The 72,089-nt window shown below is 38.5% G+C and overlaps 1 pseudogene; it reads right to left on the bottom strand.

The window, feature by feature from the left end:
• Positions 1-17,608: 17,608 nt before the first annotated feature.
• LOC102512801 lies at positions 17,609-57,272 on the bottom strand (annotated as a pseudogene).
• Between the last annotated feature and the right edge of the window lie 14,817 nt (positions 57,273-72,089).

Raw genomic sequence — 72,089 nt, 5'->3', positions numbered from 1 at the left:
CAGGATTGTTCATCCTGACAAGTAAAGAAGACACTGAGCGTCAAGCCTCCCTTCTCACATTTAGTGTGGTACCCATCACCTTAGCTCTTGCCATCTTTAGGAGGGCATCAAGAAGAGCCTTTCACTGAAAAAAAAAAAAACCAAAAACAAAACAAAAACAAAAAACTTCCTCCCACATCCCTAGTAAAATGCAGGTATCATTTCTTGAAATCTATTTCAAGATCTTTTAGGGCAGGAACCACATATCACACATACTCACAGCCAGTCCTTGTCTCAGCAAAGTATTTCACAACATGCTTTGGAAATCATGTTGGTTCGTTTTATTTGATTCGACCTTTTGCTCTGGAGCACCATGTACCTTTATGGGAGATGAAGAGATACTTCTACAAATAAAAGTAACTCCATCTTTTTCGACTTCAGACAATGTCTTCCAGACAAATATTTAATTTTATTTGGGTAACGTCTCAGTCAATTTAAAGTTCATGCATATTGAAGACTGTTTCTTTCCACCCCTGGAAAGAACGTCCTTTCCTGTCTTCTTCCTCAGAACGGTGTTGGGCACAAAGGGAAGTCAGTATTCCCTGGGTCTGGAGGCTCGCACCTACACACCTCTTCTTTCACTTCCTTGGTCTCAGTGAAGGATGGTTGGTCTTGCCTTGTCTCTGGGCTTCTGGCACTAGAGTTTAATGGTGAATGGCTATGTTGTTGGTTTCTTTTGGACATTGTCCCAACCCTTGTTGCTGAAGCACAGAGTCTCTGTCCCAGTCTCTATCCTGATCCTTGACGTGCTCCTGGACCCTGACTCTCCTAGACCTTCCCTGCCTCTCTCAAGGCTGTCACCTCTGCATCACTTTGGACCTCGCAGGTTCTACAAAGCTCACTTAGCTAAGCAACTGCCTCACTTGTTTATAAGTTTCACCTGCCATGTTGACCACAGCAGCTTGCCCAGGGCCTGCCTTCTCAAAGACGTTTGCTGTTTTCCCTAGGCGATGTCCACGGAAGGAGGACCCTGTCACTCAGGGTCTCAGATTTTCCCCAGATCTACTTGGATGTTTTCACATCCTTAACATCTGTTCTTCTTGCAGATGCTCATGACAGATCTCTTGTCTTCACTACTTTGTCTGGTTTTAGGGTCCTGAGGTCCCAAGCTGGTCTGCTGCCTTCTTCTCATCTTTCAGGATCTCTTATGTTTGTTTTTTATGTAATGTTCAGGGGTTTTAGTTGTACTTCATAGGAGGAATGGAGAAAAGTGTACCTGCTCCATCTTCCCAAAAAGAGAACTTTGATTTTTTTTTTAAAGAAAACATTGCAATTTGTAATCTCCCTGTGAATCCTCTCTGCTCCCATGTCCCTCTCTTTCTCTGGTTTTCAATTTTTATTTCTCTATGTATTTTTGCACTTGTAAATATACTATGGTGATTCTTGTCAGTTGATTTCTTCATTTGCTCAAAATTATTTTTGAAACCTCTCCATGCTAACACACGATGTCTAAACTTGTTCCGATCGGTGGCTACTCAGGGTCTTGGGTGACAGAAGAGGAAACTGTTCGATGCTGGGTTGACATATCCCTGTCAGCCAAGTGGGCTCTGTATGCATCATATTTTGTGGTCAGGTAATAGCTTGGACATTAATGAGCAGGAGGTGCTGTGAGAAGGAGGGGTTCTACCTGGCAGATCTGGGAGAGAGGGCGGGACACTCTCCCAGGGCTGCACTATCAGTCCGACAGCAGCAGCACTGCTGGGTTGAGGGGTGTGTGTGTGGTGGGGAGATCAGAACATCTTCCTGAGCTCATGAAGTCTAAGTGTGGACTGGAAGACCTGCAAATGTATGCTGAGGGTCAGAGGAAGACGTAGGATTTCCTCTCCAGGTGGTCTCATCAATTGACTACAGTAGGGAGGCGGAGCTCAGACCCCAGACCAAATCTCCCACGTTGCAAGGCTCCTTAATGAAACTATTGGCATGTGTTTCCTAAAGAGTGGTGAGGTAATATGAATTAAAAATATACTTTCCACGACCCAATGCCAATGAATGTGAGTGACCAGAGTCTCTTGATTTCTTTGATTTTTCTGAGCTTTTTCTTGGTTTCCTGGAGGCCAGTTCTGGACTGAACTGAAAGATGGTGAGATGCTCCTGGCCTTCTGGGAAAATCGGTGACATTTCAAGGCTGCTGGGGCCTGGCTTGTGCATATCTCAACTAATTAAAATCAAACAATCATTATAGGGCTTTGGTCTATAGAATTCAAATCAGCCTTGAAGCTAGTGAACCATTTAAAGAAAATTCTGTGTTGAAGCTCTCTTCACAGGGAGAGTTGTATTTTTTTTTTTTTTCCATCTGGGCTTGTTCCCAGACCTCTTTGGGACCTCAAGCATCATGGTTTTGTGTGAGAAACTCTTACCGGGGCTGGAGAAACAGCACAGTGAAGATCTTCTTATTATATTCTTACTTTCATTTTTCTACCCCTTTCTTATTTCCGTAATGGGATGGGTAGGGTTCCTCTACTGTTTTTCTTCTTCTCTTTTACATTTTCATTTTGCTAAGTTTACATTTATGTACCTTTGAGCAAAAGGATTATCTGAGCCACATGACTGAGCTAACATTACATTTAGACGTTATTAGGCTGCACTTTAATTTTATTCCATTTGTCCTCATTAAACAACTGTTTGTCCCCTCAGGCATTTTAGAGCTAACTTTCTGACTCGGTATTGGCTCCCAGGCTGTAAAAGTTAAAGCTGATTTGATTTTTTTTTTTTTTTTTTGGCCTAGGACTCTTTTAAAAACACACACAAAAAGTCAACTTGAGAAATTCCAAATGTTTTGTATGTATACCTCCTTTGGTAACCTGGTATTTGCTTCACACTCGAGGGAAGATATTCGTAAATAACAGTAGTCTTAGAGTGAATGGTCTTCTCTAACTGAGAGGGATATGTGTGCACCCCCACCTATGTGTTTGTGCACGTGTGTGTATATATAAATATATTTCCCTAAAGGGGATACGTGTGTATATACATATATATGTTTATGTATATACGGTGTGTATTCGTAGTGTGTGTACTCTGGCTAGGACTCCGTGAAGCCAGGGTGTCCCTGTGGTGTTCAAACTCCATCCTTAAACCCTCCCCTGACTGTCCCTCTCTCCTTTTCTTCTCCTTCCTGTTCCCCTTCACTGGGAGAGTTGGAAAGGACAGGAATAGGGAGGCAGAAGATGCAGAAGAACTAGAGAGGAGATGATGGGGCCGTTCTCATGAGACCACATTTCCCACCATGCTCCCCTCTCCACCCTGTTCTGGGTGGCAAAGAAGCCAATCCAGACACCCGGTTCCTGCCAGCTGGAAATTAATTGTTACAAACTCTGATTGTACAGGAGTCCTTCCATCTCTTTGGATTTCTTATGAAGCGATTTAATGACCTCTTTCAATTTAGGGATGGATTTGCTCTTTAAGATCCTTTTCTAGATTTAAATCTCTCACTTATTTTTTTTCTTTTTATCAACATCTTTGTACCTATACTTTGTAATTTTCTTCCTCTCCCAGTATTTTCTTTCTCTGAAACTATTGTGGAGATCATGATCAGGACCATACAAGTAGCTGAAAAAGGTTTTTTTTTTGATAAAAAAGGGAATATGTTTCCTTTATCTTGTCCAAGCTATTTAGAATTCTTAATTTGTTTTCTTTATTGGTGCCATTTTTATATCTTCCTTGGAATTATTAGTTTAGTATTTTTATTTATTTATATTATTTATTTATTTATTTATTTATTTATTTATTTATTTATTTTTATAAACCTAATTACCTCTCCCCTAAAACAAACAAAAAATCTTTCTTTATATATACGTAAATAATTTTAATTAGGATTTTTTCAGATATTTTCAGGTATTCCCTTACATATTCTTTTATTTATTATGTATTTTCTTATATTGTAAAACACACGAGAAGGGATATCTTCTGTTCACCTCTAAAGCTGTGTGCTATTAATTCATGATTTCCCGAATACTCAGAATCTCTTTTCCTCTACTGTTCTTATTTAGCTCCCTGACTCATCACCTGAATTGTGTATTTTTGGTGAAGTAATTACATTGGTAACGTAGGGAGCACAATGGCCAAAGTGTTTGTAGCTGAGTCCCTATCCTCCTCACCCCAGGCAACCTGCCACCCAAAGCCCCTCATCACCAGTGACAGCAGAATCGGAAGGCAGGGAAGCTAAGTATTTTTTTATTTTACCTCTTCTTCATTGGGAAGGCAATCTCAGTAGAGGTAAACCACAATTCCCTTAACTAGATTCACAAATATCAAAACCCCCACTTCCAATGGAATCAGTTATCTGTCCACCAGAGGATAAAATAGCTTTGTGGTCATGAATTTTAAACCTTGGTATAACTTGACTTCAATTTGATATAGTCTTTGGTTGTTTCTGATTTTTTAGTTTGGAAAATCCTACTAATTAAAAAAAAAGTTCACAGCGTTATAAAAAATTTCTCAGCCACTGATCAAGGAAAGAATCAAAAGTGACCTGAACACCTACTATGTGTCAGACTCTTGGCTGGAGTAACACAGATGTAAAGTCTAGGTGAAGGTTGGTACTGAAGAATGTGAAAAGCTGAACACCTGCTTAATTGTTTCTGAGTAATTAAAATACAATACTGCCTAGAGGTGAAAATTTCTATTGTTCTAACACTCTTAAGTACTTTGAACCCCATCATATGATAAAATAATGTAGGGTGATATGACAATGGTGAAAATGTCATCAATGTCATAGACAAGCAGGCTAATTTTTTTGGAAAGAAGACTCCTCACGGCTTTTTTTCATTATAATTACGTGATCTTGGGATCATCTTGAACGAGTTTGAAGCTTTATTGTGCATGTGTAAAATGGGGAAGCAGTGGTCAACACAGAGAAGTTATACACTAAATGCTTTCTTATCTACATGACAAAGATCATGGCCAAAAGTAATTGTCTTCAAATGTACTATTATTGCCACCTAACAATCTGGTGTATATCTCTCTTCTAAGTAGAAGAGAGAAGATTTGGCTCTCTGATAATTTTCTGGCAATGTCCTGAAATGGTTCATATATGGAACAAAAGCCATGAATGCATAAAGAGAAATGGCGATATGAAAGGACTTTACTTCTGCTTTCCTGGGTGGAGGAAACACACTTGAATTATGTTCTAGAAAAAGGAGCTGAGTTTGTGACTCAAACAGGATTCATTCAAGTCCTGGCTCTGCAAGGAATAGATGCCATTTAACCCCTCAATGTCCTTGCCTCCAAGCAACAGTGTTAATGCCTGCCCTGCCTAATTTACAGTGATGTTAAGATGAAATTAATTTACATTCGGCTTTTGGGTTTTTTTTTTTAATATAATTAACCCTGGACAAGATCACTTTGAGGTAGAAGAGTTGCTCTACCAGGTGAAACACTGCTTCTGACTGTGGTTTTGTTTGTTTGATGTTTGTTTGTTTGTTTTAAGATTGGCATTTATCAGTTACACGTTTCTGAAAATTTACTGTATCATTCAGAACACCCCACTTGCTTTATTACTTCCAACTCTAGACTCAAGTTCTTTTTTTTTTTAAATAAGTGAAATATGCCCCCAAATATGAGGATACTTACAGTTTGTTCCAGAATGATATTTTGATGCATAGTACTAGAAAAATAAGATTGATTTGGTTGGGGCTGACAAAATTTTGTGTTTCTTCCCTTATTCACAAATGTTAATGCAACTCAAAAATGTCAGTTTCCCAAGATAAAAATGGATAGTTTAATGGCATCTCATTCCAATCCTTGTTTTTGAACATTTTGGTATTTGTTAAACTGAACTGTCTGTCAGTAAGTAATATTCACTTGTGCTTCTTGTTCCCTCTTTTTAATGTTTTGAAAAACTTGACTCTGATGGAAAAATACTGATTAACTATTCCAAAACTATTTTGATCATATTCCAAGACCCAAGTGGTACATGAGTAAGTTCTTTAAGTTTTATATTTTAAAAATAATTGGATCTGTCTAATCCTAAGTGTCCATCTCCCATGTGTTAGCTGGCACAGAACTAAGTAAATAACCCTTTTTTGTATTTGCATTTTAACTTCCCTGTAACGGTTTTGCAGTCTATGTTTTCATACAGAGAATACGCCTGCATTATAAGTAGATGTCACTTGAGCTGTCATTTCAAAGATCTACTGTGGGAATCTGAAAGTCTAGAGATGATGTTTAAAGTGGCAAATTTATTTAGAGTTTTTGAAACGATTTTAAACTCTACTCTTTACGATGGAAATGTATATAGCCCCCTAACTGATCATCACAACCTGTGGCATGCTTCTTATTAATATGAATGACATACAAGCATCAATTTGATTTGAAGTTTACAAGATGGTTTTTAAACAAAATTATAAAACATACAGCATAAAACTGGATTATTAACACACTTCCCTTCATGTGCATACATAATACAGACATACACAATATCCCATAAACACATTCATTCAACATAAATAGAGTTCTCCCAAACACACGTCCCTCTTCTAGTAAAAATTAAAGACCTTTTATGAAATTCAAGATACATTAAGTAAATGAAATAAGACTCTGGGATATTTATTTATCGATCATAAATGCTTGAATTAGCTGTGACCATGGTGGATTTTTTTTCTATGAAGTGTATTTTTCAATGAATGATATCTTTTCATGAATTATAGATTTTTAAATGATATTATATGGCTTCCATTTCTTGCTGAAGCGTACTCTGCAGTGGGAAATATTTTAAACTAAATACTTCCCATCTGGCCCTGCCAAGGTGAATCTTGCCCTTACAGGCTTGACTTACAGTTGAAGCTGATGTGAGAATATGTCATGGTTGTTTTGACAGTCCGGTCATCCTAATCCAGGGATCTGATCCCTGTGGTTTGTCAATTATCCTGCTAACCCTACAGCAAGAGCAAGACTCAAGGCACTGAACTGTCAACCAGTAACCAAAAAATAATGTCAGGAGCCAGCGAGGCAGGATTGAGAGGGGGGACACTTTTGACAACAGAAGTCCGTGTATCATTCAGCATTTATTTTATTTGTGGGGGCTCATAACAAATTAATTACTGGGAATCACTTGATGAAATGTCATCCTCTGCTTTGGACATTCTTTTGTGTCTAAATAGAAAAAGCAAGGATTTGACTGCTTGTGTAAGCTTTGCTAACATAGGGTCCTGGAACATAACACAACGATGAAAATGGCCTGAACTTAATTTGATTGTTAGTGATTGTTTTCACCTGCCTCACATGTACTGTAAGATCTTTAGGGGGAAAAATAATGTGCCTGGGGCTATGTGTATGCTCCTGGAAAACATTTTGAAAGTTATCAGGAGTCTCGTTTACAGGGAAATGAACATAAATATTTGGGGGGGGTGAAATTTTGCCTTGTGTACATTTCAAACTAAAAATTTCAAAGGGGAATTTGTTTTTGAACAATTCATAATTGCTAATAGTTTAAGGGAGAAGATAAAGGGACTATTACTTTGCATGAGATCTGTCTTAAAATGAGAAAAACGACAAGCTTTTACATCTGTTCCTGCTCTAGAAGGTGGCTCAATGAAACTCTTAGTGACATCAGCTAAAATCTACATAGGCTTTTATTCTGCTCTAGCTCATAGTCTGTGTTTCATGTTGTGTACCAATTCAAATATCTGCTATATAAATAAACTAAACAAAATAGCCTATAATTAACAAATACACAAGCCTGCGATCGTCAAATAAGCATTTGCTGGTTATACTCAAATGAGACTTTACCTGCATATGTTTACCCAGGAAAAGCTGAATGAGCCAAAATTGAAAATTAAATGCACTTTGTGAAATTCCAATAAATAATCAAACTGGCTTTGGGGGCTTAATGAAAACAAAACATATTTTTCCTTGTTTGAGAAATTATAAAGTCACTTGTATGATGATGCCTATTTATTTTGGGCAATACCCCAAAAAATAAAGAAGAGAGAAAGATACAAACACAACACAAAACAAGTTCATACTGTACAGCACAGGGAACTATATTCAATATCTTGTAGTAACTTATGGTTAAAAAGACTATGAAAAGGAATACATGTATGTATACATATGACTGAAACATTATGCTGGACACCAGAAATTGACACAACATTGTAAGCTGACTACACTGCAATAAAAAAAAATGCAAACATTTATAGATGTTTACTTTTATAGTAAATTTATAAAAAATACACCACAATATATAGATACAGATATTTAGTGTTTTGTATCCAACTTTTTTTTCATTTAGCAAACATGTTCCCTATCATAGCAAATTTTTTGAAAATGTAATTTTATGACACTATAATATTTAATATATAGATATACCATAATTCATTTAAATAATAATCTAATGTTAGATTTTATATTGATTAAATTTGAAAAGATATGAAATGACTCTGCAAGGAATAACTCATTTCTGACTTATTTTATTTCTGATGTTTATTTTGGGATGCATTTGTTTTAGGTAAAATTATTAAGTCAAAGGGTATCAATAATTCGGATCATCAGGGACAACTTCAAATATTGTTTAAAGTTAATAATCAGCATTAGAAATTTCCTTAGCTCCTTAATGTATCACTAATTGGTCTTTTTAAAAAAAAATTTTTAGGCTGTTACTGGTGTAGCAGACCTGTAATTATTAGTCATTAGGTTTTCTAAAAAATAGGAACATGTCATGTTTTGGTCCACGCATTGTTTTCCAGTCCCAGCGGCTTAACTGAAAACTAATATGGTGACAGCAGATGCCACTTTTGTGGGTTTAGATCCCACTTTGACTTCATGCTGTGTTCTCAGACAGAACACTTAACCTCCGTGTTTTAATTGCTCCTTGAATTCAATGAAGTGACAACATTGCGCACATCCTTGGGTTGTGGAGAGGATTAAATCAGGTAACGCACGCACGCCATCTACGTCACGCAGTGCCTGGCACGCAGAACGCCTCGGGTCAACATTAGCCGCTCCTATCACTGAAACATCATCATTAACAAATTAAAATGTGTTAGGGTTTTACAAGTGCTGTGTTTCTTGGGAGGAAGTCAGGAATGCAAAATCTTTTTATTATGCACATAATACCTGGTTAAACAAACTTTTAATGTAGCAATAGAAAATCAAAAAAAAAATACAGAGCAATATAGAATATAATTATTCTGGCCTGCTGGGAATAACAGAGCGGTAAGCGTCTCTGTTTGCGTTACGTGTTATGTGTGTTATTAGCAGTACATGTAAGGATGCTACCTTGTGCTGTAGCCCAGAGCTTCTCAAACTTTAATGCGCCCATGAATCATCTGGGGATCTTATTAAAAAGCAGTCTGATTCTGGTACGTCTGCGGTGGGGCCTTAGATTCTGTATTTCTGCCAGATCCCAGGTGATGCCGATTTTTGAATGGCTACATTGAGTAGCAGGGATTTCAAGAGTGATTTAAAAAAAAATTTTTTTTTTGCCTGTTTAGCACTTTGCTTTGGGTATTAAGTGTATTTGCTTATCATGAATTCGAGTCTCCTCAGTGCTCTGCAAAAGTGGGAAGTCGACAAATTTATACAAAATTAATATCCTCAAACAGCTGGCAGATGGGAGGAGGATAGAAGACAAAAACAAACACAAAACCCTCTCCATCCACTGATCATCGGCTGTCTCTGCAAATGTGACATGAATATCTGGAGCCAGGCTTCTCAAAGCCACCATCACGACAGTTCCTTTCAAGTGACCACCACCAAGGCACAGAGGCAGGAATCAGGTCCCATCAGTGCTGTTTGGTGATGACCGTGGTAAGGACATCCTTCCATTAGCGCCTGCACTCTGACTGCTTTTGTCAGTGGTCCTCCCCTGATCATCACAGACTGGGTATGCAGCCAAAGGATACACAAAGTACTGGACGAGTTTTCCAAATCTTTGTAGAACACCCATTTTACTTGAAGGCTTGGAAAATTCCTTGAATACAAACACAGATCATTTACAGCACAACATTGGTATGTATTTAAAAAAACAACATGAGAGCATATGACAGGCCACCTGTGGCTTTGTTCCTAGACCCCAGGCATATTGTTTCACGTTATTTTTGTCATTAAGGCTAATTTCAAGGGGAACAAAGGAAAGCCCTTGGAAGTGAAAAGAGCAAGAGAAGGAACCAGGGAGGAACTAGCATAAGAAAATTGACATAAGTCAAAATACTTAATTTCTAATCCTCGCTCTGCCACTCACATCCTTTACCACTCTTTATCTCTCTGGCCACCCTCAGTTTTCTCATTTGCAAAGCGAAACGGTTAGACTGATTCTGAGGTCCCTCCAAGCTCTGACATTTTATGATTTTTATGATTGAATTGTTCTTTTCTGCTGAGAATTCTACCCGAACTCATGGGCGGCCAGTTGACTAGTTTGTATGGTAGAGCCTTTCCCAGCCCTGATTCCTGTGGTGGGCCCCATCTGTGACCAGAGCTGTCAATCATTCTGTGATTATTTCCACTGTTCTGCAGAGTCAAAGGCCTACCCTGGAGATGGAGTCTTATTTGAAATACAATGGAGTACACATGGTGCTGTAAAATGTGCTACCCCGCATGCCATGGGGTAGGTCTCTAAAAGAATTTACCCCCTAAATGTAGGGTATCAATGAGGCAGTGTAAACCACCAGAACAGCGACTTGACAATTTGTCACTCAACTTCAGCAAAACTATAGAGGAACAGCACAATGAATTAATGAATAGCAACAAATCCCCATGACAACATGTTAGTTCATTAAAATTTTATCAGCATTCTTCCTAAGGAAAGTGTGCCTTCTGTTCTATGTTGAGTTTCTTCAACATTGTTTTACAGCCAATTCACAGCATTCTGGTGCTTCAAAATTAGTTCCTGTGGAGAGTGAGATACACATAGAGTCTATATTGTGTCACACATGGGTCTCCTGGGTGTCACGATGAAATATTGCCTGCATTTTTGTGTATCTTATGGCTTAAACCTTAACAAGCCTTTCCCTACTGCTTTTTTTGGAGAGTAGGTTAATTAGGTGAAAATCCATTTTGGTACCGGTTAATTTTTAGCAAGTGTATTAAATTGCATTTCATAAATGTCTTCCTAATATTCAATAAAAAGTCATCAAATGGGGGCAGGAAATGGCAAAATATCTTTGCTTGCTGCTACTGTGGCATGTTCCCTCTGGCTTTGGAAAAACAATAATAACACACAAGCCTTGACATTTTCCTCGGATTGTTTTCTTTTCTTAAAAAAATTTTTTTTTAATGTGTAACTCAAATGTCAGTGATCTGGGTTTTCCCAATTCTTCCAGCATAATAGTGACACGCTGCCCTTTTATAATTAAAAAAAAGTCTCATAACCCTATCCTACAAACAATAGGAAAGTCAGCATGGTTCCCAATATTTTTGAGGACTTTTGAGGGGATTACATTTTTTTCTATTCATTTTCTGCTATGAGTTCTGCCTCTACTGAATTCCCGATCTTACTCATATCTTTTCTTTTATAAAAGTACCTAAATGGACATCTATATGAAAGTCAGCTCTTTTTATATTTTATTGAGTTGAAATAGTACAAATTCCCCAATTAGAGCCATTTAGCAACCTCTTATTTAGCCTCACAAATTGAAGATTATGATCTTGCTGAAGATCACAGACCCAGACCTTTCATGCATATGAACATATAACCAGCGTGAGGTCCTCCTATCTGGGGAGACAGAACTTGAAGAAGTGATTTTCAACATGCCAATTAAATTAAACACATTAATTGTGCTGACAGTGGACACTACGACTTTGTTAATTAGTGTAACCTTTATACTGTGAAATTTAGCAAAGCATATCAATAATATTGCATCATTATTGCAATAGTATTTGACCTGAAACTGACCTGAAAATTTTGTTTCTAGGATAGGCTAGACATAATCAGGCATTTGTAACCAAAATTTATGTGTAAGAATATTCATGAAAATATTGCTTATCATAGCAAGAAAAATGGAGTTAATCTAAACATCTGATAAGAGATTAATTAATGTAATTCGTTAAATCCATAAATTGAATGCTAGTCAGTCATTAAAAACAATGAAGTAAATCTTGATTTATTGATATAGGGGATAATTCACAATATATCATTAAATTATAGGAAAGTATAATATGATTGTATTTTTGTCCCAGACTATACATATGTGAACATTTGTGTGAGATGAAGTCTCTAAGGAAAGATACCAGAAAGTTAATAATATTTATCACTAGACTGTGAGTTTTAAGGTGACGTCTTTTTCTTTATGCTGTGTTTTATTTTTACATTTTTCTATGATAAACATGTAATATTTAGTAACTTCCTAAAAGATGTTTTTAATCATAAACTTTAGACCAACCAATCATAAGAGTCACTTTTATAATATAATTAAAAGCATAAAAATCAATTTACTTTGTATTGTTTATAGCAGATTTCTCAACAGCTTCACTGTAGACCTTTTGGGCCAAGTAACCCTTTGTTGTAGGGGCTGTCCTGCGTATTGTGAGTATACTGTGAGATATTTAGCAGCTTCCCTGGCCCCTACTATCTTGATGCAAATAGTATTCTTCAGTTGTGAAACCAAAAATGTCCCCAGACATTGCCAAATTTTCCCTAGGAGGCAAAATGGAACCCCAGTTGAGAACCTCTGATTTATAGATATTGCTTGATTGATTGATACCACGTATGGTGGGGGTTTTTTTTCATTGTTTTCTTACTTTCTTTCTTTTTTTCTTTTTTTATTGTCATGTAGTTAGTTTACAAAGTGTCAATTTCTGATATACAGCATCATGTTTCAGTCATATGTATACATACATGTATTCGTTTTCATATTCTTTTTAGATTCTTAATTCATATGGAATATTCACCGTCTGTCTCATGTTCCTCATTCTCGTAACATTTCCTTCTTCATTATCTCCATCTTGAAGGAGAAGTTGTATTTTCCTCTGTTCAGAGAAAGCCCCAATTCAGAGACTGGAGTGGAGTAATTGACAAGCTGTGACAGGCTTGAACCAATGAATCTGAAAGGATTATCTGTTAATGTGGTCACCATGGCTAATCGCTCAAATCAAAGCTATCAAGGGAGGACTTGTGCCCCCAGTTCCACGGGCCCTAAACCTAATATTAATTTTAACAACAACAAGTTAATGTTTAGCTGGATCATTCCCTCTCACATTCACATTTTAAAAATATTTAGTCTGAATAGAGATGATTCTTATTTTTCAATAATTAGGCTGTGCCTGGAAAATGTATGATTCTTAAGATCAGAAGACATGACTTTGAGCTCTGAACCTGCTGCTTACCTGCTAACATGACCCTGGACATGTCTTTTAACCTCTTTAAACTGAAGTTTTGTCATCTGAAAATAAGGATAATGTCAATAGCCCTCCTTAATTACATGACTGTAGTAAATAATGAGTGCATTTATGGCTTGAAAGTGCTGTGTAAACTGCCGAGGACTCCATTCCCGTTGGGAATTCATTCCTCATGGAGGTTATTGGTGGCTGGGGTTGCCATGGCAACACTCTGGCTTTCAATGTTCCCAAAACAATGCCTAATATATAAATGCCATCTATTTACACCTAGAAAGCAAACAGGAATAATTAAGGAATTTAAATTAGATTTTTTTTTAAAAAAAAAACATGTTTTCTGAATATCTCAGTTCCCTCTGTCAATGTTTCAGTACACATCACAGAAATTAAATAAGTCTTAGATGCTGGTAGATATGAAATATAAAACTAAAGTTGATGAAAGGAAGAGAAAGTAAAATAAGGTGAATTCTTAACAAAAATAAGAACATCACAGAAATTAGGAAACACATGTTTGAGCTCATTTCAAGAATTACCAGTGTGAGATTTCCTCTGATAGTTGTTTTCTCAGTTTTATTCAACCTTGTTAAAAATGAATCAACCAATGGGGCTTCTGCCAACTCCTCCAGGAACCTCTGCTCCACCGTAATATAACTAAACATCAGAATATCTTTTTCTGATTAGCTGTTTCACAGCTTCTTTCCAAAACATCCCCTGTGGATTTCAGAAAATTATTGCAAACTAGCATCTGAACAACAATGGAAGATATGCCAGCTTCTTTGCCTGGTAACTACTATCCCTGCTAAGTTCAAGACTGCACATTGACAACTCTAAGAACACAATAATAAAGTGGATTAGAAAACACCCACCAACCAACCACTTGATTTGACTTCCATTTATTCTCACTTTTCAATTCTTCTGAGTTCATAGAGAAGGTCAGACTTTTAGATAATGGTGCCTGAACAGAAGAAGATAAACACCTGAGTGAAATGTGGAGTGTGTGTGTATATCACACAATCCCTGGGAAAAGACAAAGTGATGTGGATGGTCCCAACACGGAAGACGTGTACAAGCTAATGTTAATTTGCTGTCCATTGTGCATAAAGATGATATTACAAACCATCTAATTAGCAAGAAACATATTTTCGAATTATTTTCTAAGTGCTGGGAATAGATTTGGGATTAGCTTCTTTTGTTTAGGTCTGTTCGGTCTTCTTGGGGAATGGCACACTCTTGAGAAATGACTGCTCAGGGATGGCTTAGATCAAGGAACAGCTTAAAGAGAATTAACAGCTGTAAACTTATACAGACCTTGGAGGGAGTTACTATGATTAATTGAGACAAGAGAAATGGCATGAGAAAAGTCAATTTTCTGGCAGAAATGACTGGATCAGTTTTGGACAGCTGTGATAGGAACAGAATTATGCACATACCTGTGTAGTCATTCCGTGATCAGTTGAAATTGACCATATCATACCCAGGAAAGCAATACATGGTGAAAATAGATACGAACTTGATTACTCGTGCTAGTTGGAAGTTACGAGTAAATGAGATGACCAAGGTCAAGAAGCAAACATGAAAATTGTCAAATGTCACAATAATCTAATTTTTTTTTGCATTTATTATCTGTCTTTCACACTAGACATTCAGCTCTGCCAAAGCAGAATCTCCAACAGTCTTGTTCACCATTGTACTCGAGTGCCTACTGAGCATTATACCTGGGACATGGAGTCACTGAATGACTGTGCAACAGTAGAGTTTATTCATAAATTAGTACACAAATGTACTTAACTTTTACTGTTGTTATTGAATTTTAGGTGGAGCAATCTCATCCAGAAAAAGGATTTTAAGGTAATTTTCCCTCTCCCCTCGTATAGGCTTTTACATACTTTATTTGTGGATTTGCGAGTGGTATTTTGGGTCTGGAGGAGGAAATTAAACATATTGCTCTGTTTCAGGCTGGATAGGGGTTGACTGCCATGAAGACATGTTTCCCACTATGTCGGAAGGGTCTGTATTCCAGAAGGGATTATATACATATGAGGGACTCGGAAGAAAATGGTTTGCTTCTTCCTGGGCTTAGTCTAGACTCAACAGGAGTCTCTCTGGACCAGGAAAAGAACTGTCAAGCGAGATTGCGACTTTGCGTTCTGCAGTGAGGCCTCAGTGGCCACGGGCAAGATGACCATTCGTAGGGCTCATGGTGCTTTCTAACTTACATGGTCATTTTGAAGAGTGAAAGGAGTGGAATCTATGGCAGAGATGGGCTCTCCTTTTCCTGAGCAAACGGATGGTCTAATTCCTAGCGCGCTGACATCTAACTGGGGCCGTTGGACTGAGTTCGGTGACTGGCCTGTGGGAAGGACGGATGGAGGCCCCGGCCAGGCCAGCCCAGCCCCTAAGCCTTCTGGGGCCATCCGTCCTGCTCTTTCTTCCTTGACTGCTGGCCGGACACAGAGGACCCAGTGAAATAGCAGGAATCCTACAAGATGGCAGAGATCTGGATGAATGATTGCATGGGGCAGAGTTCTGTCCCAGAGTAAAGGGGAACAGACTCTCCCCTGAAGGCTTTGAAAGGAGATATAATCCTGCCAACTAAGAAATACACCTTGATTTTAGACTTCTGGCATTTAGAACTGCAAGACGGTAAATTTGTGTTGCTTAAAGCCATTAAGTTGTGATAATTATTTATAGAAACAATAAGAAACTAATACAGGGTTTATTTATTTGCTTGTATCTGGTTCAAGTGGAACTGACTCCAATTTTTTTTTTTCAGTTCTTGGTTAGGGCTCCATGTTTTCATTCTTAAATAAATCTTATAATGAAACAGCTATGATTTCAAGCTAGGTATACTTAAAGTGAAGCATAAACTTGTCATGCAGCTGGACCCCTGACATTTTATGGAGTTTTATAATTTTCCCCATCATTTGCCTCACCCATATCTAACTCTATAGGATTTTTTAAAACATTTTTTAACATTTTTAATTGATTTATAATCATTTTACAATGTTGTTTCAAATTCTAGTGTAGAGCACAATTTTTCAGTTATACATGAACATGTATATATTCATTGTCACATTTTTTTTTCTGTGAGATACCAGAAGATCTTGTGTATATTTCCCTGTGCTATACAGTATAATCTTGTTTATGTATTCTACAATTTTAAAATCCCGTCTATCCCTTCCCACCCTCCACCCCCTTGGCAACCACAAGTTTGTATTCTATGTCTATGAGTCTATTTCTGTTTTGAATTTATGCTTTGTTTTTTGGTTTTTGTTTTTTAGATTCCACATATGAGCGATCTCATATGGTATTTTTCTTTCTCTTTCTGGCTTACTTCACTTAGACTGACATTCTCCAGGAACATCCATGTTGCTGCAAATGGCGTTATGTTGTCGGTTTTTATGGCTGAATAGTATTCCATTGTATAAATATACTACATCTTTATCCAGTCATCCGTAACTTTATAGGATTTTTTTTTTAATCTAGTCATTCCAAAACATTCAACTTTTCAAGAAAGTAACACTTTCTTTTCTCTTTACTCATATTTCACTAGTGTATTTAATATTTAATAGCATTTTATAATCACAAGAAATTTGAGAAGAAACATTGATGACTTTTGATAATAAACTTGTTAAACTAGACAGATCACATTCAGTATGTGTGGTTACCAGTAACTCTGCTTAACTGAGGGCACGAAGAGTATTAGTTAAAGGAGAAAACTTGTCAAGTACAGGTCAGATAAGATAACTCGTATTAATTAGAATGCCATTGGTTGGGTTGGCTTACATATCCATAATTGACATAATCACTGTGGCCAAAGGAATATATGGCAGGTAACTTTAAATGGTTCCCTCAAAGTGATTTTCAGCAACCTCTATTTCCCTTATCTTTGCTGACCTGAAACAAACACACTGCTGGATATTTCTCCAGCAAAGATGGGTTTATTCGGGATCAGCAGAGAATTGTAATTCAGGGTCTGCAACCACGATGAACTACAAGCAAGTCCCCCCAAGGCAAGGGAATGAGACTGCTTTTATACATAGAAGGGAAGAGGAAGTGGGGAGGGCTGTAGTAAACAAAGAGTCCATGGCTTTTCACTGGCTGAGTCCTTGCCAGGAAAGGAGTCTTTCTACTTCCTATTGGGCTCGGCTATCCTTGCAGGATGTGAGAGCGCCCCCTTCTGGTCTCCTCTATTTCATTGAGGTTTCTGTTAATTTTTTGCAACTTCTTCACCTTCCTCCCGTTACAGAAGCAGAATAAGCCGGATACTTGATTTTCTATTTTTTATTGTAACTCAGGATAGCCATGCAACCGAGTTGTAACTACTGAGAAGTAAATGGGAGTCTTCGGGGAATTTCTGGGATGAGGTTTCTCTCCTTGATCAAAGGTGAGTGAGAAGAGTGACTTCCTCCTTCCACCCTTGCGTGCACCCTTCCCCTACATCTTGCTTGTAGATGCAGTCATGTGACTTTGAGGGAAAAGCATAGAGAATCTTAAGGATGTCTTCCCCACAACATGAAGTTATGCAGCTGCCGAAATAACTTGGAATTGGCTACTTAATTAGGATTTGTCACTTTTAGTTGGCTTCCTCTTACCTGTAGATGAATGCCTCCTCCCTGAGGGAGAATGGAATACTCTCTTCCAGGGACAGGGTGTGTGTGTTGGTTGAACCGTCATGGACTAGGATGGGGAGGGTGGTTTACCCAAAGGAAAACAAATGTGCTGTTATTAAAAGAAAGTGGATTGTAAACCGATTATATTTCAATGAAAAAAAAAAAAAACAAAGTGAAAAAAAAAAGAAAGTGGAAAATGAATCTTGGACGAAAATAACAGAAGTCAATCTTACATGGGCACCAAAAACACTCCATATTTTTTCTGTATGGATCTAAAGTAAAAATGCAGATGTAGCTCTTGTTTCCAGAAAAAAACTCAAGTGCTAACTCTACTGCCCTGCTCTCCTAAGCCCTGCTGATGTTTCCTTTCCTTTCCCCTCTTTTCCTCAGATGCCAGTCCCTTGTAAATTAGAAATCCATGTGGAGTAGGACGATAAGTTGACTTGCGTGTGAGTCAAATGAAACTGTCAAAAGAAGAATGCCAGTCACTGTAAGCCACTGTCTGAAGTCTGCCTGCCTGTCTTTTTCCTGTAGTCTCTGGAAGACAGCTCTTGTTAAAGGTGTACGTCATGTCAGTCACACACCATAGGAGGTGTTTGGAGTTTGAGGTATTGACAATAGGTATTTGCTTTTGTCTCACATAATCCCACCTCAAAGGTGTGGGGTAGGTACAGATAACTCTTGCAAGAAACGGGACACACTTGATGGATGAAAAATTGTAGATGGTAGCCGGTACTATCCATTATTCCCTGACTTATCAAATGGATACTAGATTTAACAAAATGTTTTCCCTTTATCTGAACACATGATCATTTTCATGAATGAGCTGATAAAAATATGTAGCTTTGCAGGTTAGGAGAAACATGCATGGCTTGTGTTAAGTTTCAGTTCAAGAAAAGTTACTGATAATCTACCAGTTTTAGAGTAGAATTTAAGACCTGCTGAAGGATAATATAAAAATTAGAAGACACAAAGTCTTGCCTTTAAGTGATTTACAATGGGGGTGAAGGGTAAGGAAGAGGGAGACAAGGTAGTTACATAATTATAATTCAAGGAGATTTAATAACAAAGTAGAGCTACAAAATAGAAGAGCTCTGAATTGACATCTGGTTTTAGTCAGGGAATCATCAAGATGAAGATGATAGTTAATGTAATACTGCTTTCCAGGGCTGTGAAAATGAACTCCTTGTGAAGATAGGAACACTCATGTGTTAGGCTCAGACATTTAATAAACTAGAAAAAAAAATTACATTTACTAATTTTTACAAAATTAATACCTAGAAAATATCTACCTTTATTAACTCAGATTTATCTCTAAGATGAATAGTGTTTTATTAGCAATAATGTTACCCTGGAATATTGCTGTTTCTTTTTTATATAAGAAGTGATTAAATTATTACACAGTGTTATTTAAGTATAAGACTTTAAACACAAAATGTTCCTAGAGTGGTAGGCACTTTCATAATTAATTGTGATTTGAGTACTCGCATCTGTTTTTCATATAAGAAAGCTCCGAGAATAGGAATTATTCATGCTTATAAGATTGTATTCATTACTTTTGCTTCTGACATTTAAAAATGATTTTAGACACAACAAAAATAAAGTGTATCAATGTTTCTTAAGAGTGTATTTAAATTCTGAATATATATGAAATTTAAAAAATTGAAATATTCTACAAAATGTGAAGTATTAAGTCATGAAATATTCCAAAAGCAAGTAGAAAAAAAGAGGCAGGATTTATTGGATTTATTTTTTATAGGTCTGTTTGCAGTTTTCAACCTAGACTTTATTGAGTACCCATTCAGCAGACTGACATTGTGTGCTTTGTGGTATCAGGAACAGTGTGAGTCTGAGAAAACAAAGGTGTGAGTACTGGTCCCTTGAGGACCAAATAGTCTATTGATAAATAAGCAATAAATATTGACTGAAGGCATTAATTCAGCACTGAATACATTTTCAGTGTTATACTAGGAGTGATCATGGGATAAATTTGAGTGAATTCACAATTGCTTTGAGAACTGGGCAAAATAATTGTTGATTTTTTTTTTTTTTGGAGGGATGGTAGTCGGTGCATAGATGTAGAGGTAAGAGAGAGAGCTAGTTTTTCTCAAAAGGCAACAATGTTTCAGGGTTTCTTTAATACTCCGATAACAGAAAAAACAAAGCAAAACAAAGCCAACAACCTGAAGCTAATTAGCAGACCAAAGAGAAGACAGAACGCATATACCAATTTTAGGAATAATTTTTGAAACTTATTTTTTAAAAAATATAAAAATGAAAAGAAAAACAAAATTAAAATCATCTGAACCGTCTGCTTTGAAAATTTATTTATTATCTCTTATTAGCCTATCTTCTTTCCTTTCCGTTGGGTACACTGAGTGGTCGGCTTCGCTTGGACATGACTGAGGAGAAAAGGACTGACTTTAGCTCAGAGAGTAACTGAAAAATGTAAACGGGGGTGAGATGTCACTATATTCCCAGATCACATATTCATCAGTGAGCGCTTACTTTGTGCTAGGCACACACACACAGATACACACACGTTTAAACCCTATGATAATTCCAAAGGGCAGACACTATTATTTTCATTTTCCAATGAAAAACCTGATGAATAAAGAGGTTTAGTAGCAATATAAGACAATGAAGTGAAAGCTTTAGTTTAGACTCTAAAGTAATATGTGTTGTATCAAAGGGAGTTTTGAGACACCTTCCATGCAGGTGGTCTCAAATCCTTGATGAATCTTATATATCTGTTATGGATGGTATGAAGAGGATTGGGTCATTGGAGAATGAGGGAGAGGATTTTTGAAGATGATTTCCTTGGCCAGAGCTGTGAGTCCCACCCCCTCCCCAAAGGGTCGGAGTTGGAGGTGTTTCGTCCTTGGAACTGAAAAAGGATTAGTGAGTGAGGCCAGAGGCGGCTGGCTGGATGGTTAGTGGCCAGTTCATGCAGACCCTCCATTTCTTTTCTAAGGACCATGGGAAGTCGGGAGATACTTTGCATGGCAAGATGACATATTTACAAGTTCATGTTTCCTACTCTGTGCAGAATGTTATCTATGCAGCCAAAGGTGGGAGAAGGGAGGTCAGTTGGGAAGTGATGGCAGGAGACCCAGTAGGCCCTGATGCCCTGGATCCGGAGGGTGCAGCTGTGATGATGGACTCAAATGTATCTTTTGTGAATAGAATCGACAGAATGACTTTATGGAATTGATGTGGAGGTGAGAAAAAAGGTCAGTTTTTACAGAGCAAATTTAATTTAGCAGAGTAGACAGTCACATTGAAACTTTCTTTGAAAAAACAGCATTTTTTAGGTTCAATCAACCACCAAAATCAATGAAAAGATATTTAATGTCTATTTTTGGAAGGAGTAATTAAAAGAGGGATTTTAAAGTAAAGAACTTGCCTTGCCATTCCAAAACTGCATACAAAAGTTGGACACTGCCACTCACCCACTAGAGGCACATAAATATCTCTAGGGGAAACAAATCTATTGATTGTTTGAATTGCCCACCAAGCGTGACATCCTTAACTTTGGGAAGATTAGAAATGGAATTTAGAGAGACTATTTTCCTGTGTATCTTTCACAAATAAGAAAAACCAAGACAAAGACCAATCACACATCCATTGGCTGTCAAACCAGAACTAGAGCTCACAGCTGCAGCCTTCATCAGATCTTTTCCCATCGTGATCAAAGCATGAAATGACAGGGACAGAACCTGTCAGATGTCAATGTCAAGAGGGCAGCAGTGTTGTTAGGCCAAGATCAAGAATGCTGTAGGTCAAAATTGTGAGAGACAGAAGGAAAATATTCAGGTTCATGGGCTGGAATAAGTAGATTTAGAAAGACAGGAATGCCTATACCATTGGACAATGAATCCTGGATGCTGGAGTTTACCCATCGGATCCAACTTGCTCACTCTGTGAATATAACTCTTAGAAATTGTCACCCTGATAATTTGCCCCATTCCTCTTTCCGCTTTTAACAGTATCATTAAATTCAAACAACATATTACACTGACATACTTGGTAGTAACGAACCCAGTTTAGTACTGAGTATTTCCATTACTCCAGTAAGTGCCCTCATGCTCCCTTCCAGCCCCGACCGCAAACCCACATACAGCGGCAACCTCTGTTGTGTTTTCTATCACTGCAAATTAGTTCTGCCTGTTTTTGAACTTCATATGATTTATATAAACTCTTTCGCATTTGTTTCCTTTATTCAACATAATATTTTTGATTCAGGCATGTTAGTGTGAGTATACGCATTCCATTGTATAAAATAACCCAACTGGTTTATCGAGTGGACACTTGGGTTGTTTGCATATTTTTAATATTAGAAATACAGCTGTCAGGAACATTCTTGTACCGATCTTTGGGTGGATATGCTTCCATATCTCTTGGGAAAATAGTTCAGAGTGGAATGGTTGGGTCATACGGTAGATAAGACAATTTATAAGAAACTACCAAACTATTTCCAAAGTGGTTGTAACACTTACACTCCCACCCAAAGGTCTGGAGAGTTTCTATTGCTCTACATCCTCACTAACATTTGGTGGTACTGGATGTCCATTTTAAAAAATTTTAGCCTATCTTGTAGGTATGAAGTAGTATCTAATTGTGGATTTGATTTTCATTTTTCTGAGGAATAATGGTGTTGAGTTCTTTCCATGTTCTTAATAACCATTCCTATATATCCTTTTGTGAAGTATCTGTTCTCATCTTTTGCCCACTTCTATTGTGATTTTTACAAGTTAATTATTTGTAAGAGGTCTTTATATATTCTGAATACAAGTTCTTTGTCAGAAATATGCATTGAGTATCTCCCAGCTTATGGTTTGCTATGTTGCTAACAGTGTCTTTGGATGAAGAGTAATTTAAAATTTTAAGTCCAATTTATCAGTTTTTTTCCTCTATGGTTAGTTAACTCATAGATTTCAATATTTCAGTTAGTAGATCTAGTTCCATCTCTATTTACTTATCAGAATAAAATTCCAAGTTGTGTGTAATTTTCCAGAAACTTTTATTGATTAGCCAAAATTTTAATGATTCTTTAATAACTGGAAAAAGAAGTCAAACTTTTTTTTAGCATCATGGTAGCCTAAATTCATATAAAACCACTTTCAATTACAAACACATAGCAATGGTGTATAAAATACAAACAAAACATTAATTTCCCTGTAAATTTAAAATCAGAGAAGGGAAATTCCTGTTTACCAAGGGGGAAAAAAATAACAACACAAAACCTCAAGGCTAGAGGCTGGACCACTGAAGCCCTTGCAGGAGTGGGTGATATGGCCCAGGGCTCATGCAAGATCCAGAGATGGAACCAAACTCAACAAATTTGAAAATGCTCTGCAAAATAAGGACGAGACAAATCTACCTCTCTCAAGCTTGTTTCTGCTTGGAATTCTGATTGGAAAAAAATCTCCCACAAGGAAAAAAAAAAAAAAAAAGAAAGTGAGAGAACCAAAAGCGTGAACAATGCAAAGCCTTCTCAAAATCCAAGTTGAGAAATTAACATAAAAACTGCCTTTCTAACTGAGATGCTCCTGGACCTTTGGTGAAAGTAAACGTAGAACGTCTCGTCTCGGTAGGGGATACTTTGACCAATCAGAGCAAGCAGTAAATTCCCACCCCCCAACAATAACAACAGCAGCCAAAATGAAAGAAAACAAAACTTATTGCAGATTATCTTACACACACAAAATTATCAAATATATTAGGAAACGTTCCATAGGAGAAAGGAAAAATGAACATATTAAACAGGAGTTATATTTTCTCAAGGCTAAGGACTTGAAACAATAGAAAAATAGGAAAGATAAGCATAAATTATGTGTTTTAAATGATAAAACATATAAAGAACACATAACCCCTACACAGAAACTATAATGAAATAAAACATGATAGACAGAAAACTAGCAGATCTGAAAAGGAAAAAAATCTGGAAATGTGATATGCAAGTTAAATAGATTACTAGATTATTTCAAAGGATCTATGGGTGATATAAAAGACAGATTTAAATAAGTCTTTGGGATCATAGCAAAAAAGTGCTATAAAGGTAAAATGCAAGAAGAGATTAAGCCACAGTGGATAGAATAATAAATTCCAACATCTGTCTATTAGGTTTTCTAGAAGTTGAGCATAGAAGATGGAGAAAAGTCAAAACTCAGAGATAATATCTGAGAATTTTCATGAACTGTTGAAAGTCAAGAGTCCCAGGATAAAGAAGCACATCAAATCCAAAGTAATGTGTTTAAAGACTACCACATGCATCACTGGAAATTTGAAAAACACCGAAGACAACAGGAAATTGTAAGCACCAACAGAAAGAAAAGATGACTTATGCTAACTGAAATTGGCACTTGCCATCTGCCTCTACAAGGACTGGATCATGTTGGCACTTGCCACCTACCTCTGCTTGGATTAAATCATGAGCTGCTGCAGCCGCTGACCTCCAATCCTCCCTGAAAGGAGTTCAGGGCGGATATTAGGAACAAGGCGCTCTGTGCTCTGGGAAAACTGGCTCAACAACCCTTCAAACAGACATTTTCAGGAGAAGATTTTATGACCTCAATTCTTGCATCTCCTCATATCTAGAAAAGCACTAAAATCATTAACGGTGACATCTGCTCCTCGTGACTGGCAGCAAACCTCTGCTTAAGTGTGTGCTTGACTGCGTGTACCCCCCTTCACTGGAATCATATATAATATGATTTCCCCCCCTTGCCTCTTTGGAACAGTTTCTCAGAGCTTTCTGGGATGCTGTCTCCTGGGCTATAGTCCTCATTTTGCCCCAAATAGAACTTAACCCACAACTCTGACGTTGGGTGATTTTATTTCAGTTGATACTTACGAACAAAAATTTTAGACAAAATGCAAATTTCTCTCCTTTAAACTAAAATGGACAGAACACAAAGGAATAGTATATTTAAAATATGGAGAGAAAACAACTGTTAGTTGTTAGTATGGAAATCCTAACCTTACAAATTTGTCATTTAGGCAAGAAGTGACATAAAGATATACCAGACAAAAACGAAGAAAATTTACCGTGTACTTAATCTCAATGAAATAAGCACTCAAAATGTACTCCCATAAAAAGAAAAACAGATAGAGAAGACAGGACCTTGGTAGGGATGCTGGCTAACTTCAAATCAGTTATGCCTGTTAAATTTTCAGTGCAACCACTTAAGAATAGAAACACTAAATGTATTTTCCAAATCAATAGAGGGAAAAGAAGAGAATAAAGAAATTTGATTAATCTAATGAAAGGCAGGAAGGGGGGAAAATAAGCAAAGAAAAGAGAAAACCATAGAAAAGAGAAAGCATTAAATTTAAAGGTGAATTATATCTGTCTAAATGAATCAAAAATCATAAGAAACAAACAGGTAAAATATGATTTATGGTTACCTATATAGGTGGCGAAATACAAGACACGGTTTAGAGGGAGAGACATGAGCTTCCAGTTATTAATTACATCTAAGGAGAGAGAAGCTGCTTCAACTCACCCTGTGATATTTCATTTCCTAAAAAAAGTTTAAATCAAACATGGAAAAATATTAACATTTTTAATCCAGATGGTGGGTACATAGGCATCTTTTGAATATTTGAAATAATTCAAAGACAAAAAAGGAAAGAAATCAGAACACCACAAACTCACATGAAAGTTTTGGTTTTTTTTTTTTTTTTTTCTTTTCAAAATAAACCAGTTTCTGGGACATAGTTCTTGATTAGTACAGATTCGGTCAAACATTTATTTTCTCTGAAGTCTGTAATGCCCGCATCTATAGGAGCAGGGTTCCAGATTATGTAAATTTGTGTTATTTTCATTTTTGCCCTGGTGAGCCTGAGTCATGAAAAGCCCTCAGTCATTAGAGAAATAGTCTGTGTCCCTTCTGTTCTTCAATGGAAAATTGAACTAATATATTTCAGGAAAATTCTGAAAAGTGTTCAAACAAAATAATTTTTCCTGTTAATCTGGAATTAAGTAGAAATTAAATTAACCATAGCTTTGCACTCCTTGAAGGTTCAAGGTTTTGCAAATTTTTCTGTTAAGCTAAGTGGATTAGATATAAATTGTCCTCTGCCTCATGCAATGTACTTAGTTCTGCCAATAAAAACTCCTATGTAATGCAATATTATGATATTATATGCCCAATTCACACTTGCTGTGCTTTTATGTCCTAGGAATTTGCAGTATGAAAATGATTTCATATTTTCAACGATAATATGATTTATTTATTGAGCACCTACTATATGCTGGAAAAAATATGCACACACTCTAGTCATTTTAACACTCTAACCAGGAAATGCCTGCCTTCAACTATGAGAGAACTGAGTTTCCAAAACCTTCAGTCAGATATCAATGTTATGTATACAACTGATGTTGTTTGGAGCCAAGATTTGGATCAGACTCTGTCCACAGAATTATACCTTTGCACAGAGACCCTTGAAAAGAAAGTTCCACTGCTCTTCTTCACTAACAAATTATCCCCATGGACAGTGAAGCTATGGGATGCGTTTTCTCATAACTAACTTAACTTGGATTTTTGGGGGAGTATTTGAGCAATCATTCTGTTATTTGGGGCTTTGGTAATTTCCCAGGTTCTGCATAGCAGGTCGAATAAGAGTGATGAAGTGAATATTTTCCCTTCTACTACACATTTGGTTTCTCTGCCCTGCTGACTTTAGCTTTCAGTGATCGGCCACTCCAAGAAATGTTAGGCACTGGGAAAATGGATTCATAACCCCCACAACTTGCTAAAGACAAAAAAATCAGTAACAACAAAAGAGAACTCCACTTTAATGATGGAGGAAGTGAGGGAAACTTTCTCTCTTCACTAAGGAAGTAAGAAAATCAAATAGGCTGCCTAGAGTCCCGGGATGAGGTCTGGAAAGGAGCGGGGAGAGAGGGCTATTAGACAAGCACACACTGAATTTGGGGACGCTTCCAGCTAATGCTCGAAATGGACACCCTGGTCTCACTGCTCCCCACTTCACTAGCTTTTGTCATCTCATTTATGTCAGAATGTGTTTATCGTTACTGAAGCATTCAAAGGAGTTTGGATTTGGAATATGGAAGAAAGCCATGGGATTAAGGAGATGAGTTTTTGAGGAGCTTATAGGAGGACGTAAAGTTGCGAAAGTGAGAAGACCATGAGAGAAAAAACTGACCAGCAGACTCAGGAGCGTTGACACAGGAAGGAACCTGAGTACAGTCTGCTTTATTTCTGATCAGGAGATGAGTGCTTCTTCCTCCTTATGTTGGGAATGCTTCAAAGTGTGGCTCTCCCCTTGAAATTGAAGAGCTTCTATTTTGCCCTGTCAGAAGGTTATTTTTAGTACTTTCTGAAATGCCAGCTTGTGTATTAGTAAAAGGAATGCTAGCTGCTATAACAGACAAACCCCCAAATCTTCGGGGCTTCACACAATAGAAGTTTCTTTCTCCTTCATATGAAGTCCAAAACTGGTGTTCATTATTGACGAGTGGATCTCTTTTGAGCAGGGATGAAGGTACTTAGCCTCCTTCCATCGTGTGGTTTTGTCATTTTCAACTCGTGGCTTTTAAGACGACTCTGCTATCTGCCTCACATGGAGGGGTGGAGGATGGGGATCGTGCCTGAGGGCTTATGACCAGGATTGAAAGTGGTCCACTACATCCTGGCCACACTTGACTGTAAGGTTACCGTGAGTTCTGCAAGAAGGAGAAACTGTCTTCCTGGAAGAATTTGCCAAATTCGTTGAAAACTTCCAAATAAGTATTCTTGTGTCCTCACTGATGTCTGGTATTCTATTATTAAGTGTCTTTACAACTGGTTCTCACCTCTGCTGACATATAAATTACAGAAGTAGGAATTTGAGACATTGATGGGTATTTATTCCTTACTATAAATTACTGCTTTTTAATTTGCGAGTCATAACCCATTAGCAGGTTTTGAAATCAATTTAATAAGTCAAGTTATGAGCTGCTTTTTACAAAGATGAAAAAGGGCAGAATAAAAAGTCTCAGTGCAATACATAAAGTACAGGTAAATATTGTTTTGTATTACTTTTGTTTCAATTATATATACAGATATATAAAATATATAATATTTATATTAAATCACACATGCAATATCTAATTGCATATAATGTATATAAAACACAAAATATACACTAATATCATTGAAACAAAAGCTATATACTATCTACCTATACATATGTGGATTAATAAGTCTGCTGTAATATGTTTTTCTTCCTATAGTTGTATAAAAAATGCAAAATAATAGTGTAACTAGCTTACCACACCTTTTCATTCAAAGGTAGGACTTAACAGTGGACTGGGGAATAAAATTAACCTATCCTACGTCACAATTTTGCTTGGGGTTGTAGTACGAACAGAGTGAAACAGAGCACTTATTTAAGTTTCAATATTCCCTGAATTTTCTTTTTCCACTAGGTAACAAGGACAGGGTAAGAGATTTGTGAAACATCCTAAGAAATCATCACATTTCTACACAACGCAAAGGATGAGTTGGTAGCAGAATTGCAAACTTAACTCCCAATCTGTTTGCCTTCTGTTAGTTTTGGATAGATACTTTTTTTTTTTTAAATCGTTGTTTCAAGAAGTATCAATATACATGCATAATATCAGTTCTGTCAACTAAAGTTCTTTAGATAAGCAGGTGGTTTTGGACCTTGCCTGGAGCAATAGCTTTTGATCATTTGGGGGCTACTGATGTACCCCAGGCAGCTCCAGTTAAACAGTTATTTGTAGCAATTTAAATACACACCTTTATACTATATCTTTAATCTTTTTGCACTTATAATAGGCTCACAGTATGAGAATATTTGAAAAGATTTTTCCCCCACAGTTACACTTCACCTTTTTCTTTCTGGGGACATACGTAGTAGTTTTTTTCTTTTTCTGTGTGAATATAATTGAGATTATACATAAGCATGAATAGTTAATAAATTTAATTATAGATAAGCCTAGTAAAATCATTTGGAATGGTTCTTATTAGAAGCTATACTCAACTAACTGTTTTTATTTGGATCTAACATTTGAACCTAAAATCTGGAGTTCTTCAGGAACCCTGGAATAAGAGAGATAATTTATTTGACTCCATATATGGTTCAGGAAAAATGGAAGGTAACATATAAAGTGGCTAAGGAGAAGGAGGACACAAAGCCAAAGGACTGGTCAGGTTGGTCTCCACTCTGTTTTCACATTAAGGCTCAGATATTCCCAGTTTGTAGGATAGGACAGCTATAAAACCAATGATGCTACAGATAATTCCCATGTGGCATCTGATTGCATGGTGGGTCTCAAACACATCGCCGATTCTGGTGAGAGATGGAGGATGAGTTCCACAAGCAACTCTAGTGGCTGCATGAATTAGGAGAAAAGTGTATCAGTTTTGGGCACAAAGAGAAATGCTCCTGAATCCTGGTCCTGCCATTCATTGTAGTTGTGACAACAGTCAAATTATTTAACTTATCTATGCTTTGGTCTTCTCCCTTATAAACTAGGAATGATGACACTTTATTGGTCAGGGAAGTTTACTGTCAGTGACAGAGATCCCAATTCAGATTGGCTTAAACAGAAATAGAATTTTTTGTTTTTTTGGCCTGCCTAATAGAAAACCCAGAAGCACACAGCATCAGATTAGCTGTTTGATTTAGGGTCCTGTGTCTTCAAGGTCCCAGCTGTCTTTCTCTGCATCTCTCACAGTTTTGCTGTCACCTACTTTAGAGCTTGGATAGCATACAAGTTGTATTAATGGTAGCAACAGTGATCAGAAAACATCCAGGCCACACAGTTACATCCTAAATAAAACAGGGGGAAAAGAGCATGTTTTAGAAAATAGTTTCCATAGGAGAGTAGAAAACTCTCTCACTGAGAACTGTCCTATCTCTTCTTGCTATAAATCTGATCCTGTGACAGTCCCTGAAACAACCACTATGACCAGATGAGTGGGGTAAGCTGTTGGGGCCCAACTCTGAGACAGAGGGTCAGTCTGTCCTGCAAATAGTTTTCGGCGAAACCTGAGTCTTCGAAAGAAGTCTAGGTTTTGTTTAGGAGAAAAAAGATACACCTGTCCCCTCTCCCGTCCACACCTGCATCCCCTGAGTGGGAAAGACTCCAGGCCTGGTTGTTCAACACAAACATATCTTGAGGAGACCCTGCTCTGTCACTGACCCTTGGCCAATTCCTGGGAACATGACCCTTGGCCTGTTCCCTCTGTTACTAATTAATAAGGGCTTTTGTACACCTGAGGCACCCAATCATGCTATACCAAATTGTCAAGACAGTTTGTGCAGACACAGTGATTTCCGGTGGACACCGGACTAGGGGGTCTGGATTCGCGGAAATCATGGCCCGCCACATAGGTGAATGTACCTATGAAACCAGCCCTCAGTAAGAGACCTGGAGTCTGAGATTTAGGTAGGTGTCCTTGGGCAGAAACACTTTGCATGTCCTCCAGATCATTACTGGAGGAACAGCATATCCTGTGGGACTTCCATGAAGGAGGCCTTTAGAAACCTGTTCCCTGCAGATTCCACCGAGTGTTGCTTTCCCCCTTGCTGATCCTGCTTTGTGTCCTTCAGCTGAAATAAACGTTAGCCTGCGTCTAACTGTTTCTGGGTCCTGTGAACCCTTCTAGGGAATCATGGAAAGTGTGTGTGGTTGTGCTACCCCTGAAACCATCACCCTGCTGCATCTGGAGTCTAAACTAGGATTCTCTAGGTTAGGGGTAGACAAATTTTTTTTTTTTTTTAAGTTCCAGATGTTAGGGGGGAGGGTATAGCTCTGTGGTAGAGTGTATGCCTAGCATGCACTAGGTCTTGGGTTCAATTCCCAGTAATTCCAGTAGGAAAATAAGTAAATAAATAATCCTAATTACCTACCCCTCAAAATAAATAAATAAATAAATAAATAAATAAATAAATAAATAAATAAATAAATAAAAATTAAAAACAAAAAAGCTCCAGATCTTAAATACTTTATGCTTTGTGAGACCTACTGTCTTCCATGGCAACCTTGCTAGCAGTTGGAATGCAGTGAGAAAGCAGCCGTTTAGACAACTCATACACAAATGCGTGTGGCTGAGTTTCAATACAATCTTACAGATGCAACTGGGGAAGGGACAGGTTTGGGCCACACTGCAGTTTAATGGCTCTTGCTCCGGGTAGTGAGTCAGATTCTTGGCTTTGTCCAAAGGTGGCTTCCTAGAGTGTGATGATCAGACCAAATTTAACTTGGAAGTGTTAACTTCTCACAACAAAATAAATGTACAATGGAGGGTAACAAATAAAAATATATATTAATCACAATGGTCTGTAACACGTATGTTTACTGCGGGGCCAGAATTACACAGGCGCCTTATCTGGGAGCAGAATAAGTTCTCAGTCAGCCTATCTGGTGCTTCTCATCCCCCTGGGGGGTATCTTCCTAGCCATCAAACCATAATCAAGGCTTGGAAAGGAATTTGGCTGGCATTTACCTTTGGGACTTCACACTTTTTCTCTCTGTGTGGCCTGAGAATTCCCCTGGGAGCAGAGCCATCAACATCCTTAATTCCTCATTAATTGGTTGAAGGTTTTGCCCTCCAACTATTTCCTTAATACTTTAATTGAATTTTAAGCAGACTTTAAACTACTTTTATTGAACTTCAAGGGATAGTAAACAAAACCAGGGATGTTGCTAGATCATGGTTTCGGAGTTTATGACACGCCCTGAGACATTCGTTTCTCGGAAATAGGTGTTTGTTTAATGGCCTCTTGCCTGGTTCTCTTCTAGGGAGCAATTCAGAACAATAGACTAATGGAGTGGGGTTTGGCGGAGTCACTCAGCTGTCTCTGCAGTGAGGGGGGTGGCCCTCTTTCCATGCAGTGGATGCCTGAGAGGTGATTTGCGAGGTGCTGCCCAGGCAAATAAACTTGTCTCAGGCCCCTAATTTTATCACCTGGTAATATTTCTTCCCCATGATTTTGACAACTGATGTTAGCATGTGGCGGGAGAATTCAGGTTTTTTTCCCTACCTGTGCAAAGACAACTTCCAGTCAACTTTAATTGCTTGGAACACACGAAAAGGCTCACTCTGAGAAGAGTGAATGTTCCTTTTTTGGTCTAGATTATTCTGTTTTCTATAGGTCCCTATAGAAGACTGTTACAGTCTCCTCATCAGTAAAATGGAGATCATGATTGTACCTGTGCAATCGGTATTTTGAATGTAAATTGTAGTAAAGAATAACCTTTGTTTTGTTGGAGGTTTACAGGGACACCATGACCTAGCCCAAGGGGATGGCTGCAAGAACAAAGAATGCTGGCAGCAAGAAGATTACAGCAATCAACAACACCCACTCCCTTATTTTCCCTCCCCCCTCCCTTATTTTTTTTGTATAAAAGGAGCCTGTTATCTGACTAGAGCAGGATGGTTCTCCAAGACAGTAGTCTGCCATCCTCTCAGTCTGCCAGCTTTTGGAATAAAGTCGCTATTCCTTGCCCCAACACCTCGTCTACCGATTTATTGGCCTGTCCTGCGGCGAGAATGAGTTTGGACTCGGCAACAAAATGAACTAATACAAGTAAACTATTAGTATAATGCCTGGTGCATAGTAAATAGTTAATATATAATGGCAAAAAAGAAAAAAAAAAAAAAAAAGGCTGTAAGAGGCACCCAAAACACTAATATCTTGAAAATTTCCTACTAAATTTTTTAATGCTTCAGACCAAATACACAATCTGAGCCTAAAGCTACAACTGCTATTGCTTTGTTTTTTGGGTTTGTACGTATGTATGTATGTATGTATGTATGTATTTTCTGGAGAGGTGTTGTATTTAATTCCTCTAGAAATCCTTACAAAACCAAATCTGGGGTAGTAGCCGGCCCCCACCACCCACCCCAATGCGCAATGGCTCACTGCTGGCCTCCTCCTCCTCCACCTGACCCCTCCACAACCTCCTCCAGGAAGCCCTCCAATCTTCACTTCCAGACTCTAGAAGAGCAGAGGGTAAACCCACCGTAAACCTACCTCACTGAGGCCCAGCAATAAAGGGCCTGATGTAGAGTGAGTGGAAGGAACCCAGGCGACACAGTCCCTAGCCTCCGATTACTCAGAAATACTGTGACTGCTGACTGGACTAGAAATACCCTTGACGCTCGGTTAACCACATATGAGCCCAAATCCCTGATTTGGCCAAGAGACACCCGCCAGACCCTGAATGGCTGGAGAATACAGCCTCTTCAAGGCCCTGATTTGCCAGAAAACACTCCGACCAGCCTTGATTGGCCAGGAGATGGCCCTTAGTCGAGCGGCTGGGCAGGGTCCCACTTCTCCCGTGTCCCCATGGGGACCCCAGAAGCAGGGCAGCCTAGATCTAGGAGAGGTGGGAAAAGGTGATTCCCTACATCTGGGCCCAGGACGAGAAGGCCCTTTTCTCGGTGATGAATCGATAATGATTACCTTTGCGGCTGTGATCATTCTGGGTGGAGCTGACACACTCGTCTGGCCCCGTGGGCTCACAGCAGCGGTAGGGCGTGTCCTGCAGGAGGGGCCGCTGGCTGCAGCGGTGGGGGAACCGTAGACGTGCATGTGGTCACACAGCTCCAGGGCAGTCACCAGTGGAGAACCAGCCTGTCCTCCTCCCCGAGTGGGACTTTCCCCTGCCCTTGGCGGCCTCGCCCCGGAAGGGGTCGTCCAGTTGGCGCATGCGGTCCAGAGACACGGCCTCCATGTTGGGGACCCCGGGCCTGCCCACCGGATGAATGCGCGCCAGCCTCCTGGGTTTGGGGGATCCCAGATGATGAACAGAGTTTCGGGGGTCCGGCTGACGGCCTCCAGGGGCCTCCGCGGCGCATGGAAGGCACTGGAACGGGAACGGGCCGCCGCGCGGCTGGGGAGCCGAGGCTGCGCGCCTCGTTCACGCGGACTGCGCTCTAGGCCCGCCGGATCTCGGGTGCAGCTTGGCGAGCAGCAGGTGGCTGAAGCTGGTGACAGTCACACACTGGTGGCACCGGGAGAGCCGCGCCTTGCTGCCGAGAACTGGGACGTCGCCACCAGCACTGCTCCACATCTTGAGGCTGACGGATGCGGCCAGACAGGAGCCGTAATGAAGGACCTCACTAGCGCTGTTGGAGTTGGTGGCCACTCATCCCTCTCTGGCGTCTGCTGAGGGGCAGGGACCAGCGTCCTGGAGGTGACCCAGGGGGCAGGGATGTGGGGGTCACTCTAGCTGAAGGAGCTAGGGCAAGCCGCGTGACGTCTCTGAGCCTCAGTTTGCTCACCTCTCCTTGGAGAACACCTGGTCCCCCAGGGCCCCGAGCCCCATCACAAGGCACACAGAGCCCAGAGCCTGGATCCGCGCTGCTCCGGCCGCGCAGGCCCCGCGGCAGCCCCAGCCCGCCGGGTCCTAGCGCCGCTGCTCGCTGCTGGGTCCAGGCCTGGGAGGCAAGCCAACTGCTGTTGTTTTAAGCTTTCATATCCTGTAACAAAGTTTGCCAGTTTTCTCAGCTCCAGATGACGGAGTCCTCATTACCTTCCTCCCTACTTCAATTTAGCCAATTCTACATTAGAGCTCCAGTTACATATTTTTCTATGACTCCCTCAGCTCTGCTCTTGGTCATTGGTCAGTGTCATTTTCAGACTGTCTTCCTTCCAGACAGTGAAATGGCTGAGAGAAGTTAGCGCCTCACCCGTACTTACCACACTCTTCAGGATGTAAACCCATTCTGGATGCTTCTGTTAGAAGGATAAACTGAGGCATAGACGTTTTACCAGTTTATCTGTGCAAAAAATGACTTGATTTGCGCAGCACCAGACTGGGAGTGGTCGGAAGTGCTCTACAGACAGGAGCTGGGGCTCTTCTTAGAGAGAAAAGGCAGAAACAAAGGAAGGAAGTTACTGATGGGCTGTAGCTTACAGCCTAGTGGGCTGCTTGTGATGTGTGGTCCTGAGCATTTTGATTTTGGAACCTTGAGGCATTTACAGGCTTAGATTTTGGTTTGCTTGAGAAGGCTGCCATGGCAGTAGAGCCACCTCCATCGAATGGGCTCCTTGTTTGATTGGTTTGACACTCGCATGGAGTAGAGGAAGCCCCTTATGAGGACACGAGGTCTTCACTTATTATACCGAAGACAGAGATTTCGTCTTCCCTGTTGACTGCTTGTGACAGATCCTGCACGCTGGATGCAAAAACTCCATTCTTACTCCTGTGTAATACTCTTTACTTCATTTTTGAGCCTGGGGCATTTAAACCAGTTTCTGGACTCCTTTCCAGATGATCTATTTCTGCCCACCAAGCCATCGATGTGAGACTGACAAGGGGGAAAGAAGCCAGTGTCTACTCTGTTGCTTTGACTAGTTCTGAAGGTAAGCACCGTTGTGGAGATGCTGTGTGTTGTTTGTTTGCTTTTTCTGCATCAATGTCATTAGAGTGTCCAGCATCCAGTCTTCGTCTCATGAGTGCTGGGAGTCAGGGCACGGGGCTTGAATTGTAATCAAGGCGATGTGATCATGGGACCAACAACTGGCTTCCTGATGCTTTGATTTGGGAGGAAACAGTGTGGTACTTGAGCCAGCAGTTGAACAAGCAGCTTCCTGATTACCCCGCTTTCTGGTAACTGGGAAAGCAGCTGCCTGATTGGGCCGGTTCTTCTAGGGTGTTTTGGCAATCATTTCTAACGGCTGAGCCTTGGTCTGGTTCCTTCAGTTCCCCCCATGATTTTATAAGCACCCTGACCTAAATGCCTGTCTACTTAAACAATCTAGAATAGTTTCCATTGTCTGCATCTGAACCAATGCCCTGCTGTTTTCTAAGCGCTTAGAACTATTGTTGACACACTGTACACAGACCAAAATTATTTGTCACCTGGCTGATTTTATCCCCCAGAAACCTCTACCCCCAAATTTTCTTTCTTTTTTTTTAATCAAATGGAATAAGATACCACTTACTTCCTCAAATATTAGGACCAGAGTGAGGGTAGAGCATAGTAAACCATATGGCTGAGACTGAAGAAAGAAAGAATTCCCGGAAACAATCTAGGTATTGTTCATGAAGAGCAGGAAATACTACCTGTGGAGGCAAACAATGAGTATGTAGTAGAGAAGGCTACTTTCAAATACTTGTGTGCATTCCAGAAGATGATGCTTGTTTACTTCAGCCAGTTCTATTTGGGAGACAAAAACACCACATAGGGAATATTGAGAGCAGTGAAAAGGAATTGCTTAGGACAATGCTATTTACACCCTCTCTAGCCACTCACCCCATTCCTCAGAAGTGTCAGAATCTCAATTTTTAGCCTGGGCACATTGCTGCCCAAATTGAAGATTTATTTCCTAACTCTTAGCAGCTGGGTACAAACAGGTGGCTAAGTTATGGCCAATGAGATGTAAGCAGAAGTTTTGTATGTGACGTCCACGAGAATTCCTTACAAGGGAAGAGGCAAACAGCGCTTTGCCCCTTCTACTTTTATACTGTGCTGGGCTGCAGATGTGGTGCTGGAGTTCTGGCAGCCATTTTAGTCCATGAGATGCCCCTGATGGTGCAATGGAAAAAGAGGGTCATGATCTCGTTATAATTAAGGAGCCACCATGACAATTCTGAGCGGCTGATTTTTCAGAATCCTTTTGTAAGAGATAGGAAAACTTTAACTTGTTTAAACCGGTGCTGTTTTGGAGGTCTTCTGTTCAATGCAGAGGAACCAATCACATTTAATACAGATACAAACAAGCTGTAAGAGATAGAGATGTGACTTTAAATTCTGCACAAGGATGCACATTACAGACTTATGAAAGAAAATAGAAATGGAAGAATTGAACAAAATTCTCCAAAGGGGCAAAGAATGTAGGGCAATTTTCACAGTGTCAAACATTAATATCATCTTGTTAATATTTATCTTTACAACTTTCTATACAGCATCGGAATCTTATTCCATTTTATGAATGAAATATATGGTGATCTAGGCTCTGCCAATCAGACCGCTCACCCAGGACCTTAAATCAAAAGCAAGTGAGGCTAGGCTGGAGAGCAGTAGGAGCTTCTCCTGGGATGTGCCAAGCAAAAGTGGTGTCACCCACGTCCAGTGACAATGATGTGGGAGGGTGAGATGTGGGATTGAGAAATTAGTGATGCAACAGAGCAGCGACAGAGTTCCTCTCTGCAGTAGCTCTCTGGTTGGATTTTGGCTCTAGTTCTGGCTATGTTGTTGCTACTTGATGCTTTCTCTTCCCCAGTCTCCACAGTAATTCAAATCTGAGTGCTCCCCGACATCTTTTAAAAACTCCTTTTATTTACTTACATCAGCCAGAGTCAGTTTGTGTCAATTGCTAAAGTGAACTCCATCTGATACACATCTTCTAATAATCATGCAGTATGTAATCCTACAAAGACACGCTTTGATTTAAATAAGGAATTTCAACCTGTCTTTTTTTCTGAATTGATTTTAAATAACATCCATATGTTTCTCCAGGGGCGAGAAGTCTTAGGAACTTCTTTGATTAGTCTTTTTGCCTTTCTAAATTCATGTTTCAAAACCAATTCATTTCAACTTGAAAAAGATGAATTTGGATTGAAATAATGAACCCGTATGTTTCAAATGGATTTTGAATTTACCAAGAATAAGACTCCTTAAATCCACACTCGATAAATACCCATCTAAACCTGTTAGAAATGTGACTTTATTTAATGTCATGCAGAGCACTAGGAGGGACATAGTACCTGTATTCAGTGACGTCAGTCTTTCCAAAATTTTATCCATTTTGTCAAGGAAACTTCCGTTAAGTGCCTGGCTCATAGTTGGTCCTTAATAGACATTTATTGATGATTAAATTTGGTGGGAATAACTGGATGACTTTCCTGGGATTCTGTTTATGTAAAATTCTTGTACCTAAGAAAGAAGGGGATAATTCAACAGCAATAGAAAATAATATTTGATCTCTATAATTTATTACGCTGATTAGATGATGGCTAGTAGATGTTTTAGACCAAGCACAATTCAGCCCCCTGCTTATCTAACCTTTCAGTATTCATTTCCAAGTGCACACCACTCCTCCCTGCCAGTGTCAGTGAGCATTTACTAAACAGGCACATGTGCAAATTACCTTATCAGGTACACTTTCAAAGTTTGTACCACACACACCGTATTTCAGCCCTTGAGGGACAATGCTTCCTGACTGGGCTACGGGTGAGATACCATTATCTATTGAATTTCATGATTCGGGTATAACAAAGTAAGATTTGAGAATCACTGTCTTGAGAGTTTTGTTGCTGGGCAATGGTTTTCCATTATATTTTTAACTTAATGTTTCCTTTTAAAAATATTTTTATTTTTAATTGAAGTACAGTTGATGTGCAATATTATATAAGTTACAGGTGTACAATATGGTGATTCACAATTTTAAAGGCTATACTCCACTTACAGTCTTATACATGTTGCACAGTATGTCCTTGTAGCTTATTTTATACAAAATAGTTTGCACCTCTTAATCCCCTACCCCTGTTTCCTTCTATATTCTTTTTAACAAAACTTCTTTCATCCTTTCCCCTCCCCAGTTGTTACTAAAGGGAATATCTGTACTTTTTTGCTGTGTTTGTTTGTCGTGTTCCCTCCCAGACTAGGTGCTTCTCAAGGTCAGGGCTGAGGGCATTTTTCTTTCTATAGCACTGTCACCCTGTCTGGAATATTATTTATCATAATTGCTGCTTAATAAATATCTATTGTGTAAATATAGCAAATGGAGATGGACTTGAAGATTTCTTACTGTGTGAGACAGTGCCCTTCCATGAAAAAGCTCAGACTTTGGGATCAGAAATGTAGTTTCAAATTATTCCTCTATTACTTACGAAATAAATTATACTAATTTCTATATTACTTAAACGTAATGAGTACTATTCGCTGTGTCCTGGACTTCAGTTGGAAAAAAAAGAAATGATAGGGTGTTGACAAGATTAAGGGAAATTACTGTGTAATTTAGCTCGGTGCCAAGTGTCCTATTGGCACACAGTGATGTTTGCTCCCTTACTCACTGGCATGAATTCCAGGGGGTGTTCAGGTTGCTATTTCACTTGCGTAGAGGAAGCACTGGATAGACAGTTGAGAAAACTGAGCTCTGAGACTCATTTTGACCTTGAATGAGTTTGGATAAAGCCCCTAAACATTCTGGGTCTCGATTTCTTCCATCTCAAATGAGAATAACATGTATCAAAAGATAGAAGGTAATGAAATTAATAGGGTGAAAAGCCTTGGAAAATTTTCAATAACTACACACATAAGAGATGTTACTATTTCTGTTTCTGTTTTCATTGTTCTCAGCACAATAAATTATCATTTATTAAAATTAATGTATATATGTATTTGTTATTAGGTATAAATATTTTTTTTGAGGCTAAGAAGATGTTATTAGAATGCCCCTGAGGGCTCAGAGAAAAATGTTGATTTAAAACATAATGATTACACTGAAAAATAATCTTAAGGAAGGAAGTACAACTGTTAAAGAAGAGATTTTAAAGATGATTTTTAGCTTGAAGATTTTGGACAGATTGAAGAGAAGGCTAAGACAGGTGGTGCGGGCTGGGTTTGGGATACCAGATGTGAAATGACAAGGACAGGAACAGAGATTTAACTGTGGAAAAATAATAAGTCCTAGAAATGTATAACTGATTTTCCAAAAAAAAACCGTTCACCTCATCTCTGAGTGCAGAATTGTGCAATATGGTCTTCTATATACAGCTAACCCCAGACTAATAAAGCCGGGAGCAACTTGCTGATTATTTTTCTTCATCTGGTAATAAACCTGTTGTGTTTTGCTCCATTGCAGCCAAACTCTCAAAGTTCTCCTTCCAACTCTCCCAATTCTAAACAGCTACTGTTCAAGAAACTCTTTTTAGTAAGTGTTTCAAATGAGAAAATTGTGCAAATGTTTGAAGAGGAAATCTTTATTTGTAAGAAGAATATTAACAAGTCTCCATTAGAATTTATGTTTAGAAGTAAAAACTCAGGCAGAGAAACATCCAAGGATAACTAAAAGTTCCAGTTTCTGAGGTTTACACCCTACGATGTACTTAAAAATCTGCAATCTTCATTGTCATTTTTTAAAGGAAAATGCAGGATATTAGGACTATCAATACACACTCTTTTAAATCACATAGATAATTTTGAAAAGTGGATATTAATGTCTCAGTATCTGTCCTGGGACCTTCTTCTTCCTTTAAAGGTCATCTTCTCTTAAAGGTTGGGGCTCATCAAGGATTTTTCTAGAGTCACTAATTACCTGGTCATATTCTGTCTGAAATATGTTGGCCATTCTCATTATCTTTAACCTTTACTAAAGACTTCCAAATTGGTGTCCCTAATATGGACCTCAACAATTTAGTCACATCATTCTCTGCTAACTCGATCTCTCTACCAGGATTTTTTATAGATATTTCAATATCAGTACATCTAAATGTGAGCACATTTGTTTCCTCTTTAAACTTTTCCTTCCTTCCTTCCTGCTGTATTCTCTATCTTATTTGATGGTAGTACTTCCCATCCAGCAGCCATGCAAGGAATCAGAATGTCCCTACAGACCCCAACTTTCTTGCCCACCCTACCTTGCATATCATAAAATCTTGCTGGTTGTCCCACCTAAGTAGCCCTGGGATACGTTCCTTTATCTTTGTCCTTATAACGCGGCTTTTGTTGAACCCTCATCTCACACAATAAATTCATAACTCATCTCCCCTTCCTCCAGTCTTATCCCATTGTGACTAATTCTTGATCCTGCCAGCCAGAGTGATTTCTTAAAACCCAAGTTTGACCTGTCACAAATTGATGTATAACCCTTCAAAGAAGTCCTAACTCTTATAGGCTAAATATCAAACCCTTCAATGTAGCATATAAGGAACTCCTAGATTTAGCACTTGCCAACGCCATCCCTACACACTTTTCCAGTTGGGTTGTTCCTTGCCTAGAAAGCCATTTCTACCTTCCGAGCCTCCCGTCTATGTGGAGTTCCTGCTAACGTTATGAGAGTCAGTTCAGGGCACCTTCTCTAGGAAGCCTTCCTGGACTCCCCCACGTGCCCTCACTGTGTTCCTCAGGACATGCCTTGCTCTGAGCTTCTGTCATTGATTTTCACGCATCTGTCCTTGCCCTCCCTGCCTGGCATTTTGATTATCTCTTTGTGACAGCCCTTCAGGTTGGTTGTGGGTGACTTGGGGACAGGGACCATGTTTGTTCCCCTTCACATCCAATATGCTTAGATTGAGAGCTTGTACAGACTAGTCACAGGCTCTATTTTCAATGGATGAATGGCTATATAGAAGTGCAATGAAATTATAAAAAGAGGAACAACATCTTGAAAATGTTTCATCTGTGTTCTCCTATTCATTCTTTGTCAATTTTACTAATATTGCCATAGATAATATTGTCACAGTGAACACTGTAGGCTGTTTAAGGGGAAAAGAAAAGAGACGGGGCCATCTATGTTGGGTCATTTCTTTGCATTTCTACATCTAAGATCTAATTAGATCTCTGAAGTTTAAGCCTAAGTCAGTAATTTAAAAGGTAGTGTATGTTTTTCTTACCTTTTCATTTTAAGGATATTACGACTGGTTAAACAATTCAAAATCACTGTGAAAGTCTGTCTAAAAATAATTAGGTCATAATCATTTGGAGACAGTTCTGATCTATTCTATGGATCTGAGGATAAATGGCCTATTGCCTTTCTATATATTTTGCTTTGTTATCATTTTTTTTCCTCCAGAGGGTTAATTTGCTGTCCTTAATCCTATACTTAATGCTTAAAATTAAGTTTAAATCGTCCATCTAAGCATAATGTATTTTAATAAAATAAATGCCAGTATTAAAATAAGTAGTCAGATGCCACCTTCTGGCTCTTGAAGAAAAGGAGAAAGAAAGTCAATATTTGTACACAAATTGGTGTATTGAAGGTGGCAGTCGGTTCCTTCAGGTTGATTTTATTCCCCACCCTTAAACACATACGGTGTATCCCGCCGTATCTTCAGGCTGTGTCCGCTACACGTAGTAGAGCAATGGTAAGAAAGAAATACAAAATGCAAGACTTTGATCTTCAAAGTTACCTAATTTCCCTTTGCTCAAAAGCAGTTGTTAGAACTGCAGAGTTAAAAAGTCTTCTAAAGAAATGTAAATGGCCGTCTGTGCAACTTTAGTCTCAGGCATAAATCTACAGACCCAGGAAACAATGTCACCATAAATCCAAGTGGCAACGTAGGTCCACAGAGGGAGGAGAGAATGGCATCCCTTTGGTGATTTGGGATTAAGCTAGTGGAGTGTCCTCCCCCGCCCCAAAGAGGAGGAAAGATTCTGGCACACTTCCCTTCTGCTTCTTTTCAAACTGTGGGTTCCACAAGTCCATACCTTCAGGAAGGTGTTTATAAGTGATTTATATAATGTGACAGAAGAGTTATGTTTGAAATCTGTGTTTTCTGTATTCTCATCAAATTGATAACAGGATTGAGAAATTAAAAGAGTTTATCAATAAAGTGGGTTTTATTGGGGATGGGTTTTATTTAATGATGATTGAGGAACAACCCTGTGATAGGTACCAGGGTTTTTGCCCTGCGCCTATAGTTGTTACAGATGTTCTGATGTTTCAGAAAGGTAAAACCAAACTCAGGACCTGTAGGATCCTGCTGGGGACAGCTGGAGGGAACCTTCCCAAGAATCTGGTTAATTCTAGGTTATTGTTAAGGGCTGAATTGTGTCCTCCCTCAATTCTTATGGTGAAGTCCTAACCCTGAATGCAACAGTGTTTGGAGATGAGATCATGAGGGTGGAGCTTTCAAGATAGGATTAGTGCCCTTATTATAAGAAAAACCTGAAAGCTCTCCTTCCCTGCGAGCCAGGAAAAAGTCCTCCCCAGAACCCAGCCACCCTGACCTTGGACTGCCACCCTCCAGGACTCAGAGAAAATAGATTTCTATTGTTCAAGCCACCCAATCATTGCTACGTTTTCATGATACCCTGAGCTGATTAATACAGTTATCCTGCATGAATAAGATTCTTTGATCTTAAATTTTTTTTTCTTTTGAAAGCCTCTGATTACATTCAGTCTGTTCATTTTATTTTTAATATGTTCTCAGTTGATCATGGCTCACAATGTCCTGAGATTGAGCCCCTCAGGAGACCACAAGGGGTCACTAATTATGTAGCAAGCTCCCCCTCAGACTTATTCTCCAGAGATGAGAATACAGATTTTTAAGGGGCAGAAGTCAGACAAAATTAAGTTGATCTAAATGTGCTGGTCTAAGAGGTCCTAGTAAACATATTTATGCTATTTATAGTTCACAAAAATTTGTCTTCTAAGCCATGAAAGTGAACATATATGCCTCTTAAGGAGCCACAATCAAACAAGTATTGGTGGCTAGAAGTTGAGGAGAAAGTTACAAAAAAATAGGGAAATTCACATGGATACAGGTCAATATCATGGTTTGAGTTTGGGATCTTCATGTTAAGAATTTGAACTTTTTATTCAACACGCACACTTGGACTCTGATCTTCTGTAACACCCAGTTGAACTAAGTAAGTTGATGAACGAAGTCTGAAGTCCGTCATCATATTCGGTTCTTTAACACTCGTGAAAATGTCGCTGATGGCACTCCATGAATTTCTGCGAATTCTCTTTTTTAGTACCTTAGTAAGGAAGTGTGAAAAAAAACCATGATCAAATTAATGCTAAAACATTTCCACAGGCTGGAGGGAAAAAAAAAATCTGCCTAGAAATCAGGCGTGGAGGAGGAACGAGCAGTCCCATGTGAACTTTTGGTTGCTGGGGAGGGTTTTTGTTTTTCTAAAAATGTGGGCCTGTGAAGGAGAGGTGAGAACCAGGGCAGAGCCTCAGTCTCCAAGCAAGTCCTCTGCTTCCTGCAGTCTTGGCGCTGGAGGGTGGTTAATTGCTAGAGGTGACACGTAACATAGGGAAGAGGAATGAATGTGATGAGACGGACATAATTTATCTGTCTTTCTCATTTCTCTGCTGTTTCCCACTCCTTCCTATTTATATATATTGTCAAATTTCATCCACTCCTCCTTCCCTTCTGGGTTTGATAACACCGACGTGTCCTAATCCTTAATAATTCTGATTTGATTTTCAAACTTAGTTTGCTTTTGAGGAAAGAGGAAAGGAAGCAAATTGGTGCTCTAAAACCATGCAAACAGAATAAACAGCAAGTCAGCGGCGTGGTGGGATTTAGATTGCACTCAAGCTAAAGACGGCAAGAGATGAACGGAAAGGAAAGAAAAAGCACCAGGATAGTGGGCCTTCTCTGACTCAATCTCCAGGTGTGTTTTGCATTTCCCATTCAAGCTTCTAAAGAGAAGATGTGCAGAGGACATTTTAGGGTTTGTGGAAATGCACCAAAAGTCTTCCTTTGCACATTCTCTGCATCCTTTATCCCACCACAGGGAGTTTGACCCAAAGAGCTTCTGATCCACAAGGCAGGTGACCTACAGGGTTTTTGCAAGGACTCACATACAGAGGTGAAAGGTTAATTTCCCCAGTGCTTCAGAGAACCTCTGGTGTCTGGCAACAACAACAACAAAAAACTATAGGTTAGCTAATGTTGGATATTCTTACCCTAATTTCAAAATATTTCTGTGCCTGATTTATTTAATATTTCAGAGACATATGCCACATATTTTTCAAGGAAAGCCCAAATATGAAATATCTAGTTTTATAATACAGAGAGGTTAAATTTTTAAAAGATATTTTTTACACTTGCAGAAATATTGCAAAGAATTCCTATATATGCTGTAGTAAGGTTGCCCAAATGTAGACATTTTACCATCTTTTGCTTTATCATTTTCTGTCTACACACACACACACACACACACACACCTCTTTTTCCCCCTGAAATATTTGAGTACTTTGCAGACATGATACTTCTTTACTTATTAGGGTGTAACTTTTGCTCAGATTTATTCAGACAGCAAAGTTATTTCATGTAAATGATGGATTGACGAATAAAATTTATAAACGATTATTTTATAAAAAGGCTTTCAGGAACATGTCTTGTGAAGTCCAAGAGTTTTTTTATGTTTCTGTTTTATTTTAAATAAGCAGACAAAGCTAACAATGTTTGCATAGTCACTGGAGAACTTTAGAAGGTGCAAAACATGACACCATTTCTTGAATGCCTATTACGAGCTAGAAACTGTACAGTGTATGTATATGCATGTGTGTGTGTATCAATGTGTCTAACAACAGTGTCCTAAGGAAGGTATTACTACCTTCATTTTGCATTGAAAGAAACTGCACTTCAAAGTAACTAAGTGGCTTGCAGATAGTTACACAGTTAGTAATGCTAGAGCTAGGTAGACTTTATTCTGACCTCATCTTCCAAAAAAATATAGCCAGCCAGTCACAAAATTCAACAAGTCTCTTCTTGAAGATGGCTTAAGATGAGTTTCTTTAATTCCTTTAGTAATTCATTCCTGGGTTACATCAGTCATTGTCAAGCAATTTATCTGAAGCAAACTCAAATCTGTTTTTCTATCATGTAAAAAACTTTACTTCTTTGAAAATCTCTAGAAGCATCAAAAATATTTTTTTTAATGATAAACAAAAAGCAAAGAAAAACTTCATTTACTTGAAGTCACTGATAAAGTAACACATACAACTTCATTTTTATAGTAATTCAACAGCCTTCATTATTTTAAACTATCATTTTGGTCCCTTTCTGTGAAACTTGTTTTTGTCTGTTCAATTTCTACAAGCTTTTTCAGCATGGGCACTGACGATACTTGCCTAAAATAGATTTAACTAATGTAAATAATAAAAGAAAGCCTTTGTATAATGTTTTTCATACATATTAGAATCACTGGGGTTTTTCTACAACCATCATGACTTGGTGTTCATAACATATAACTAACTTGAACAAAGTTACAGAAGTACAAATTGGTGGAGACTTTTTGAATATAGCTTTCTCAGACTAAAATTACTTGATCTTGATCATTGCTCTATGCACTAGTAATGCAGAAATCATAATAAAAATAGTGACGGATTCTATCTGTTCAGTGTGGTCTATATGATTTTTAAAAAAAAACTTTTTGCTCATTTTTAGATTTTTTTCTCATTTTATTTTTTTTATTGAAGTATATAGTCAGTTACAATGTGTCCATTTCTGGTGTACAGCACGAGGTCCCAGTTATGTATGCACATATATATATTCATTTTCCTGTTCTTTTTCATTAAGTGTTATTACAAGATATTATTTTTTTATTTTAAAGACTCTTCACAGGGATCCTTACAAAATGCAACCTTCTATAGCTGGGATGTCATAAAACAGGAGGAGTGGGAGAGATATGAAGTTTCAACTTGAGAACTTTTTCTCGAATTAAAAAAAATTGTTTGACTTTAACCCAAATGTTGATCTATAAATCCTACCACTGAGCGTTTCAAAGGCACTAATACATACAAGAAAACTAGCACCTTTACACAGACTTTAAACACATGACTAAGTAGTATTGATGCTGGCTTTTTCTCTGACTTCAAGAGATCATTACATTTTATTAAATTCTAGCAATAACCCTATTGCGAGGTGGTCCATCTTCACTTTATAGATAAATAAACGGAGGCATGGAGAAGTTATGTAAGGGGCTCAAGGTCACCCAGTGGGGGTTTGGTGGAGTATTCTGGACGAATGGTCCTGGCCCATCATATTTTTGGAGGCAATTGAAAAAAATGGCTTTCCCATTTTACGTAACTGTCTATTCATGATTTTTAAATCTCAACTTTGAAATTTTATTTATTTATTTCTGGAAAGTTAACTGTGTCTTTGATATTTAGAATTTTTATTTAGTGTAACAATTTTACATTTTATTAGAACAGTTAGGGAATTTTTATTATTTCCCTGAGTTGGTTGTCTATTTTTTTTTCTTTATTCCTTTTCATTATTAACTTGGATATTTTACTTTAAAAAAAAGTTGATCTTTTCTAAGAACCAGCTCTTGAATTTATTTATCACTCTCCATTTTAATTTTTCTAATTAATTATTATTTTTGGCTTTTATCTTTATTTTCCTAGCATCTTGAGTTGAACTTCACCAATTAGATTCTAACTGCCAAACCCAATGTGTATTCTCTGGTTCCCATGCTACTTGATCTCTCTGTAGTATTTAATGTTGTTGGACAGAACTTTCTTCTTAAAATGATCTTCTCCCGTGGATTTTTTGACTCCACACTTAGTTTATTTCTCTTACTTCTCGGTCTACTCTGCGTTTTTGAAATGGAAGATCCCCTCTGAACTTCACTGTTGGCTTGCAAGGCTTCTCTCCTCCTCTTGAAACCTCAACCAACAACTTCCTAGATTTCAGCTCTCATTGAGGAATATGATTTTTTAACAGCTCTATCGAAGTATAATTTACGCACCACAAGATTCACTTACTGTGAGAGTACAACTCAGTGATTTTTAGATCATTTATAGAATTGCACAACCATTGTCACAATGCAGTTTTAGAATTATTTCCATTGCCACCCAAAATTCTCTCATGCCCATTTGTAGGTAATTACTGCTCCCACCCACAGTTCAAGTCATCAACTGACCTGCTTTCTGTTTTTATAAATTCACCTTTTGGGGACGTTTCATATAGATAGAAGTAGGCAATACGTGGTCTTTTGTGTCTGGCTTCATTTACTTAGTACAATGTTATTGAGGTTCATCCGTGTATAGATATTTTATTCATTCTTCTCATTGAATAGTATTTCATCATACAGGTATATCCTGTTTTGTTTATCCATTCATCAGTTGATGGACATTTTGATTTGTACCGTTGGGTTATTGTGAATAATGTTGCTATGAACTTTCATGTCTTTGAGTGGACATATGTTTTCATTTTTCTTTGGTAGCTTTCTAAGTGTGGAATTTCCAGATCACATGGTAAGCTTTTGTTTCACTTTTGAAGAAACTGTCAAACTGTTTTCCAGAGTGGCTGCACCATTTTACATTCCTACCAGGAAGGCAGGTGAGATCCAGTTTGTCCACGTCTCTGCCAATATATGGTTTTGTCTTTTTGATTGTAGCTGTTTTAGTGGATGTGAAGTATCTTATTTTGCTTTTATGGATATAATTTTTTTTGCTCCCCTGTAACATGAGTTACAGTGAGCAAATTTCTGGGTCACATAACTGGAGGGTCCTGGGGTGTAGCTGGAACCAGCTCTGTCTGGACAGAGCTCTGTAGCGGGTCTCTTCAAAGTTTGCAAAAATATAAAGAAGATTTTACTCGACTTAGTTTGGCTCACTGTTTTTCGGACTACTGGGTTAGACTGGGCCACTCTAATTGGTCAGAACTGAGTCACCCTGGCTCTGGAGAGGAAAAAGGACTAGGCTTGCTCAGGCCACGTAATGTGAGCTTTCCACAGCAGAAAACGTCTAGAACCAGACACAGTTGGACAGGGGGTCCGGAGAGACAAAATCAGCACACGTCCACAACTGTCATTTTTGTCGCTGTCGGAAGTTGAAGTATAAAATGAGTACCATTTTAGAGAGGGGCTTTATAACAGTGCCTGCTCCACTTTCTGGCTTTACTTTTAGAAATGTGGAGTTTTGGAGAAAGCAACTGAGCTTAAACTCTCAGATTTGCTCTGTATTTGCCACATTCACGCTTGTATTTGCCAGTCCAAGTACACATCCAGGAAGACGCCAAGCCCTGACCCTGACACATATTCCCAGAGAATCTACATTAAGACATGCTTTTGAAATACAGGGTTCTCTGAAAGGAAACAAGTATATTTTAATGGGCCATCTTTAAATATTTTCCGAATGATAGAAAAACAAAACTTTGCAAAACGTAATGATTTTCTATAAATTTGAGAAGACTGGGAAGGATAATGTATACCCTGACCAGTCTCCTGGTAATATAAGTGCAATAATACATAGAATCATGGATTCGTTGGGCTAATGCTCTGTAAAAGAACTTTTATGATACCAGCCTACAGTGATGTGAGTAATTTAAAAATTGTTTATTTTCTGTTGATTCCTTTATCCTATTCTGTTTTATTCAGAGTCTCCTGATTTTCACTTCCCTAAAGCCAAACAACTGGTGAAAGAAATATAATTAGAATTTATTACTGTCTGGTATAAAAAAAAATCTATTCACTAGGTTTTGAGGATAATCTAAATGACAGTGGAATATGGTGAAAATCATTAGGAGTTAAAGATGGTGTTTTAAAATTTTTACTTTTTCCCTAGAGCCATAAGCTTTCTTTATTGTATTTCCAAAGTATTAAACTAGATATTTTATTTTCAGAATAGAATTTCACAACAACACTATGTTTGCAAGTATGTCATCATCATCATTATCAACCAAATTCATCTTGTATACTGATTATTAAAAAATGCTTAAAACGTTATACTAACATTCATACCTTTTAAGAAACTGCATTGTTGTGAAGAAAGCAGAAATTTGGAGTTAGATCTGAGACGGAGCCTTAGACATTGCATTTGTTTGCTGCCTCACAAGATTTTTATAAATATTGAATGGGATAACTGCTATGAAAGCTCAGTGACAGGAGTTTTTGTAAATGTAAAAATAATTTCCTTTCCTTTACCAATTCTTATTTTCCTTTTTCTTTTTTTTTTTCTCCCTCGTTATCTTCCCTTCTCCCTTCTTTTTCATTTAAAAAAAATTTTTTTTCGTATAATTTCTTGCTTCTCTCAGATTAGTCCTCTCTGTCTTTTGTTCTTTTATGGTTCATTTGAGTTTCAAGCTTCTATCTTTGAAAGTTGAAGACCAGTAGGAAAAGAGCGTTTCTCTGTGGAAGTTCCTCCCAGGAGTTCAAGGACTCACTCTGATTGGATAGTTGGTGTTCACTCCTAAGCCAATCAGTGCTTCCAAGAGATATGGTGCACTGACTGATAAAAGCCCAGTCATCTCCTGCAGCAGTGAGAATGTGTGGGGAAAATGGGATAGAGTGATTCCTTAAAGGGAACTTTGGGTATTTCTACCTGGAGAAAATGATTGGAAGCTGGATAATTAAAACCCAATGAGCATTCACTACATTTTCTTTCTTTATAGAGCTCACAGTTTAGTTGAAGAGACAAAATACATCATACATGCATGTATCTGTACATGCATACATAGCCAGTAAAAAAGCTCAAGTAGAATTGCTGAAAAATAAATGTCTTAATGATGATTTCTAGAGGGGGCAGTATCTGTGGTGATGAAGAACACAGTCTGGAGCCAAAGACCCTGTACCTCAGTTCCATATTCATTCTAGTAATAGTACCTACCTTATATAACTTTTTAAGAATTAAATAAGTTGATGCACATAAAGCATGTAGACCTTTGCTGGCATATCGTAAGTAAACCTTGGTGTTAAGCTATTATTACCAAAAGAATTCGAGACGATATCTCTTGCAGCTTGAAGACTAAGATGCAGTTAAGTGGAGAGAAGTGGGAGGGGCATTCCAAGTAGAAACAACCAATCAGCTAAAAGTATGAGAAAAGGCGCATGCATGTACAAGGAGCAAGCGTCCACAGAGATGCCGATGTAGAAACATAAAAAGTCACCTCCCAGAACCTTCATAAGGCGCTAAGCTGGCTTCCCCACACTGTCCTTTCGCTTGGTATCTTTTCACTTGGTACTCTTGCTCCTTTCGATCACTTCCTTCCTCATCTTTTAAGACCCAGCCTACATTTCACCACCTCCTAGGTGTGGATGTCTTGTTGGAGGGTGGTCACCGTCTAAAAGTGTCATCAGCCTGCCTACCCAGCCTTGAACTGAGGACGCGAGATCAACACAGGCCAAGCTAGAATCCTTCCACTTCATTAGTTCTCTTCTCCCAAGGGCCCGATGACTTTGTTTTTCGATCCAATGGGTATTCCTGAATACTCAACTTCTCCTTCTTCTTTGAAGTATTTTATCCTGCTATCCATCCAGTCACTTTCTGCTAGAAAGGTCCCCGTCTCAGTGTCACGGTGATAAGACCTTCTGAGGCGCTCCTCTCATGTTAACGGTCCTTCCTTCACAGTCTGCTTTTCAGGCCCCTCCTCTTCTGCACTTGATATTAATGCTCCTCACCTTCTTTTCTGGGCCACTTTCTTTCCCCCCTACTCCACATCGCTCCTCACCTTCTCCTGTGACTCCAAATGTAATGTATGAATGAGCTAATGGCTTCCAATCCATATTTTCAACACATTTCTCCCTCCCGAGACAAAGATCCTTATACACATCTGCCAGTACCTCCAATCAGATGTCTAAAGGGAATTAAAAAGAAATCTCAACACATCTAAAATGGAACCGTTTCATATCCTCAACAAACCTCTACCTCTCCTCATGTGCTCATTACCATCTACTCAGATGCCTGATCCCAAATTGGGTTTTCATCTTCTTCCTCTATATCTCTAATTTTCTAAATGTCTTGGTCTTTCCGCCTAACTACCATAGTGCCAAAACCTTGTCCTGGCTAACATCCACCCTGCCGCCCACCGTCCCCACCACTGGATTCTTGCAATTGCCTCCTAAATGATCTTTCTGAGTCCAGGCTTGTTTCTTTCTAATCCATTATCCTAACCTTTTTTTTTTTAAATTGTCATCCAAATGACCACCTTTGACTACACTACATCTCTGCCTGAAGGTGTTTAACGACCCCCACTGCCTTCAAGCTAAGTCCAGAATATTACAGGCCTCTCATTATGTGTTTTCTGCTTTCATCTTTAGTCCTGTTCTACGTTACTTCCTCTAGCTTACCCGAGTCCTCCCCACTCAGCCCCGTCGTGTCCTCCAGGCTTTCACGCGTTTTGATCCTCTCTCCGGATTATTTTTCCTCCTCCCCCCTTTTTAAAAAATTTTTATTGTATTGACACCATTAAGTTATTCTCTCTTTGACCCTCTCACCTCCTTTGTTCTCCAATTCAGTAAACTCACCAGATTTTCCACATGCTTCAGGTACCAATTTTATCTTCTTTAAGGGCTCTTTATCATCTAAGACCCAGCGTGGTGTTGTCCTGCCCTGGAACAATCAGTCGGAACCTCAGATTTCCCAGCGAAAGGCCTGCATCGTCTTCCCCACTCACCTTCATTCTTTTTGGTACTCTCCATTTCAGTTGATGGCATGTCACCCACTCAGACGTCTGTATTAAATTCTGGGAATTATCCTTGATTCTTCTGTCTTTGTTAGACACACATCCAATGAATTTCCAGATTTTCCTAATTTTACTGCCTAAATGTTTCTCAAATGTCATCAAGTTTCCCTTCATTGCTGCTACCACTGCCTTAGTTTAGATCCTCATCCACCTCTTGACAACAACAAAAATAGCTAAGGTTCATTTTTATGCAACAATACTCATTTAAATGTTTTACATGCATTCTCTTAGTTCATTCTCATAGACAATGTCTTTGAAATAAGAAGTACTGTGATCATCTTTATATAGATGAGGAGCTGGAAGGTCAAAGAAGTTTGGCACCTTGTCTAAACTCACACAGCTGCTCTAGGGTTCATGCATTTTAATGGGGGCTCTAAAATACAGTCACTAATGGAGTCCTTGATCTTGTAATGGGTCCTTTTAAGATCAGGTGCTTGTTTTTAAACTCTTCCTCGATTTTTAGTCAAAATATGTCACATGGCTTGCCCCGAATCCTGTGTTTTATACTGAAATCATTAAAAATATTTTCTGTGACTCTTTCATGCTGACACTGATGCTGCCTTTCCAAGTGAATTCGGGTCAAAAGAGTAGTAATCAGAAACAGCTACTGAAGGCAGATCACTCTCTTCTCTCTCTTCCCTTTCTGCAGTGGCATAAGCTTCCGTAGAGCTTTTAATCCTCCAACTCTGGAAGGGCTTCGGCAGGCTTAATATTTTGTTTTTCAGCCTACCTAAAGGAAAACTCCATCAGGGCTTCTGCGACATACCCGCATTCTCATTTCCCACCGTCTCCTTGCTAGCTCATTAGGTGTCCACTGCTCTCCTCCCAAGCAGCTCCCCTAATTATGTCGGTGGTGCACAGCGTGCCTTCTTAAAGACGAGGTTTTTCACTCTGTTCCTGCCATTTCGCTGGAGAGGAAATCTGCATCCTAGCTCCAATGGAAGCCGTAAGGTCACCACGTGAAAACTTGGAGGGCAAAAAAAATGCTGTCAGTAATGAGATCTCAGGCATTTGGAAAGTTCACAGGGTCCTTTGTACAACGCTGAAGAATCCCTCTGTCTCCTCTGGTGCCGTTTCATGCTAATTTCAGAGCATCAGCCAGAATAAGGCATCTCCACTGAAACTTCAGTTCACAGTGGAGCCCCTTTCATCCTTTTTTTTTTTTTTAAGCAGCCAGGCAGTTAGATTTATCTTGTTGATCTGTGGAAAAAAGAAAAAAGAAACACAGTCACATGAATATAACAGATGGAACAAATTGAGGGGTTTGCTCCTACCACTTTTCTCCTTATTAAAATGAAGAGGGAAAAATTGCTTTTCAGTGGGGGCACACATCATCATTATGATTATTTAATATTTGAAAATTATGCGGCATTCTACAAGCCTGAAAGTTGCTGATAGAGGCCGGAAACAACAAATAGATGATGTCACAATTACAGGAATGTTCCTCACTGTGACGTTGAGTTTTGCCTTGTGACTCTTCTGGTTAGGTCCAGTGAGCCGCAGAAAGCCAAGTTTGTGACTTGTTTGATTCTATCACGTAGAGAAAGATACAGAGATGGGGTCAAGGAAATAATTATCTCTCTGACCTCCTGTTGTGTAATATGTTGGCACTGCCTCACTCTGGAACTGTAAAATCTGACTTAAATACAGATATGCTTGGGAAATTCTGGAACTGCACTCCCATAAAGTCACTCCCCATTGTCCTAGTTCTGAAATGTTGAGATTATTCTTCTAGGAATGTGCTTTCACAGTACAGGAAAGAAAGAACACAGGTAAACTTCATATCAGATTGGATTCTAACTCCCTAACCCCAAATATATAAACTGTAGAATCAAAGAAATTCTAGCAAAATTCTCTTGTTTAATCCGTCATTTGTAGGCTGGAGAATAGCTAAGATTTTTGCTCTCTGCTCTTTCTTCATTGGTCTTTTTCTTTTTTTAAGTGTTTTTCTATTGAGAAGTGAGTCATAGTCTTAAATTTGCCAGTCTTATAAGTAGAGAATGGACTCTAATCCACTTATGTCCCCCAGGCTCTTACTTAAGGCAGTAGAAAAATGTCCTTTGAAGTTGAGAAATTGTTTTATAGAGCACAGTCCATGGAATCAACTGTTCTGTGTTATGATTTAGCAGTTATGTTGCTTTAAAACACCAGATCATCTATTTTTCAACCTTTTTGATGTCTTCCTAAAGACAAGGCGATAACATAAAACCATTTGTGGAATATCAGCAAATAAAAAAAGGGTAGTCTAAATCATGGCTTGAATAAGTGGTGGTTTTTATTTAAATATCATGATTTTATCTAGTTTCTGATTTAATAACGTTATTTTCACTCCTACTGGACAAGGTTAAATGATACAGACCTCCTCACTGCCTCCTCCTCTTACCTAACTACCCACCTACCTTCCATGTTTCCAGTGTGACACTGTATATTATTTGGGGGAGGGGGGGTAGGAGCTGTTTCTGGCTTATCCCCTGATCCCTGCCATGCCCTGCTGATACCATTTTACACCACATATTGTGCTTTCCTTTGTAGCCCTTATTAAAAATGTAGTTATTTACAAACTTGCAAATTTTGCTAGTTAACTTAATGTCTGTCACTCGCAGGAAACTGTGAGCCTAACCAGGGTGGAGCTATGTTTATCTTGTTCAATGCCACATCCCATAGTGCTGAGCAAATCTATAAATAACTTCCAAAAATATGATTAACATTTGACCCAATGCTTTAAGCAGAATTTGTAACAAGAAATTCTGTCACTCAGTTCTAAAAGTTTGGAGGGAAAAAGTCACCAAGACTCCCTTAGAGAAGAATGACATAATCTACAAAGGAATTGGAGTGAGATTAGCAAGATTTCTTAATGGACACAAGAGATACTAAATGTAAATGGTTCAATATTTCCAAAGTTCTGCAGGGAAGATATTTTGAGCCTAGAATCCCATACCTAGCCAAAACTGCCTTCAGTTTTGAGGGTAGAAAATACATTTGGAGATACTGATAAATTCAGTTTTATCATTTGCACACTTTTCCAGCAAAGATTACTGGAGGATATACTCTACTAATCCAAAATAACTATGTACATGTACACACACACGTGCGTGCACACGTGCGCACACATACACACACACAGAGTGTTTGGAAAGTGTTTGAACCAGGACAGCGGCAGCTATGGGCATACTTGGGGATGAGGGAAAAGAAAGGTTACAGATGTTACCTTGATGTTGGTAACATTTTAATATGTTTGCTCAAAATCTAGTAACCAACCATGTAACATGCAGACTAACAAATTTCCATGCAAACTAACAAAAAAGAAAAGTCTGTCAGCATAACCATTGGCAGGAAAACTAAGGGAGAGCAACAGGAAAGCCTAGGGTGAAAGCTGTCAAGGTAAGCTCAAATACAGTGGTAATGGAAACATTCAAAAGAGAAGACACAGAGAATGTGTTCAAAAAAGATCCAGCTCTACAATGTTGACGAAGGACACACCAAATTGAAAATAAAAACAGAATTTAAGAATAAAGGGGCATAAGGGAGTCTTATCAGGCAACGGTAGGAAAAGAAAGCACATGTAGCACCTTTAATATCGAACATGGAAATTAGTACCAAAAAACTGAAATCTTTTCAGGTGAAGGGTGTGTTATAAATGATGTAATTCACCATGCTGTGAGTCTTGATTCTTTACATTAATGATTGGATCTTTATATTAACATAAGAATCTTTAGTTAACAATCTTTATAGTAATTGTGATCACCTTGACATTAACATAAGTAGGCTTTATTTGCTTATTTGTAAGTTTTTCATACCAAAAGAGCGAACAACTTGGTAGGAGTCTTCATGGATGGCAGAATGTGGCGGGAGGGCTCTGGAGTGGGGCCCCAGGGAAGAGGGGCCACCTGAACCCAAATCTGCCCAAGCGCCTGGCTCCCTGTTCCACGGCGGGCGCCATGCTGTTCAGTATTGACATCATTCTTCAATGGTGGGGGAATAAGTTATGAATTGACTTAAAACACATCTGAGCCTTCTCTTTCACCATTTGCTCTCCATTCTCACACTACTAGCCTTTTATTCTAATTAAGTAAATACTGACGCCATCAAAACTGAGGGTTTTGAAGAACTTACCCTCTCTGATTATGATTTAACCCTTCCTTTAGGAAGTCATAAGCAGCTTTTTTGGTGTGTTTTATCTGTATATACACATATACCCAATGAGAATAGTGAATCATTAACTTACCATACAGATCATTTTTTCTGAAAGAGTCCACTGTTTTTAGAATTAAACCCAATTAGGGATGAGGATGACTAGCACCTTGATTTTGATTACCACCTGTATGTCAGTAGGATAGAGTTTTTAAAAAATACGAGCCACAGAAGTCCAGAGCTCTCACTGTATACAAATAAATAAAAGAGTTCAGAAGTGGAAAGTATTATGCTCAGAGTGTTGGGAGAGAGAAATGATCCTGAGAATAGTCCCTTGGAAGATTTTAAAGTTAAAAGATAAGATTAAAGAATGCCTAGGAAGCTTGGATTAGAGATTTATTGAACACTTTCTTAATGGAAGTGTTAATACAATAATTTTTTTAAGCCCGAGTCCCAGGGAAATATTAGAATTTCATTTTTGAGTTTATGATAAGTGAAGACAAAGTTCTGTTGCTTCTCTTCCTTGGTTGCCCTTCTGATGCATTCAGGGCACACACGTACAATATTAAAAAAAAAAAACACGTCACTCTGAAAAATTAACGCTATAACTTCCTGAAATATAAATTAGAAAATGCAACTCTCCACTTCTTTTTGTCTTCGCATTACTGTATGAAGTTTTTAGATTTGGTCCTGTGAAATAGCAACATTTGATTTATTTGAATGGGCATGTGCCAGTGTTGTTCCAGAAAAGGTGATGGTGCAAGGTAGCTAGATCAGTAAGAAACATCTAGAGAGCTTTCTATCTCCAGCCTGCATGAAGTGCAACATTTAGTCTACTTTGGGATGATCTGAACGTTTAGTTTCCACACTCCCTGTTCCCGGCGTGTTTTATCATGTATCTGCTACCTTTCTGTAAAAGACAGAAGGGGAAGTTCAGTGTCGCTCTTGGTTTCTTTGAACTGGTTTCCTCTCTCAAATGACCCCAGCAGGTAGCAGTGATGCAGACGGAGAACCAAGTTATGATGACCGCCCACAGCATCACCTCCTCCGTCCACTCGGCCAAATGCCGTGTGTTTCCGGCTGCTCGGAGGGGCTGCTCCCGGGGGCCTGCTTCTGCCTAAACCAGTGTGCATCCCCTGTGACATTCCCACCGCATGCACGACATAGCCCCCGACACACACCGCTCAGGGTAGCGTGTCTCTCATGCGATGAAATCAATGGGAACGCAGCCTTTTTTGCCTGACAGTGTTGTCAGGGTGTATTATCTGGTTCCGGCTGTGGCTTCAGTTCATAGCAGTCGTCAGTTAAATTTCCCTTTCTGAATTTGAGCAAAGTGTGGTAATGTCACAGCCACAGGCGACTGCCGTTCATAGGACGGTTACCAGAGAAGCAAAGCCTCCTGGCTTGTCACACTGTATCTATCTCAGGGTCTTCTCTCCCTTCCTAGTCAGAGGTTTCCAAGAACGTTGCCTGGAGCAGTCAAGGGATGCAAAAGAGAGAGATTTTTGTTCTGCACTTAGCAACATTACCACACTTCACACTCAGTTTCTGATAAGGGAAAATTTAACTGACTTGCTCTGAACTCTAACTATCAGATAATACACTCTGACAGGGCTGTAGATAAAGGCTAGAAAACCTACTAATTTATATTTCATTATCTTTGCACTTGGCTTAATCTGTTAGCTTTTGCTAAGTGTTAGACAGATAGCAAGGAGAGCTGAACTGAAATAGGGGGAGGGGAACCCTGACCCCACAGGGGACGTGGGAAGGCACGCCGGATACTCAGCCTCCTGTCTGCAGTCGATGTCTAAGATTTGAAGAGGCAGGGCCGTCTTGCACAGGTAGGAGGGGACAGAGCACGTCTAGCACCTGCTGCTTCTTACTGTGCATCAGAAAACGACATAAAGATAACGGAATTGTGAAACAGTGCATGCTGATGCCCAGGGCCTCCCTAACCCATATCTCAGGTGTACTTTCAAGAGCCAGAACTGAATTATCTTCCCAGGACTTCGCCATGGTTATTGAGAAAGACACGTGTACTTAGGAGTGGACCTGCGTCGGAAGCGATGAACCGATAGGGGTATAAAAGGCTTCATTCAGGGATAGCTTTGCTCTCTTCCAGGGTACAGGGTGGCCAGTTGTTACAAACAGTCCTAGACATTGAGGGTTGGGGGTTAACGCCCTGTGCAGGAATGTCACAGCACATTCTGACAGTTCTTCTCAATATGGGTAAACCCACACTGGAGTTAATCCACTCATCCAAGCTTTGAAAAGAGATTATAAAATACAGATAATGAATTCAAGGGACGGTATAGAAGGACGTTGAAGGGTATTCTGTACATTCACTAGCGTTTATTTGTGGGTTACTAGGTCAGACATTGGGAATCCAAACATTTATAAAAACTTCTCTCTTGGAGTCCTTCCCTTTCTCTTTGAAAGAGAGCCATTCAGGGACCTCTCAGACGAGGTCACTCGATTCTCTTTTTGGTCTATGTGGACAGGAGGCATACAGGTAGAGGGCAGGTAGATGAAAACAGACTTCAGTTCAAGATCTCTGTAAACTATTCTGATAAGAGGAATTATCCATCTCTTGGGGGCATATGAACTGACTGTACATCTCAGAATGACCAAGCTGCGCTTCTCAGTACAGAGTAAAGGATTCCTACACTCAGAGCGTCTGCCTCCGCATGGATGAAGGGAGTGGGAGGGGGAGGAAGAATTTAGGCTCCAGCCATATTTTAGGGCTGAAAAGTGCCAAAAAAAGTTATGATAATCTGCAGGATTTTAGAGCTAGAAGGAACCACAGATATTATTTAGCGGGAAAGAACCAAAGTAGGAGTGAGAGTCTGGATTCTAATTCTAGCCATGCCGTTAACCCCCAGCATATCTGTCTTTGGGGAAACACTTTCCCCTGAGGTCTCAGGGACGTCTTCTGTAAAATGAGAATATGTGAATGGTTCATCTCTAAGAGTCCTTTTTACTTTAATTCTTTACAGTGGTATTTAGAGAAGCAGAAATTGGCCAGGGTTATACAGGAGGTTGATGAGGTAACCAGTACCAGAATTTCTGATTCTCATCCCAGGGTCTGTCTTATCTTTTTTTTTTTTTTTTATATCAGCTGACTCTTTGGGGGGTTTTTGTTTGTTTGTTTTGTTTTGTTTCTTGTTTTTTAAGTTTGTTCAGATCCTTGGAAGAGTAACTTGAAGATTCAACACTGGGTCAACAGTCACAATACATCAATGCTAGTTATTATGGAGAAGCTTCTGATGAAGTTTTTAATAATCCTTGATGCCCGATGAAGTTCCTGAAATAAAAAACCTACGCAGATTTCAAAGTGTGGTACTGAGGTGCTCACTGAAAATGCAAGAATAACTGTATGCTGTCTTTAAAATGTGTCTTTCCCTAATGATGCACTCCAAGTCCCTGTGCCAAAGTGCAGTCAGTTCCCAAGTTTTTCTGTCCACACAGCGCATGCTGTCCTGATTTTAGGCCTTGCTGGGAAGCTCCTGGATCAGCTCTCAAAATTCTGCCAAACTACTTCTGACATAAGCCGGCTGAGACTTGCTCAGCTGTTTTGGCAGTTTCTCCAGGGAACTCCTACAGTCACCCCAAGGGAGGTGGTGACAAGGACTTAATCATTTTGATTTTTCTCCACCTCCCACACTCAACCAATTTTGGTACCAGTACTGTGTGTGTGTGTGTGTGTGTGTGTGTGTGTGTGTCCGTCCGTCCGTCCTTGAATGCAAACTGGGAGATACCTTTCCTGCTCTTTCACAAGGCTCTTTCTATATTAACTATTGCTACTTTGCTGTGGTCGACTTTCTCTGCTGCTGGGGAGCCCTCCCGTGGACCTTAGTAGATAAAGTAGATCCTGCAATTCATCAGTTAACTTACAAGCTAACACTCAATTTTGGGGTACTGATGAAAGCCCTATGTATGTTATTCTCTGTGAATACTTCTCCATTCCTGATGTGCTTCTGTTCTGTCAAGGGAGCTTTTTTAAAATTAAGTATTATTTTTTAAATTGAAGTATAGTCAGTTACAATGTGTCAATTTCTAGCGTACAGCACAGTGTCCCAATCATGCATACACATACATGGATTTGTTATCATACTCTTTTTTCATTAAAGGCTATTGCAAGATAGTGAATATAGTTCCCTTTGCTACACAGAAGAAACTTTAAAAATCTATTTTTATATATAGTGGCTAACATTTGCAAATCTCAAACTCCCAAATTTATCTTTTCCCACCCCTTCCCCCGGTAACCATAAGATTGTTAACTATGTTTGTGAGTCTGTTTCTGTTTTGTAGATGAGTTCGTGTCCTCTTTTTTCTTTTCTTTTTTCTTTCTTTTCTAGATTCCACATATGAATGATATCATATGGTATTTTCCTTTCTCTTTCTGGCTTACTTGTGAAGGGAGCTTTGATAGTGTAACTCCCAAGTTTCTTTCCAGCTCATTACTTATTCCATCCTTGGGCAGATGAAAAGAAATTACTTGACTTGCCACATCGGGAGTAATAACTGGGTAGGTGTGGCTTAGCCCCACCTTTCTTTTCTCTCCCATCCACTGTTTCTCTAGAATCTCTGTCCCCTAGACGGGGGAGTGGGAGTGTGAGGTCTCCTTGGGCCCAATCTTGCCTCTCCTGTGGGATTAATTATGCCTATTTCTGGGATTCAGTTATGCGGCCCTTTGGGCTCTCACACTGATGTTCATCCTCCAGCCTAGTCCTTATCTGTAACAATGGTGACATTATCTTTCATGTTGTTCAGACCTTGGGTAGGAAAGAGGGGAGTTAGTTGTTGAAACTCCCTCTGAGACACCACCTCTGACACACAGAGAAGGATTAAAATAATGAATGATCTCAGCTGAGTGCACCAACCCTTAGTGACCATCTACTAAGTGTTGGACGTGTTGTTAGACATTGGGGAAATAAACATGAATTTGATGTAGTTCTTTTCTGAAAAGAGCTCAGATTTCAATGGAGTAGATTTGTAAGGAAGATTAGAGACATCAGAAAGAAGGAGACGCCTTAAGACACACAAATGCTTATCCCTACCGAGCAAGTCTAAATTACCTAGGTGTGTGGATGACATCAGAGAAAGGAAATAAAGGAAAAGATAAAATATACGTTCGTAAGTGGATTCCCCTGATAATTCATTTATCACTTTTTCCTGTAGTCATCTTTTAAAAAAAAATTTCAAAAAATACAACTCTTTGTGCCCAAGTACATGATCGATCCTGGAAAATGTTCCATGTGCACTTGAAAAGAATGTATATCCTATTTTTGGGGGGTGTAATGCTCTGAAAATATCCACCAAATCTAGTTTTTCTATTGTAGTATTTAATTTCTCTGTTGCCTTGTTTATTTTTTGTCTGGAAGATCTGTCTAGTGATGTTAATGCAGTGTTAAAATCTCCAACTATGATTGTATTCCCATCAATATCCCCCTTTATCTCTGTTAGTAATTCTTGTATGTACTTAGGTGCTCCTATATTGGGTGCATATATATTAACGAGTGTAATATCCTCCTCTTGTATCACTCCTTTAATCATTATAAAATGTCCTTCTTTATCTTTCTTTATGGCCTTTGTTTTAAAGTCTATTTTGTCTGAAATCAGTACTGCAACACCTGCTTTTCTGGCTTTTCCATTTGCATGGAATATCCTTTTCCATCCTTTCACTCTCAATCTATATGTGTCCTTCTCCCTAAAGTGGGTCTCTTGTATGCAGCATATTGAAGGTTCTTGCTTTATTATCCAGTCTGCCACTCTGTGTCTTTTGACTGGAGCATTTAGTCCATTAACATTTACAGTAATTAATGATAGATGTGTGTTTATTGCCATTTTGAACTTATCTTTGCAGTTGAATTGGTATATCCTCTTTGATCCTTTCTTCTTCCTTTTGTGGTTTGGTAATTTTCCTTTGTATTATCATGGATTTTATTTAATTTTTGTGACTCCTTTGTAAATTTTTGGCTTGTGGTTACCCTTTTTTGTAAATCTGTCAACCCATTACTATAACTGTTTTTATTAAACTGATAGTAACATGATCTCAAACCCATCCTACTGTTAAAAAAATTTAAAAAAGAAAGAAAAAAATATTCTATATTTCCCTGCCTCCCTCTCCCACTCTCAGTGATTTGTATGTCTTCTTTTATAATTTCATGTTTACTTTATTTGTAATTCATGAGTTATCACCTTTCCAGTTGTGTGTTTCTCATTTCTGTAGCATCCTGCTGCTTTTCTATTTAGAATAGCCCTTTCAATATTTCTTTTAGCATGGGTTTAGTGTTGCTAAACTCCTGCAGCTTTTTTTTGTCTACTGTAGAAATGCACTTTGCTCAGTAATACTTGAGTTGTTGCAATATTTGATTATCCATTTGGTTGTTACAGAAAAATTCTTAACTGTAATTGATGGTTGTTGCCGTAATAGTATATTGCCTGTATTTCTACCTCTAGTAATGGGCTTTATGTGCTAAATTTTAATATCCTTGAGCCTGGGCAAGTGCACAAGTCTTTTTAAAAGAAACATGGTTTACTTGCACAAAACTGATCAGTTTTGAGAGATCGTAAATGCCCTTGAAGTGGTTTTTGTGGGTGTGAAACAACGGTGAGAATTTGAATTGGTCCCTCTTATTATAGTATTGAAATTAAGTCTACTTAATTTATCAAGTCATGTTCATGCCCTGATTTTATATACTTGTATCTATCAATAAACATTGTGATACTTGAAAAAAAAATTTGATATCAAGTCATTTTGTTTAATTTATAAATGGATTTTCCCCTAATACTTAAATTATCATCAGTACAACACAATGAAAATGGGAACATTCTGAATGCAAAGTCTATAAGAGTCCTGGAAGGAATCCCAATGAGGAATGTCACCTCTGCTCATTCCTCTATACAATTGATCTAATTAAATACTGAGGGTGGAAAGGCAGTTTAAAATGTAGCCATTTCTGTTTTCTTTTTAGCCTTAATTTGTCTGTTCACATCTTTCAAGTACCTTCTGATACTAAAAAAAAAAAAAAAAAAAAAAAAAAAAAAAGAAACCAAGATTCTATAAGCCCCTAATACTTTTAATTCTCCACAAGCTAATATTCAGAAAGTCTTTGCTATAGATTTTGCTGAATAATAAATGAATGCATTACATTTCGCCACAATTTTAAGAAGATAGAAATTATCTCAAGCATCTTTACTGACCACAATGCCATGAAACTGGAAATCATCAACAGAGAAACAAAGGAGAAAAAAAGGAAAGCATGGAGATTAAACAATATGTTATTGAAAAAACAATGGATCAATGAGGAAATCAAAGCTGAAATTAAAAAATACCTTGAGACAAATGATAATGAAAGCACAACCACTCAAAACCTATGGGACACAGCAAAGGCAGTGCTAAGAGGGAAGTTTATAGCGATACAGGCCTTCCTCAAAAAAGAACAATCTCAAATAAACAATTTAACCCACCACCTGAATGAATTAGAAAAAGAAGAACAAAAAGCCCCAAAAAGCAGCAGAAGGAAGGAAATAATAAAGATCAGAGAGGAATTAAATACAATAGAGATTAACAAGACCATAGAAAAAAATCAACCAAACCAAAAGCTGGTTTTTTGAAAAAGTAAATAAAATCGAAAAACCTCTGGCCAAACTCACAAAGAAGAAAAAAGAGAGAGCACAAATTAGCAAAATAAGAAAGGAAAATGGAGAAATTACAACAAACAAAATAGAAATACAGAATATCATACGAGAATATTATGAAAAACTATATGGAACCAAACTGGATAACCTAGAGGAGATGGACAAGTTTCTGGAAACATACTGTCCACCAAAACTGAATCAAGAAGATTCTGAACACTTGAACAATCCAATCACTAGAAAGGAAATAGAAATAGCAATTAAAAACCTCCCTACAAATAAAAGTCCAGGACCGGACGGCTTCACCGGGGAATTCTACCAAACATACAAAGAAGAACTCATACCAGTCCTTCTCAAACTCTTCCAGACGATTGAAAAGGAGGGAATACTCCCAAACTCATTCTATGAAGCCACCATCACCCTGATACCAAAACCAGGCAAAGACACTACAAAAAAAGAGAATTATAGGCCAATATCACTGATGAACATAGACGCCAAAATCCTCACCAAAATTTTAGCAAATAGAATCCAACAACACATAAAAAAGATTATACATCATGACCAAGTGGGGTTCATCCCAGGGACACAAGGCTGGTTCAACATACGCAAATCAATCAGTGTAATACATCACATCAACAAGAGAAAGGACAAAAACCACATGATCATCTCAATCAATGCAGAAAAAGCATTTGATAAAATTCAACACCCATTTATGATAAAAACTCTCGCCAAAGTGGGTATAGAGGGAACATATCTCAACATAATAAAAGCTATATATGACAAACCTACAGCCAGCATAGTACTCAACGGTGAAAAACTCAAAAGCTTCCCACTAAAATCTGGGACAAGACAAGGATGCCCACTATCACCACTCCTATTCAACATAGTCCTGGAAGTCCTAGCCACAGCAGTCAGGCAAGAGAAAGAAATAAAAGGGATCCAAATTGGAAAAGAAGAGGTAAAAGTGTCATTATATGCTGATGACATGTTACTATATATAGAAAACCCTAAAAGGTCCACACAAAAGCTACTAGAGCTGATTGAAGAATTCAGCAAGGTAGCAGGTTACAAAATTAACGTTCAAAAATCAGTTGCATTTCTTTACACTAACGATAAATCAACAGAAGAAGAAAGTAAAGAAACAATCCCCTTTAAAATAGCACCCAAAGTAATAAAATATCTGGGAATAAATCTAACCAAGGAGGTGAAAGAATTGTACACAGAAAACTATAAACCATTGATGAAGGAAATTAAAGAAGACTTTAAAAAATGGAAAGATATTCCATGCTCTTGGATTGGAAGAATCAATATTGTTAAAATGGTCACACTGCCCAAGGCAATCTACAGATTTAATGCAATCCCTATCCAATTACCCAGGACATATTTCACAGAACTAGAAAAAATCATAATAAAATTTATATGGAACCATCAAAGACCTAGAATTGCCAAAGCATTACTGAAGAGAAAGAAAGAGGCTGGAGGAATAACTCTCCCAGACTTCAGACAATACTATAGAGCTACAGTCATCAAGACAGCATGGTATTGGTACCAAAACAGACATATAGACCAATGGAACAGAATAGAGAGCCCAGAAATGAACCCACAAACTTTTGGTCAACTCATCTTTGACAAAGGAGGCAAGAATATACATTGGAATAAAGACAGTCTCTTCAGCAAATTGTGTTGGGAAAACTGGACAGCAGCATGTAAAACAATGAAGCTAGAACACTCCCTTACACCATATACAAAAATCAACTCAAAATGGATTAAAGACTTAAACATAAGACAAGATACAATAAACCTCCTAGAGGAAAACATAGGCAAAACATTATCTGACATACATTTAAAAATTTTTCTCCTAGAAGAAATAAAAGCAAGAATAAACAAATGGGACCTAATGAAACTTACAAGCTTCTGCACAGCAAAGGAAACCAGAAATAAAACAAGAAGAAAACCTACGGAATGGGAGAAAATTTTTGCAAGTGAAACCGACAAAGGCTTGATCTCCAGAATATATAAGCAGCTCATACGACTCAATAAGAAAAAAATAAACAACCCAATCCAAAAATGGGCAGAAGACCTAAACAGGCAATTCTCCAAGGAAGATATACAAATGATCAAAAAGCACATGAAAAAATGCTCAATATCACTAATTATCAGAGAAATGCAAATCAAAACTACAATGAGGTATCACCTCACACCAGTCAGAATGGCCGTCATTCAAAAATCCACAAATGGCAAATGCTGGAGAGGCTGTGGAGAAAGGGGAACCCTCCTACACTGCTGGTGGGAATGCAGTTTGGTGCAGCCACTGTGGAAAACAGTGTGGAGATTCCTCAAAAGACTAGGAATAGACTTACCATATGACCCAGGAATCCCACTCCTGGGCTTGTATCCAGAAGGAAGTCTACTTCAGGATGACACCTGCACCCCAATGTTCATAGCAGCACTATTTACAATAGCCAAAACATGGAAACAGCCTAAATGTCCATCAACAGGTGACTGGATAAAGAAGAGGTGGTATATTTATACAATGGAATACTACTCAGCCATAAAAACCGACAACATAATGCCATTTGCAGCAACATGGATGCTCCTGGAGAATGTCATTCTAAGTGAAGTAAGCCAGAAAGAGAAAGAAAAATACCATATGAGATCGCTCATATGTGGAATCTAAAAAACAAAAACAAAAACATAAACAAACAAACAAACAAAAACAAAGTGTAAATAAAGGACAGAAATAGACTCACAGATAGAGAATACAGACTTGTGGTTACCAGGGGTGTGGAGGGTGGGAAGGGATAGACATAAACAAAAAAAACAAAAAAAAAATACAACTCTTTGTAAAAATATAACCTTTTCAGTAGACCCCAAAACTTAGGTCTAAACATATAGCAAGTAGACAAATGAAAACTGAAATTTTAAATTTTAATTTAATTTTTTATTTTTTATTTTAATTACATTAAATTACATGTAATGACAAACTGGATGTCTTGGTGACTAATAAATGTTTTTCCGTGGCTGACAAATTAGTCTCATTTTCCTAATTTACGAAGTAGAAGTCACAGCAGCCACCTTGTGGGGTTTTTGTAATGATTATAGAGTTAATGAATTAAAGGCCTTGGTGTGAAGTGAATGAATAATTAACAAGTGGTAAATATTATTATTCATATTGTGCCAAACATCTCGTTTGAATTTGATTTGAGTAATTCTTTGGATCTGAAGCTTATAAATATCTCTTCCTATTGCACAGGGAAACAATGGATACCTCTTATCCTCTTAGATTGTTTTTGATATTATGTAATCACAGCTGATCATGACCAAAATTTAGGCAGGCTGAGATTATGTTGGGGCTGGGGTCAGGGGGTTGAGTAAAAAGCAGAACAAAAGAGAATATTAACGTGTAGACAGTCAACAGTCAACAGTCAACTGTCCCGTGACTTTTTAAGAGCAGGCTATTTAGACCAAAGCGTCTCATTTAATTAAATGAAAATTAAATCATTAAAGCTTCTCATTCAGTTAAAAGTCAGTTAACTAGGTTTATGTGTTGACTTGAAACAAAATATCTTTGCTTCTGAAATTTTAAGCAAAAATTATTGACCTTCTTTATTTTTATTTAGTAAATCCCACAAAAATACTAGGGGTTATAAAAGCAGTGTTAGCACATTGGTATCATTCCGATTCAACAAACTTTTCTCCATTCCACAGAATCTGAGTGACGTTTTGTTTTTTGCTTGACCCAGTTTAATATCAGAAAAATCAATACGAATCAGCATTGTCAGCAGGCATTTGCTTTACATTTTCACACTGAAACTATTTGAAAACTTTTTTTTTTTTTCAAAATAAATAGAGTGCCATGGAAGAGCAGACTCTCACTTTGGGGTCATAATTGCAAATATAATATTAGTTCCTCCATGGCGGAAAGATTAACTTTAAGTTTATAAACTGAGCTGGATCTAATAGACTTTCAGTTTGGAAAATATTATTTTCTTCAGAAATTTGAGAGACTTTTATCTTTTGATTTTTGCCTTTAATATGATCTCCTTGTGTAAATAAACCAATGGGATGTTTTTACTGGATCCAGCTGCTTCCAAATTCTCTGATACTTGTCTTTAGTCAATAGTACCCAACAAACCTCAGTCAGTTTGGAATGCCTTAGTGCATGCATGCCCTGAAAAAAACAAAGCAAAACAAAATAACTTGGAACTTTGTATAGAGCTGGAAAAAAAATCAGCAAGAATGTATTTACTGAGTACTGACGAGGGGACTCAGATAAAACTAAATATTTTCTAATTATAAATGCTTCAATGGCATCTTGAAGATACAGTGATCCAATAAAATTAAAAAAAAAAAGAAAACCAGCGTTCCTTTTGAGAAATTATTTTTAGTTGAGAAGATCCTGTGCTGATTCCAAATCTGTAACAAGTTTTCGATTTGAGATAATCCTGAAATCATTTATATTTCATAATTGGTTTAGGGACACTTAGTCCTTTAACAGCAGATACGCTTTCTGAATTGTTTGCCTAAGGCAAATGTTAAATTAATCTTCATTCCCTGACCATCAGCTAGCAGATCACAAGGAGAGTGAACTAGAAGAGAATGTGCCGCTAAAGGGTTGGTTACATAATCATCTGGAAGGTGGTTTGTCCACAAGTATGGATCTAATGAGTGGATCATTTAAGTGTTATCTGAGATCCCATAAAACTAGGATTCTTCTCCCAAAGAGTAATAAAGATTCACAGATAGAATTCGGTGTATGCTTATATGCCTGTTTTCCAATGAAGAACCCGAACTACGACACATCCTCTTTCTCACTAGTTGAGAATCTTCCTTTCTGCCTTAATTCAAGCCCCAAGTGCTGACACCACAACTTTGGTATCAAACTACCTTCCAGTTGTCTCACAAAACTTTCCATGGCCATCTTTAGTTGATAGGCACATTTTAAATGCCTATGTTCTAACAAATGCTGATGCCTGGATTTCACTCCAGCCCCCTCTTTGTTTTAAAAGTCTATCAGAAAAACGTTTAAATTTGATAGCTAGTTTTCAGAGAAAATATCATCTCCCACCTATGGACTCCATTTTAAGGATGATTCCATGAAGAGGGGAAAATGTCCTGAAGCCAAATGTAGTTTACTGTTTTACACTGCTGCTCATGTTGGGAGCACAGTTATTTAATTTTATCTAAGTTTCTGTCACGTTCCTTAAAAATTAATAAATTTGGTAGAAAACCAACATGATTTAGTTATACTCATTTCTAATTGAATTGTTGGATCCTTAACATGAACCTGTATTTTTCCCTTAATAAAAATCCTCCGAGGATTCACTCACCTTTCTCACATCTGTGTCCTAATGAGGGCAGTTCTCAGGAGAGTAATTATCAGTGGCTTGGCTGCCATTTACATATTTAGTCCACATCTTAATTTTTTCTAAGTCTAATTTGCATTTGGCTTTATTCATTTTACCCTTTAGAACTTCAGTTATGGTTCTCCATTTGAATAGCTATAAATAAGAACCTGGCAGGTAAACTTAAAACATCTTATGATTTATGTTATCACAACGTACAACGTACAAGGCTTTGCATGATCTGGTCCCTGCCTAATATTTCCCCATCTTTTTAAATTTTATTTTGTTGAAGTATAGTTAGTTTACAATGTTGTGTTAATTTCTGGTGTGCAGCATAGTGATTCATTTACATATTTTCATATATTCGTTTTCATTATAGGCCATTACAAAATGTAGTTCCCTGTGCTATACAGTAGGACCTTGTTGTTTATCTATTTTATATATAGTAGCTAGTATCTATAAACCCCGAACTCCCCGTTTACCCTTCCACACCTCCTTCCCCCTCGCTGGTAATCATAAGTTTGTTGTCTATGTCTGTGAGTCTGTTTCTGTTTTGTAAGTAAGTTCATTTTTGTCACTTTTTTTAGATTCCACTTATGAGTGATCTCATATGGTATTTTTCTTTCTCTTTCTGGCTGACTTCACTTAGTATGACATTCTCCAGGTCCATCCATGTTGCTGCAAATGGCATTGTTTTATCTTTTTTTATGATTGAGTAATATTCTATTGTATAAATATATCACAACTTCTTTATCCAGTCATCTGTCAGTGGGTATTTAGGTTGCTTCCATGTCTTGCCTATTGTAAATAGTGCTGCTATGAACATTGGGGTGCATGTGTCTTTTCAAATTAGAGTTCCCTCTAGATATATGCCCAGGAGTGGGACTGCTGGATCATATGGTAGCTGTGTTTTTAGTTTTTCAAGGAATCTCCATACTGCTTTCCATAATGGCTGTACCAATTTACATTCCCATTAACAGTGTAGGAGGGTTTTCTTTTCTCCACACCCTCTCCAGCATTTACTGTTTGTGAACGTTTTAATGATGGCCATTCTGACTGGTGTGAGGTGATACCTCATTGTTGTTTTGACTTGCATTTCTCTAATAACTAGCAATATTGAGCATTTTTTCATGTGCCTGTTGGCCCTTTGTATGTCTTCATTTGTATGTTTGTTTAGGTCTTCTGCCCGTATCTCATACCACCTTCTTTTAGTTCTCTGCTCCCTGCTACACTAGCCTACACCCTGTTGCAAGGACCAGTTAACCCTTCCCTGCTGTGGGTACTTTTCACCAGCTGTTTCCTCTAAATGGAATGATCTCACTAACTGCTCTCGTGTCTGGTTTGCTATCATCCTGGGTAGCTTCAGTGTCACCTTTTTCCGAGAGACCATTCTGTTTACCTAAACTAACTCCCTGCCTTTGCTGTCCCTGCTGTTAACCTATTTGTGTTCTTCTTTTAACGCTGTTCAGGGTCTGTGATTATCTTCCCACTGTATTTGTCTGCTTGTTCTCCAAATACCTAGAGTAGAAAACGTCGGCGTCCAAGCTTTCAGCATGAATGTGAACTCTGGAAGGGCGGCCTTAGCAACCCTGTGTGTTTAGGAGTCAAGGGTAGTGGATTCAATCTGACAATACAGAGCCAAGGATCAGACAGTCACGTGGGCGTGGCTGCTCGGTGTCCATTTTTCCCCTCCTGCCCCTGTGGGGTGAGTTTCACCAGGTCAGAGGAAGACTGTCTTTTTATTCTAGTCTTATCCTCTGACAGCCCTGGTGGCCTCAGCATCAAGAACGTAATCAAACACTTGCACTAACTCTCACGTCAGAGGGACCCAAAGGATGGGACTCCAAAGATTGAATGTCTATACACAGGACCTAAGATATTCTAACTTAAGGCTTATATAAAACACGATTTTTCAATGGCAGGCCTTCTACAAATATAAGATCCATTTGAATGAGAGCTTTGTCTCTCTTCACCACTTAATTGCCAAGATCACTGCATGCTTGAAGTTCAGTAGGTAGACAGTAAAATGAACTGCATGCATGTATAAATAATTAAATGGACAGAATCAATGGAAGTAACCATGTAGCATCCATCTTTGGGTGTCCTGTAGATAGAGAGTTTAACTTTTGGTATTCAAAAGCCTAAATTCTGTCTTTCAACATTGAATAATTCTTTATTTTCCCAAGCATGGAGCCTTTTTCGCCTCTTCTCACAGCCTCTCCAAGAATCAGGCATATGCTTAGGCAAGAAAAGAACACTTTGCCTCAGTGGGAGGGCTGTGGGCTTCCAAAGCTAAAACTGATGCTTTACAAGTATTGCTTAAAAAAAAAAAAAAAAAAAAGCAAATTATCAGGGTAACAGAAACAAACTCAAGCAATGCCTTCTGCCAGATTCTCTCCAGTTCTGGACCCCAGTAGGAGTATGTGCCTGGGGGTGGGGAAGTGGGGGTGTCGTGCATGCAGTGGCTGTGAAGCAGCCTTTCACACAAGCAGAGTGAGAAAAGGCATTTGTCTACTTCTGTTCCTTTTCCTAGTCTCCCTCACATAACCCCAAAGAGGACTACCCTCCGTGGGTTTAATTAAGTAGATACACTCTCTGACCTGTCAGTCAGGGCCTGAGTTCATCCTAGGGCACTGACCTCCTCTTCTGAAGTGTCCCAGGTGAAGCTGCCAGGTTTCACTCTGCTCTAATTAAAAGTTGTGAAAAGATTTTTCTTTTTGTTTATTGTTTTCCCCTTGAATAGACTTGTAATTTTATTTATTTAGGCAGATTCTTGAATTGCCTTTGGAAATACTATTTGTTTCTTGAGACAGTCGCTATTCATTCCGGGGATAAGCTTATTTCGTAGTATTAGAATCTTATTGTAGAAAATTTTTTTTCCACCAACAACTTAGAATTATAATTCCGTGTATTTTCTTTATCTTTTCCCAGCCCAATTAAGAAAATATCTCATCTTTACATTAT

Source organism: Camelus ferus, chromosome 20 (assembly GCF_009834535.1).
Source record: "Camelus ferus isolate YT-003-E chromosome 20, BCGSAC_Cfer_1.0, whole genome shotgun sequence".
NCBI classification, from domain to species: Eukaryota; Metazoa; Chordata; class Mammalia; order Artiodactyla; family Camelidae; genus Camelus; species Camelus ferus.
Note: the sequence above shows the minus strand (reverse complement) of the source record. Positions and strands in the feature narration are given on the sequence as shown.